This window comes from Eucalyptus grandis, chromosome 11 (assembly GCF_016545825.1).
Source record: "Eucalyptus grandis isolate ANBG69807.140 chromosome 11, ASM1654582v1, whole genome shotgun sequence".
In the NCBI taxonomy this organism is placed as follows: domain Eukaryota; kingdom Viridiplantae; phylum Streptophyta; class Magnoliopsida; order Myrtales; family Myrtaceae; genus Eucalyptus; species Eucalyptus grandis.
The window spans coordinates 33,006,238-33,078,033 of record NC_052622.1 but is presented as its reverse complement, the minus strand read 5'-3'; the positions used below and the strand labels follow the sequence as shown (position 1 = coordinate 33,078,033).

Sequence of the window (71,796 nt, the reverse complement as noted above, 5' to 3'; positions counted from 1 at the left end):
CTTATCGCTTGGAGTCTGCGACTTACAGCAAGAACATTCCTCACCGTCTTGCGCTGGGAAACCACTCCGGAGCAAGGCGGAGAAGGAACACAACAACGTAGGCCGAAGAAGCAACGAGCTTTGGGGCAGAGAGCAAAGATGAGCGAGTGCCGGAGCAAGGCAGAGGAGCAACGTGCTTTGGGCCAGAGAGCGGAGATGACCCAGCCCCGGAGCAGGCCGGAGAAGCAACGCAACGTAGAGAGCGAATTCTCACCTAAAATTTTGAATTGAGAAGGAAAGAAAGGAGGGAAGGGAAGCTGTAGCGTAAGGGCATTCGTTCTTCAGAAAGGAGGAGAGGGAAAGCGCCATTAATGTGTGCAGGCCTACTCCAAAAAAGAGGAGAGGGAAAAAAGCAGCAACATATAGAAAAGGGAAAATAATATATATTTTGCGCAGAAAAAACTAGTGGGGCTGCTCGTGCTCACGTGGAGCCACGCGTCACTTTCTCACTGGTTGGGGTGCACGCTGACTTGGCGCTCCGGACGATCCAATATTTTTTGAGAGGAGAGAGAAAAAAGCAGCAAAAGATCTGTCAATGACAGTAAATTTTTAAATAGAAAAGGAAAAATGATATATTTTGTGCAAAAAAAAACCAGTGGGGCCGCTCATGCTCATGTGGAGCCACACGTCACTTTCTCATTAGTCGGGACGCACGCTAACTTGGCGCTCCGGGATCATCTAATATTTTCTCCCAGAAGAGAAATTAGTTAGATAACGTGTGTGAAGTACCTAGAACTCCAAAAATAAGCACCTGGTGATTTTCAGTCGTGAAGATGGCCATTTTCCCACTCTCTTCCTCTCAAAAACTGAAAGATATTCAAATGGAAGATTTCGAAGCTGAATACAGATGAGGCTAGGTTGTGGAAATCGTGCTCACGTCGGCCTTGCAATTTATAGAGGAGATGGAAGTCAAAAGTTATGCTACAATACCTAATGGTTTATGATGGTGGTTGATTTTTTTTTTTTTTTGGTTGGTTGATGGTGGTTGATCAAAGAGAGAGTTGTCCAACAAATTTTAAACCTATTGTATGGCGACCAATTAAGTCCTAAACTTTTTAATTTATCGAATGTAATTCTAAACCTTTTAATAATTTTAAATATAATTTATCAGATCAATTTAAATCGGAAATTATTGACGTGACAGTCTACTCAGCACCAAATGTCCTATGTATAATAGTTGGCGATTGACGTACACAATCTTAAATGACATGATGTCATCTTGCAATTTTTCTTTTTATGAATTCTTGGATTCTTTTTTTTTAAATGCACTACTCATCTTCTTCTTCTTTTTTGCCGGTCATTAGAGTCTAGGCAATGGTTTGTGAAGATTGTTGACCACAGGTGAGGGCAACCTTGGCATTAGCCACCCCTTGCAAGGGCATTACGGCCTTGCCAAATTTGGCGAGGTTTACCTTAGCTCGTGGTTGGCGGCTTTTGCCTAGATCTAGCAAGGGCTATGACCCTCACTTGTGACTGGTAGGGGATAAAGATGAACAATATAATGGGAAGTAAAAAGAAAAAATATTTTAAAGAAAAAAAGAAAGAAAATTTTTCAAATATTCTTGATTCAATGCAAAACGACGTCATTTCATATAAGATTGCCCATCTCAGCAATTGGCCGGGCATTAACAGAACTGTTATGTGTGGCATCCCAAAAAAATTCAAGACAAGCTCTAAGGTGTATTAAAGCCCATAATTAGGTAACGAAATTACCTATGGTTTATGCTTTAGCCATTAGTCTCCTCTTAAGACTAAGTGATATATGCTTGTGTTCATGAGATTTTAAATTAGATAAATTAATGAGAATAATCTATGCTCGGCTATGCACTTTATAGACTAAGTTCCTATAAATAAAATGTTACAAGATTTTGGCCACGTGGAATTTAGTAATTAAATTCTTAAAAGAAAGAATTAAAGATGAATAATTGAAAGGGAAATTGTGGGTTTAACTAGGTTGGGCCTTAGGCCCAAGAGTATGGATTTTGGAGGGCCAAATGGTCGGCCCATTGGAGCCAAGGAGGGGCCGTCGACCAGCCCATTTGCTGGCCCAAAGCCCAGCCGAGAATGAAGCCCATTAACCTTGCATGTCCTCCAACACTTGTTCTCTCCTTTTTGCCACTTGTTCTCCTCATGAGAACACTTGTCCCCCATGCAAGAAAAGAATGCATGCAAATATATAAGCCACCAAAAAGAAAGAGAGAGGGAGAGAGTGGCTGGTTTTGAGAGAGTGAGAGAGAGGGAGAGAGTTGCCGAGAGAGAGTGAGATGCGAGAGAGAGGGAGGCCAAGGAGGAGGAGCTCGCCCGTCGCCGCCTGCACGCCATTCGTCTGTCACCGGTGTGCCGTCCGTGTGCTCGTATTTGCTCGGTCTTAGAGGCAAGTTGGGACTGATTTCTGCTCTTGCATGTGTGCCTTGCATGTATGATTTGTTTGTGGTAGGTTTCGGATCATAGGGAAGGCAAAAATCGGAGCTAGAATGTGGCTGTTCTTGACTTTGCATGCTGATTTCGTGAGATCCTTCTGAAAAAGAATCTTGTGAGAGCTTGCATGCATGTTTTGAGTTCGATTTTGACTTTGATCTCTTCATGAAAGTTGTAGCTAACATCTTTAACTACAACATACTGAAATTTGGTACAAAATGATGGAGATTTAAGGGGTCAAACTCTCATCCTACGGAGATGCTAGATCTGGAATGTTTTCGCATGAACCGCCTGAGTCAGAACTTTGTGAGAGCTTGCATGCATGTTTTGAGTTCGATTTTGACTTTTATCTCTTCATGAAATTTGTATCTAACATCTTGAACTACAACATACTGAAATTTGGTACAAAATGATGGAGATTTGTGGGGTCAAACTCTCATCCTACGGAGACACCAGATCTGGAACGATTTCACTGACCTTTCGGTGGATTTGTGGTTGCATGTTGATTTGCACTAAGAATCTCTCTTCGATTTCTTCATGAAAGTTGTATGGGACATCTTAAAATACAACATAATAAAATTTGAAGTAAAATGAACAAGTATAACTTAGTAAATCGACCTACTCTTGAAGACGGTAAAATACAACATACTAAAATTTCATGGACCCATATGATGACTATACTCTGGTTGTTTGACTTGGATCCCTTCATGAAACTTGTAGAGAACATCTTGAAGTAAAACATATCCAAATTTCAGAGGAAACGAAGAAGAATAGGTAGGTGAAGACTCAGTATTTCGGAGAAGCATGCACTGGACGTTTCGGTGTTAGATCCAGAAGCTTCGTGTGACTGTAGAAAATAATATAAAAATAATTTGGCTTGGAAGTCTTCATAAAAAATCTACTTTAGTGTCTTAAATATAACCTGGTAAAATTTCATAATTTTCTGAGGTCGTTCAAGTATTTTAATCGAATTATTTCGAAAACTGCACATTCTGTTTCTATCCGAAATTGCATGCTGTATTTGTGTGAATTGTATCTTCTTGTGTGGAACTCTATTGGGCATGTGTTTTTCATGAAATTACTATCTTATTGTCTTGCCTATCACATGCCTTGATTTTATGATTTTGGAGAAGAATATGGATATTTAATTTAAATATTTTATAAAATAGTATATGCTGGAATTTTGTAAACTTCGAAAAGGCATGAAATATGGACCATTTTAAATTGCATGGACTCCATGAATTGTATTGTTATGGATGATGGTGTCTTGCTGCATGTACGATAATGATTTGAGGTGCATGTATGAATTCAATGATGAATATGATCTTGGTTGCCATCACATCTCATGCCATGTTGAAATTGAGCCATAATTGTGAATGTGAAATTGAAAATGAGATGTATAAGAACATGCATTGTGGTGATGAGAAGACCGTCGGAGGTGTGAGCCGACGATGCCCCGGGAGTGTCGGGATGCTTGGTGGTATACGGTACGTAATTCCAGGGGAGGCCTGGTGGTATGTCGGTATATAATTCCAGAAGCCTCGGAGGTTTGTGCCCAGGATGTGAGGGGCCGGATGCCCGGTGGCTTTAAATGGCTGAATGCCGAAGGTTTCTCGAAATGCCAGGATTGGGCGCGAGTGATGAATGTGGGATGCAAACATTGGTCCCAAGAAAGAGAAATGTGGCGGTCCAAAATGAAATTGAAATTAAATTATGCATGATGATATATGCATAATATGATGAGATGTGCATTGATACATGGTAATGATGATGGTACATGTGATATGATGATGTTACATGCATGGATGCGTGGTAATGATGATGGTACATGTGATATGATGATATGATGATGGTACATGTGATATGGTGATATGATGATGATATTATACGCATGGATGCATGGTAAGGATGATGCCTTATGTGACATGATAATGGTAAGTGTATGATATGATGGTGATGTCTATATGATGATGATGGTACATGAGGTATGATGACATGTGCATGATGCCATGGTATGTTGTGCATGGATGCTTGTATGACATGTGATGCTATGATTGTGATGATTGCATGGCATGATGTATTGAGTAGTTTATTGGTCCTTTACCTGCTGAGTGGTTGTACTCACCCATTTTGGGAAATAACATTTCAGACTAGATAAGATACCTCTGCTGCCACTGCTACCAATAATGAATCAAGTGGTTGGATATGATTGCGAGGAGGAGGATATGATCGAGGAATATATCATCGAACCGAGGCTGAGCTACGTGCTCACGAGTAACTTGACTTAGTTTATGGTGACTCACACAAGAAGCTTGGGGATGATTATCATCTTGCTAAGGCAATATTTTCTTCCACCCTCAGCGGAGAGAACTTTCTTCAATCAAGCTTCGTATTGGCGGTTTACAAAGATGGACGTTTTGACGAAGTTCGCGCGTAGGAAAGCCCAGTTTGTAGTGAAGTCTTTTCTCATAGAACTAATTCGAAGATTTGCTTCAGATATGATCCAATTAGCGCAACAAGAAAGCAACGCATTATCGGCAACTATAAGGAGAAGGAAAAGACCCAAACCTAAGCACATTGGTGGGCTGGACGTTGTCTTTCCCTATAAATCTTCGTGTATGATAAGGTTGGACACGACAATTAAGCACATTGGTGGGCTGGACGTTGTCTTTCCCTATAAATCTTCGTGTATGATAAGGTTGGACACGACAATTCAGGTACGGACACGACCGTTCGGTACGAAGGTTGGCACGAATCATGCAATGACATGAATTCTGGTAAATATTATTGAGCAAGATGTGGAGAGTCCCAGTCCGATTTGGATCCCCGGCCTAACTACATCCTCGTTTGGAGGCCTCTATCCGCTACTTAGTATTTCTCGCGTGCCCTTGGGCCCTTCATCGCGACTCATTGAATTATATCTTTACTTTTGAAACTCGCATGATTCGGACAATTTAGGAAAAATGTATTTGTAACGCGTCAGAGTTGCACAAAAGCTTTTAGCTTTTATTTGAATTTTCTAATGGTGAAAATAAGCAAGAGAAGACAAACAGAGGTCTAGAAAGATTTGAAGTTAAGACCTCTTAGTCTGATACAATATGAAATTTTGTAAGACTTTTGTCAACTGTTTTAAAAAACTTGAACCGTTGGACAAAATGGTGGTTTAACATCTAACTATTATAAAACATAGAACTTGATGTTAGGCTACATGATTCATCAATTTAATACACGTGCATTGTATGTTGCCACTCGGCCTTACCACCAAGACCGATGACCCACAAATGAACCACATGTGATCTTACTAATTAAGAAGACGGTATTGTTACTTATAATTAATGACGGTGCAATTCTGTCCATATATTTGTTGCACAAGTTCATGGCAACCGGTTAATCTTGTGGAAGAATTTAAATATATACTTTATAAGATACACACCTTTAATTACTTCTATAGTGGAAGCTAAAGAAGAAAAGGACCACGACACCATAATATGTATATATATATATTCAAATTAGTTATTACATTAAAATAGTAGATGAAACTACTAATGTGGCTGACTAGTCACCATTAGATAGTGGTGTGGTGTTAGCGTGAAGTCTTACGTTGCTTTTCAACAAAATAAAACAAAACAAATGTAGGGGAAAAAAAAAAACTGAGGTTCGCCTACTATAGGATAGCATACCCGAGGCAACTGACCCTAATTTGAGTTTTCCCCTAGGTGGAGGATTTTTTTATTTTTTTCAACATCAGTTGCAATGGAATCGATAGTTTTGCAATATTTTGAATAAAATCTCTATGATTATCCCAAAAAATTACTGAACTTGCTGTGTCGTGAAATTTTCTTCAAGAAATTTCAATAATTCCTTAGTAATGTGTGGCACTGGATGGTATGTACCTTAATTAAGGCACATACCTAGAAATTTAATTCCCGTCTTAACAATATTCATCTTTTTTTGAGAGAGCATGATTCCATATTTCTTTATAATTTCTGCAAACTATTTGAAGAGAAGGTAGTGAGATTCTTCATCGGGACTGTAAAGTAATATGTCATCAATGTAAATCGCTACATTAGACATAATTGGCTCAAAGATGCAGCACATAGCCTTTTGAAACAAAGAAAGGACTACTTTGAAATCAAAAGGGAGAACTTTCCATTGAAAATGTTAGTTTAAAATACAAAACCCCGTCTTAGGTCTTGTCTTCAAGATGAATGCACAGTTGCCAAAATCTGACTTTGAGGTCAAATTTAGAATAAATGTGAGTTTTGGTTAATCTAGCAAAAAGAAAATTTCAAAAAGGCAAAGAAAATATATCATTTTGGAGAATTGCATCTTTCCCCTATTCTGCTCTATTCTCTTATTGACATAAAAGACTTCACAAGCCCATTGAGAGTTTAAGATTTCAATAAGACTTTGCTAGAGTTGTTCCGAGCATTTCCTTTTGAACAAAAATAAGATGTTCTAGATCCATTTCTAGTGTGACTCACCTTGGTAGAATTTATATCTTCATTTTTTTTAACGGGAGATGAACAAAAAACTCTAGATTTTTCCACAAAAGCTGGGGGCATTTTTTAGAGAAGTTTGAGTGAGATTCTAGACATGATTCTAATTTGCATGATTGGATCTAGTAAACTCATATGAATGCAAAAAAAAAAAAAAAAAACATTTGGATATTGACAAATTCAGAAAATTAGTCTTTATACTTAAGCCCTTGTCTAGGAATAATTTGAAATTGAGAGATTTGAATCATGATGTCTCACCCAATGATCAAATCTATGTTGGGAATGTTAGATCCAAGGGTTTTAGTAGTTATAGAGCATTAGGAAAAAAACTAAATAGTTACTAGAATAGTATGCACATTTGTAGAAAAAAGTATCTTCTAAAGTAGAATTGAAGTACCAAACACAAGAAGTCTAGTATTCTTCAAGAAGAACTTTGGTATCCAAAATTAAAGAAATAGCATCAGTATTCATAGGGGTAGTGACTGAGATTGGTTTAACAAACTTTGAAGTGAAAATTTTCATAGGAAAATGAGGATAATGAACTTGGCTGGAATATATAATCAGGTCTAGATCCACGGATGTTGGGGATAGATGAAAAAGATATTCAGAGTCTAAATCAGAATTAGTTTTATTAGAAGTTTAATAACAAGGCATGATACAAATAGTTTTTTTAGATTAATCTTTATCAATGGAAAACAATGATTCAATACCATTATTCTCAAGGGAGACACCAATCGAATTCAATATGATGTATTAAATGATTATGACCTCTTTTGCCTGGGAGCAGTTTTTGGTGAAGTGACATTTCTTATTGTAAATGAAGCATCAAGTTGATTTCTTGTTATCTAAACAATTCTTCCATCTTGGTAAAATTGCCATTTTTATTTCTTTGAAAATGCTTAGATGCATGCTTGGATCTTCCTACTTTGTATTTTTTGAAATGCTTCTTTTTTCCGAAGTATTTTCCGCAAGAACCATCACATGATCTTAAGAGCCAGCGGGAACAGGCCCTATCGAGTTTCCAATCGTCTCTGATATAGTTTTTCATTATTTGGCGTCTGAGACATAAATCATCAAGACAGAGATGAATTTCTTGTTGGATTTCTCCAAAGGGAATATCCACAATTCTCATTTGTTTGTTGAGAAATGATCTCTTAACTTGCTGTGAGAGTTCTATGGGAATAGAGGCCAAGAAAACTTGCCTCAAGTTTGCATCAGTTCCAAAGCCATAGAAAAGTTTAAGCATTTCTTGATAATGTTGATTGAGATGTCTTCTTTGGAGTGAACAATATTTTCTTTCAAAATATTCCCTTATTTTAAGCTCAAGTAAGTCAATGAGTTTACCAATGAAAAAGAGGTAGACAAATCCAACAGCTTGGGCAAAATCTGCCAAAAGCAAAAATTGCACTTGGTCTACCTTTGAAATTGATTGCCACCAACATTTGAGACAATCAATAAACCTTGTGATGAATTCAAAAAGGATCTCATATTTGCGTTCAACAGTAAGAGTTTGACTATTTAGCTAGGAGTGGAATTCTTCAAATCTTTCTATCCATTTGGAATATAGAATGTCATCAATGGTGAAGAACTTTTTAGAAGAAGAAATAGGAATCCGATGGGTTATTTGGTTGAATAACCTCTTGTTCGGAAGGTTTTGATTCCATTTCCTATTATGGTGGATCAGCCATAAATATTGAAGATGTGGCTAGTACAATGGGGGAATGACTCGACAACAAGGATTGAAAAAGAGGAAGAAGATGAAACGGATATTGGGTCTGGTTCCAAGTCTAAGTTTGAATTGAATGAAAGGATTGGTTCTAGGGGAGGTTAAGTGCGATCTAACAAGTTATCAAAATTAGGCTGTTTTTCCTCTTGATTGCTCAAATCCCTTAGGAATGATTCTAACAGCTTAGATAACATCATCTGGTCTGAATCCTTCTTGGCAAATTTGGAGGATTCCTCAAGAATCTTCTCTTTTCCCTTTTCCTTCCTTAGCCTGTCCATTTTTTGGAGGCGATTTCTCATTTCTATCACATCAATTCAATCTAATCCGATAGAAGTTTCTATAAGGGCAGCAAAATTGAGGTGTTTTATGGTGGTGAAAAGAATATTGAGTTCTGGGCAAAGTAGAAAATTGATCAAAAGGCTTGAATTTTCCTTTCTTAATAGTTGGATCTATCTTTTGAGCTTCTCTATCTCATCATTTGAGCTTTCAAGATGATGATATCTCAAATGTTATCCTGATTCCAAGGCATGAAGTCTTTTCTGGAAATTTGAAAGCATTTTTTTGGTGGATTCATCATATCTTTTAAGATCTTGATGTATATCAACAATTCTAAAATCAATTGTTTTAAAAGCATTGTTATGTACCAAAAGAATCTCTGATTGCCAATTTAAAACAACTTCAGCAATAGGAATTCCTTTTTGCCTTCAATGTTTTTCCACATCAGTTGGAGTAGGAATCTTTGGAACATGACGATATCTCCATTATGGATCAATAAATTCTTTAGTGGCAGGAAAAGAAAGCCTAGAGTCTTCTCGAGCAAGAGGGGGAAATTTTATATCTTGGAACATGGAAATAGAAGGATTAACCTTCTTCTATCGTTGTTGGCTAGATGGTGTTTCATTTGGAAGTTCAAGTGGGTATCAATTCTTTTTTGCTCACTTAAGAATGGGCTTGTATAATGGAGAAACGGCTAGATCTTCATAAGGGGCTAAGGGAGATTCTTTTGTTAACACCCTTGGTGAGAATGATAAATTCCAAGTCATGGTTTCCTAAACCCCATCTCCACCACCCTCATATCAGTCATCACCACAATCGCTTTGAACTCTACTGAGGCTCTAAAGAGAATTTAAATGATTTTCACTCACTTAAAAATTGGATTAGGTTGCCAGAGGTATTCTTTGCCAGAGGTATTCTCAAAATATAATCTGTAATTAAAGAAGAAATCATCAATTTACTTATTATTGTTTTGTTTTGAAGAAAATTACTTTGCTACAAAATTAACTTATAATTCATAAGAATTGACATAGGGTTTGGCGTCACATCGTGTGTTATTGAATTATTTCTTTTGAACTTTATTCTTGACTCATGAAATCCTAAGATTGATCTTGTAATTTCTTTAGTCCTTGCACATCTTCATCTATGAGACTCAAATGAACAGATTTTTCGTTTACTAATTTATTATACATATTTAGGTCTTTTCTTGTTTTTCTTCATTTATTATCATACATTACTGATATCACCAATTGTAATTCTAGCAACTAGAGAGTCCTTTTAAAGTAATTTGATTTGAGCAAAATGTATATATATATATATATATATATATATATATATATATATATATATATATATATGAGAAGCCATTTGAAAGCACATTGATTTCGTTATAAGTCTCAAAACTAATATTTCTTTTTTTTTTTTTTCCATGTTTGACAAAAAACTTAAATTGATCTTTCTAATGACATTAACTATTTATTTTTGCATATATTATTCCACTTGCGAGTATCTCTATTTTGATATTCAATTAATTCTAAAATTATGTGTTTTCTTATGTTAAATTTTCTTTTCTCAAATGAAGGAATCTCATGGAATTTTGAAGCGTGTTTTTCCAATTTTAATTTTTTAAAAGAAACCAGTTAAAAAAGTTAACACGTTTCCTTGAAAAAAAAATTGTGGAGGAGAACCCGCCATTTGGATTTGGAATCTAATGGTACGGTTACCCAATCTTTTCACTTATCCTAACAGTTAGCAAATAGTAATGGCGGCCCATTTACGCACTCCATGTCCCCACGTCTAAGCACTTATTTCCAGACTGCAAATCTCTTTTGCTAAAGGAGATGTTTCATGTCGGATGGGACTTAAACTTTCGACCTTCCCTATTACAATCAAATATGAATGTCAAGAGGCATAGTTTCCCTTTCTTATCATTTTCCCTTCATTTCAAAGAAGTGCTTTGTTAGGGGCTATGGTTTTCAACTCAAGCAGAGTACATGATTCCAAATTACAAGTGGATGGTCCCAACCCGAACTTCATTTGATGACGAATTGCAATGTTTGACCAGCGTTGACTGGTAGATAACATCAGGGTGTTGTTGTTCTGGAAAAGATGTCCTTGTAATGGATTTGTGGCAAAGTGTGTTACTTCAATAATCGATGTACCTCGCCCCCACTGTTGCTTCAAAATTTAAAAACTTTTTTCCGCAATGACGACACCTCCATTAATTTGGACAATGATACTCTTCCCCAGCAGAACATTCACACAAGCACTTGCAGAATCATTATAGAAGGGAAAATTCTTCAAAAGACCTACACCTATTACACATGAACCAATTCAACTTTAAATATTTCAATTTTACTAATATTTTTCGGGCCTTGAGAATTTTGCTAATTGAATTATAAATCTCTTGACGATTTGTCAATTGAATTCATTTGGCCACTTTTAATTAGATTATCGATGACATAGATACCAATCATTTTACATGATGGCAAGGTAAACAATTTTGTAATTTTTAATAAAATATTCCTTTTTTATTTTTATTTTTCTTGGTTTTTTTTTTTTTTTTTCTGTGCAGGTGAGGGTCACCAACAATCCTCGCCCACCATGAAGGCTTCACTCAAGGCCATCACCTTGTCAACTACAGGCGAGGTGCAAAAGCCCTCACCAGATCTAAGTGAGGACTGCCCCCAGCCAACGAGACCACAAAGCCAAAATAGATTGAACGGCCAAATTGTCAAAAAGTTATAAAAGTTGTCCACTTTAAGGAATAGCAAATGAAAAAAAATTGAAAAGAAAATAAAAAATTTACAAAAGTTGTCCATTTCCGTGTTAGCGATGCCATGTAAGAAAATTGACCAAATGAACTTAACAGACAAATTGTCAAAAAATTCTAAAACTCAATTGATAAAATTAAAATGTTTATAATTAAATTGACCAAAGTATAATAGATTTAAGACTTTATAAACAATTTTCTCCCACTATAGAAAGAGATCACATAAATAACTAAAGCAAAGCATATACCAATTGATAATAAAATATATAACAACACCAATGATTCCACAATTGTCGGATCATTGTTACTCTTATCAGCTCTTATACCATCAAGCGGCCATCTCATATTGTAATTCCACACTCAACTCTCGAACCGAGCCTACTCGCATCGAGAGCTCCCAGCAATTTAGCGCACGAAACTTCAATCGCAAATACCATCAAACGAATCTGGGAGGAGAGTTTATATGTCAAGAGTATACTACTCCATGTTCTCGCATAAGACGCGTGTTACGAACGGATGCAATACGCGACAAGATTAATGCTGATGTCGCGGTCAAAAAAGTGCTACCGACAAGGCGCGACGATTACCATTGAATTAAAGCCTTGATTAGCTAAAAGAAACGATATAAAGACCCGAAATGATTCGGCATTCATAGCGAGAAAGGGAGACGCGGATCGATCCGAAACGACCTGTCTCCCATTTTTGGCGGAGGGTTGTGTGAAGAGTTGGGGTGGGGATGGCAAGACGTCACTCCATGAATGGATGGATCGAAGATTATCCCCTTGACGGCCGCACGATTGCCCAAATTGGCCACGTGGAGGCCTAGCTGGGAACCCTGACTCATCCCTATCCTTCGACATTTAGAGTATGCATCGATCCACGTGAGACCTTCATAGAATGTACCAGGCTCTTTAATTTTAACACAAGCTAATGCATTCGACATATCCTAATGACCAACATACAGTCATGTATAATTGCTCCTGGAACATAACTTCTTGGTATAGGTAAGGGTCAGAAGAAATTTTCTCTGCTATATGTCTATGCTTTTATCTAATGTCTAGAGTCAAATTTTCTTTGCAGCAAATTCAGCATTTCTTACTTAAATACTAAGTTCAATATGCTAGTATCGCAAAAAAAATTTTCTCACTTCTTCTTGATTAATAATTGGGATAAATGCACCGGAAGTCCTAAAACTTATTGCAAAAGTATAATCAAGTTTTACAACTTTTAAAATGTGCAATTAACGGAAGGATTTAATTAAAACAATTTGACAAATTTTATGACTCAATTATATTTCTTGAAAGTTTTAGAACTCCGTTATACTTTCGTGATAAGTTTTGGTGCTTTCAATACACTTGCCCCTCAATTATTTTGACTAAATCATTCTTTTCTAAATGGCCAAATGATTGTATAAACTGTTGTAAATTAATTATTTTCTTTAATTTTTCACTCAAGTAGAAATGTAGGCTACACCCTATTTAGTATGACCCTTTCTAAGTATCTAAGATTGCTATGTCAATGAAGACATATTTATATATAACATCAATATATAATTAATGGGGATTAAGGCATGTCTACATAGGAAATCAATATAATCAATCTCTTGCAACAAAACAACGATAATAAGAAGGAAAATCAATATTATTCCTAGGCAAGGATCAACCTCCCCGATCGAGACCGGCCTCACCATGGCCAAGGCAAGGCTTGTCAGGGCTCACCAGACCTTGCCCTCGCCCTCGCCCTCACCCAAGCGAGGCCTAGCGAGGCGTGGCAAGGCTGCTCTCGCCTAGGCAAGGGTCAACCTCGCCGAGATCTAGCAAGAGGGCCTTGCCTGGCCATGCAAATGTGACCATGCCAGCCATGGCTGAGCGGTGGCTAGTGATGGCCACTAGAAAAGGAAAGGAAAAGAAAGGGGAATGGAAAAAATTCAATAAATTCAAAAAAATATTAAAACATTATTTAAAATATCAATATCAATGTTGATCACACCACATCAGCTTGCCGACATGCACATCAGTAATTTTCAGCCTAAATTAGTCAGATGAATTGAATTTGTATCAATGTGAAAATGTTTAAAATCACATTAGCCCAATTAAAAAGTTTAAAACTGAATTGGTACAAATGCAATAAGTTTAAAAAAATTTTAGTACTTTTCCATTAAAGGCATGGACAACATGGTACGTTATCGTACTCAATTATTGAAAATACAAACATCACTTACTTTAAGACATGGTTGTGTGTGATTAAATTACCCTAGGACAGTGTTTGACATGCACTTTGCCAAGTTGTGGCCCTCGTATAACAAAACATATGTTGATTAGTGACTTATGTTGTCCCCTAATTACTTCCTTTCACATTGATTAAATATATCATTATAGGTGTATCTAATTGATATTTGTACAGCTAAGCTACATGTGAATGTGATTTGCAGAATTGATATTCCAAATGGCATAGCAAATTATAAGTATGCATCTAAATAAGTGAAACAGGGTGGATAAATATAATATTACATCATTTGATATATCAATTACGTCAATCAATTTTAGTATAATTAGCACATAAAAATCCTTTTATCTAAATTCCATTTAGGCAATGTTAAACTTAAGTTCAACGGGAGTGGTTACGTGATCATAAGTGACTTTTGAGTCCTAGAAAGTGCCGAATCTTTATACCATGATAAGGTGCTGGCCCATGGGCCAAAAAAAAAAAAATTAAAAAGATAAGGTGCTGGCGTCACGTACGGGCGCGCATTCACCTACTACATCAAGTCACTGGCAATTATTAGGCGAGATCATCATCTCCATTTGCAATATTAAAAGATATCGTGGCCATCAATGTAACGGATACTTTAAATGATGTGATAAGTTCATACCTATTGCACCACATAATTAACATGAAAATTATCTAAAGAATCATAAATTTATCTTGTAGTAATGAATTTATTCCTAAACTTACCAATTTTAACTAATGTAGTCCTAAACATTTTAACCTTTATATCAGCTTAGGTTAAAATTGCTGACATGACGGTTCTATTAATGCCTGGCCAATTGTTGAGATGGACAATCTCATATGAAATGACGTCGTTTTGCATCGAACCAAGAATATGTGAAATTTTTCTTTCTTTTTTTTTTTACAATATTTTTGCTTTTTATTTTTCCCATTATATTGTTCATCTTTATCCCCTACTAGTCACAAGTGAGGGTCATAGCCCTTGCGATCTAGGCAAAAGCCACCAACCACGAGCTAAGGTAAACCTTGCCAAATCCAACAAAGCTGTGATGCCCTTACAAGGGGTGGCCAACGCCAAGGTTGCCCTTGCCCGTGGCCGATGATCTTCACAAACTATTGCCCAAACTCTAATGATCGATTTAACAAAAAAGATGAATAATATATTAAAAAAAGAATCAAAGAATTCATAAAAAGAAAAATTGCAAAATGGCATCTTGTCATTTAAGATTGTCTACGTCAATTGCCAGCTATTCTACATAGGACATTTGATGCTGACTAGACTGTCACGTCAACAATTTCCAATTTAAATTGACCTGATAAATTATATTTAAAAAGTACTAAAAGGTTTAGGATTACATTCGGTAAATTAAAAAGTTTAGGACTTAATTGGCCACCATACAATAGGTTTATAATTTTTTGGACAACTCTCTCTTCAATCAACCACGATCATAAATCATTAGGTATCCAACATGAGCATAGCTTTTGCCTCCCATCTCCTCTATAAATTGCAAGGCCAACGTGAGCATGATTTCCACAACATAGCCTTATTTGTTTTCAGCTTCGAAATCTTCCATTTGAATATCTTCGGTTTCTGAGAGGAAGAGAGTGGGAAAATGGCCATCTTCACGACTGAAAATCCCTGGGTGCTTATTTTTGGAGTTCTAGGTACTTTGCACACGGTATCCAACTGTTTTCTAGTTACTATCGAACAACAACCGATGACTTTGTTTTGACGAGTTTGTCAACCTTTGGATTGTTGTTGTCGTAGGTAATATCATATCCATCGTGGTCTTTTTGGCCCCAGTGTAAGTTTTTAATTCTTTCTCACTCCATGCACACTGACAAATATAAGGTTTAGGACTTATTTATTCTTCTTTGGCAGGCCAACGTTCTGTAGGATATGCAGGAAGAAGTCAACTGAAGGGTTTGAATCAGTTCCATACGTGGTTTCTCTGTCCAGCGCTATGCTTTGGCTGTACTATGCATCCCTCAAGTCTGAGTCCAGCGCTTTCCTGCTTATCACGGTCAACTCGGTCGGATGTGCTGTAGAGACGATCTACATCGCTCTCTACCTCACGTATGCTCCTAAACAAGCCAGGGTACGTAGCCACAGCGTTGTTCGTGAAGAAGACACCTAATGTATTTTAATTGTTGGAGAGTGGATACGCAGATGATGACACTGAGGCTGCTGTTGCTGAATTTCGGAGGGTATTGTTCCATTCTTCTTCTGTCCCACTTCTTGACGAAGGGATCGGCGAGGGTCCAACTTGTTGGGCGGATTTGCGTTGCGCTCTCTGTTGCAGTCTTTGCTGCTCCGCTAAGCGTCATTGTAAATGATGCAGAAGCTGATCCCGAGTTTTCTTTAGCTTTTGTTTGAAGCTACTTCCTTCCCCAACGCTAAAGATAAATAAAAAGAAGACAGCATCAACTCAAAAAAAAAAAACACGCGCATGGAAACACTCTCTTCCATTTGCATTTTACATAGCAGGAGCAATGAGCATGCCATCTAGGAGCTGCTGGAAAACAAAAAGTCTCATCGGGCATATGAGTAACTTAGACGCCTGTCAAACTTGAGATGGAGTGGCCACTGGTCCGTTATCAGAATCTTCAATAAAGATGATGAAGTCATGCCCTTTGCAACTTTGTATATCAGAGCTCAGCTTTCCAACACTGGTATCATTCTTCTCCTCCTCCGTCACAACTTTATTTCTCTTCCTGTATATGGCATGCAGCGCCATCTGAAGCACTCCAAAGATGACTCCTAGCACGTTTGGACCCTATGTATGCACGTACTCATGTTAATGGCGCTTTCCCTCCAAAGATGACTCTCTTCCTGTATATGGCAGTCTTTGCTGCTCCGCTAAGCATCATTGTAATTTACCTCTATGTGACTCCTTTCTTTTTTCCTGCATGAGAACGCATGTCTTGCATATTAATGTGGCACACAAATTGTACGTACGTGAGTTTACATATGTGTGTGCAGAGAATGGTGATATGCACCAAGAGCGTGGAGTTCATGCCCTTCTCTTTGTCATCGTTCCTCATGCTCAGTGCTGTGACATGGCTCCTATATGGCCTATTCCTCAAGGACTTGTATGTCGCGGTATGCATTTTTCATCTACTTGTTAAAATCAAGATGGCGAGCTGTGGCAATATTATCTTCGTTCCCCTGACTGAACAATATTAACATGTGTACGTGCATACATAGGGTCCAAACGTGCTAGGAGTCATCTTTGGAGTGCTTCAGATGGCGCTGCATGCCATATACAGGAAGAGAAATAAAGTTGTGACGGAGGAGGAGAATAATGATACCAGTGTTGGAAAGCTGAGCTCTGATATACAAAGTTGCAAAGGGCATGAGTTCATCATCTTTATTGAAGATTCTGATAACGGACCAGTGGCCACTCCATCTCAAGTTTGACAGGCGTCTAAGTTACTCATATGCCCGATGAGACTTTTTGTTTTCCAGCAGCTCCTAGATGGCATGCTCATTGCTTCTGCTATGTAAAATGCAAATGGAAGAGAGTGTTTCCACGCGCGTGTTTTTTTTTTGAGTTGATGCTGTCTTCTTTTTATTTATCTTTAGCGTTGGGGAAGGAAGTAGCTTCAAACAAAAGCTAAAGAAAACTCGGGATCAGCTTCTGCATCATTTACAATGACGCTTAGCGGAGCAGCAAAGACTGCAACAGAGAGCGCAACGCAAATCCGCCCAACAAGTTGGACCCTCGCCGATCCCTTCGTCAAGAAGTGGGACAGAAGAAGAATGGAACAATACCCTCCGAAATTCAGCAACAGCAGCCTCAGTGTCATCATCTGCGTATCCACTCTCCAACAATTAAAATACATTAGGTGTCTTCTTCACGAACAACGCTGTGGCTACGGACCCGGGCTTGTTTAGGAGCATACGCAAGGTAGAGAGCGATGTAGATCGTCTCTATCACATCCGACTGAGTTGACCATGATAAGCAGGAAAGCGCTGGACTCAGACTTGAGGGATGCATAGTACAGCCAAAGCATAGCGCTGAACAGAGAAACCACGTATGGAACTGATTCAAACCCCTTCAGTTGACTTCTTCCTGCATATCCTACAGAACGTTGGCCTGCCAAAGAAGATTAGATAAGTCCTAAACCTTATATTTGTTAGTGTGCATGGAGTGAGAAAGAGTTAAAAACTTACACTGGGGCCAAAAAGACCACGATGGATATGATATTACCTACGACAACAATCATCCAAAGCTTGCCAAACGTGTCAAAACAAAGTCATCGGTTGCCCCTCTTTTTTGGAGTAGGCCTGCACGCATAAATGGCGCTCTCTCTCCTCCTTTCTGAAGAACGAATGCCCTTACGCTACAGCTTCCCTTCCCTCCTTTCTTTCCTTCTCAATTCAAAATTTTGGATGAGAATTCGCTCTCTACGTTGCGTTGCTTCTCTGGCCTGCTACGGGGCTAGGTCATCTCCGCTCTCTGGCTCAAAGCACGTTGCTCCTCTACCTTACTCTGGCGCTCGCTCATCTTCGTTCTCTGCCCCAAAGCTCGTTGCTTCTTTGGCCTACGTCGTTGTGTTCCTTCTCTGGCTTGCTCCGGTGTGGTTTCCCAGCACAAGATGGTGAGGAATGTTCTTGCTGTAAGTCGCAGACTCCAAGCGATAAGAAGTTCCAGCTCTCTCCGATTCGGCTTTGGATTTGCTATGTTTGCGGCTCAGAATAGTGATCTCTGCCCCAAAGCTCGTTGCTTCTTTGGCCTACGTCGTTGTGTTCCTTCTCTGGCTTGCTCCGGTGTGGTTTCCCAGCACAAGATGGTGAGGAATGTTCTTGCTGTAAGTCGCAGACTCCAAGCGATAAGAAGTTCCAGCTCTCTCCGATTCGGCTTTGGATTTGCTATGTTTGCGGCTCATAATAGTGAGTGTTTTTTTTTTTTTTTGGTCGGTATAATAGTGAGTTGATTCGGCGAATGCTTGCCGTGATCGGCTGCTGGTGAAGGAGATGGAAGGGGGACCGGCATGTGCAGCGACGAAGGTGGAGAGAGCGAGTGGAGGAAGGTGATGGAGGCGTCGTGCGGAAAGATGGACGAGGAGGTTGGAGGGAATGGGGTGGACGCGTCAATGAGGATGGCGGGGTCGAGGGCGATGATGGCGGTGGTGGGGAAGGAGGAGGTGGCGGTGATCTGTGTCCCTTGGTTTTGTGCACATCCGCGCTTCGCCTCAAGCGGACCTCTCCATCTCAAGCGACACTCTGGTATAGGAAGATACTCCAGCTTCAGAAGTAATTGCACAGTTTTTCTGGGTTTTGGGGATGTAAAGGATTGCGCAGCCATACCCGTCGGATACGGCCTTGGAAAGTTCTTGCTTTGTTTCTTTTTGAAAATTTTCGTCTTCGCTTCATGTTGTCGGAACCTGCTTCCAAGCTGAATAAGGGCGAGGATCGGAGGACGAAAGGAGTGAAGAGACATTATAAAACGAGTGCTCATCCTCTTTCCCCTCTACTTCGCTGATTAAAAGAGAGAGTTTGAGATGTGCCACAATAAAGCACGGTTTGCTGAGAAGTGAGAAAAGAAAAGGCTTCCTTATAGTTCACGGAATCCTTTTTGTTTCTTGAACTTTTCCTTCTTGTGATTGTGTTGTTAAAAAACTTTGCAACAATTTATGTGTTTGTTAGGATATAGCATTCTGTAAAACAATTGTATCTATTCGGTTTTTAAAGAATTTAATGTATTAAAGTTTACTTTTGCTCATTTGGAGAGAGCTCTTCCCATGTTGACTTAGTTCATGAATTTCCTGCATTCCTCTTTACTTTCTCTTTTCATTATGCACGCAGGAATGGATCTGTATACCAAAAAGTAAGGTTGGGTCTACACATCCATTTTCATCATCTTTTCTAGTTGGGAACCACCCTGTACCCTGAACTCGACATTCTCAAGTTCACCAATTGAACAAGTCTAGCATATCCTCGCAAAGTAGTAAGCTGTGACATCCCGATTTTTCCAATTCTATTTTCAATAAATTGATATGGGCATTTCGTTGGCACGCATATAGTTCTTTTCCTTGAGTCGGCCACTCATGTGAAAACTAGTCTATCGAGTGAAGCTGTTAAGAGTTTCTAATGCATCAGACTCGAGAATTTGACCAGGAAGCAACCTTTCGACCGAGCTAGTCTGCAAGGGTCATTACGTCACAATTAAAATCAATTAAAGATCGGAGATAGGTCGACTCGACAGAGGCATGTGATCAGGTGTGAGTGATTCCACTAGATCGCACAATTTGTGTCGATCGGCACTGGACCGACTTTTCTATCGATTGGGTACCCTATATTCGTATTTGAAACCTTGAGATTACCCCGACAACCGAAAGTCGCCAATGTTTCAAAGATGTACATTGTGGCTTGAGATGATCAATCACAGGTCAAATGCATAAAAATCTCTAAAGGCTATCCGGTAGGTTGGGCCGCGCTAGTATCGTGCCAAAGTGAAATTAACCGTGGAATTGAGATCGAATTCAGAAATTGAGAGCCTGGGTGTGTCACAAATCAATTTAGGAATATTGACTAATCTCCGGAAGATTTTTCATGCAATCATAATTTTTCAGAAATTAAATCAGAGAATGGCTATTTTGGCTCGAGAAATTAGTAGGCCCGCCCTTGGTCTTGCTTTTAGGACTTAAGTTGATTATATGGACAAGTGAAGATGTGAATTAAAGTGCGGTGACATTGGATTAAGTTTATGGACTTCAATTGGACTCAATTGGAAGAGAATTGAATGGAATTAAAGAAATTAATGTACAAAGTTTCATGCCCCGGCGGAAAAATAAAATGCACTCATTGGAAGAGGTTGTGGATAATTGAGTTAGTGGAGTATGACATCACTTGGTGATGTCATGGTGTGGGGGCAAGAGTGCATAAGATCATGACAAGTGGAGGGTAGGGATTTGTTCTTCAAAAGGTGGGATGTCACCTCCAACCCATCTCCATCATCTTCTTCCTTGGGACTTTGGAGGAGAGAGAATGGAGAGCTTCGACGGGAAGCCAGCCGAGCCCGACGCCGCCCTCTTTGCCCGATCGCTCGCTCGGCCGCCCGGCTCGCTCGTCGCCGGAGCCGCTCATCGCCATCGCCGCCGCTTGCCTTCCGTCTCCCTCTCTTCCCCTGCCGTTCGACCGTCTATCCTCCTTCTTTGGTGTGCCTCGAAGGCTTCGAAACCCAGCAGCAAACCCGAGCAGCCATGGCCGTCGCACGTCGCTAGCCGGAGCTCCTCGCCATCACGGTCGCCGCTCGTTTGCGCGCGTCCCACGTAGGCCAGCTCGTCGTTCCGCCTCCGCCCGAGTCTCCAGCATCGTCACCTACGTCGTCCAGCTACAACTCGTTGTTGCCAAGGCCGCCGGAGGTCTTCCCTAGCCGTCGTGAGTCACCGTCGGTCACTGCTTGAGCCACCGCCGCCTCTTCCCCGCCATTCCTCCGCCCAATCGAGCTCAGATCCACCTCCTCTCGGCCCCAAACAGCAATTGCAGAAAATGGGTATGGCAGCGGGTGTTTGGCCCGTTTTGGCCGCCTTCCCGAGCCCGGATGCTCGGCCCGCCTTGAGAAAAGTCGATCCTCGCATCGTCCTCGTCATTTTGGTTCGCTCGGCTCGTTAATCCGGTGAGTTTAGCTCACTAAACCTCGCTTAGAGGGTTAATTATGCTTTAGGTGTGTTTAGCTTAAGTTAATTAAGCTTAGGTGGTTAGTTGAGTTTATTTAATTGTGAATTAGATTAAGAGGTTGGATTAACTTAAAGTATGTTTGGTTAAGGTTAAATTGATGTTTATATTAGTATAATGGTGATTTGACATAAATGAATTACTTTTGGGATTAAATAAATATTTCGAAATTGTTTAATAATTTAATAATATTTTATTATTCGAAATGATTAAAATATTATTATTTAATTATTTTCGGAATAAATTTAATTATTTATTAAATTCCGAAAATTTTGTCAGGACCCTAAATTCTCAGAATTTCGTGCCACTCGCTACTGTGTAGTCAGATTTTGAAATTGATGATTGGATATTATAAATTGAGTGTGGGTCGTGAAAGACATGGATATTATTATTTAATTAATTTTCGGAATAAATTTAATTATTTGATAAATTCTGAAAATTAGTTTGGAACCTTATTCTCTCAGAATTTCGTGCTGATCGCTGCTGTGTATTTAGAATTTGAATTTGATGATTGATTGTGGCAAATGGAGTGTGATTGTGATAAATAGGGATTTTTTTATAAAATCCTAAGTGTAGAAATTGATGGGAGATTGGCCGTGATGTACCACCTAAGAAAGGTCGTGCCCAGTGAGGCCGTGATTAACCACCTATTAGAGGTCGTGCCCAGTGAGGCCGTGATGGACCACCTATGAGAGGTCGTGCCTAATAGGGCCGTGATGTACCACCTAGGAAAGGTCGTGCCCAGTGAGACCGTGATGTACCACCTAGGAAAGGTCGTGCCCAGTGAGGCCGTGATTAACCATCTATTAGAGGTCGTGCCCAGTGAGGCCGTGATGGACCACCTATGAGAGGTCGTGCCTAATAGGGCCGTGATGAACCACCTATGAGAGGTCGTGCCCAGTGAGGCCGTGATGTACCACCTAGGAAAGGTTGTGCCCAGTGAGGCCGTGATTAACCACCTATTAGAGGTCGTGCCCAGTGAAGCCGTGATGGACCACCTATGAGAGGTCGTGCCTAATAGGGCTGTGATAAACCACCTATGAGAGGTCGTGCCCAGTGAGGCCGTGATGGACCACCTAATTAAAGGTCGTGCCGAGTGGGGCCGTGATTGCCACTGTTTGTTAAACCTTCCTATAGGGCCGGGATTGAGAGCAATGATTGATTTGCTAGAATGACATGTAATCGGCCGAGTCGATTGATCGCTGAGACGATCCAAGTGGTTGAATTGTTTGATAATGTGATTGTGCCACGGTTGTTTGGCTATCATAATTGTACGTGGTTGAATTATATAAATTGTGCTAACCTGCAGATGAAGGCTGAGGCGAGGTAAGTCTTCTATGTGATGTGGCTAGGCCACCCGGGCGTATTTTCTTTCTAATAGGGGTTTAAGGGGTTGAACTTGCTGAGACATCGTCTCATCCCGGTTGTGGGATTAAAATTTCAGGTCCCTGGTGGACGGAACGGCCAGATAGCTTTGGTTGGCCTTGAGGAGTTGCAGAGGTGAAGTCATAAGGATTGGAGAGAGTGTCCGACTTGTAGGTCGTAGGACAGTTCATTTTTAAGAGCCGGTCTTTTGTAGACTTTTGGCTGTAGGCCTTTGTCTGTAACTCTGTTGGTTTATGTAAGTGATTGGTTGTGAAAATGTTTCCTGCTTTTCTATCCCGTATTTTATTGTCAGGGGTTTTATAATACGTTTCGCTTGCGCAATAAAGAAATGAATGGGGTCGGCGACACTACCTGGGAATGTCGCATTTGATCGACCGCAGTGGGATGTGCTCGCGCTCGGGGTTCGGGGCGTGACATAAGCTCAATTGGACTCCACCTAATGGATGGATACAGAGATAGAATCTGTCACAAGTAGAGATTCAGCAAGTAGTCTCCAACACAATGTTGATGTTGTAATTTTCTATCTTGGGATAAAAGTTCATCATTTGAGGTATAAACGATAAACACCACAAAGCAATGACATGAAGGATCTGTCATTTTAAAACCAACTTGAAGTCAATACAATAGATTATACAAGATGAACATTGATTAGCCCAACACTGGCCATAAAGAAACGTTCTCAATTGCAAGGCACCTATTTACATTTTACTAGTTTACATGGTGTGAGGAGAACTTTTAAGGACTCTTCGAGTTTGGTTTCTTCAACTCGACCACAATCACCCTGATGTTGTTTAGGCTACTTCGAGTTTGCCGCGAACGTAGCAAATCCGAAGCCAAATCGGAGAGAGCTGGAACTTCTTATCGCTTGGAGTCTGCGACTTACAGCAAGAACATTCCTCACCGTCTTGCGCTGGGAAACCACTCCGGAGCAAGGCGGAGAAGGAACACAACAACGTAGGCCGAAGAAGCAACGAGCTTTGGAGCAGAGAGCAAAGATGAGCGAGTGCCGAAGCAAGGCAGAGGAGCAACGTGCTTTGGGCCAGAGAGCGGAGATGACCCAGCCCCGGAGCAGGCCGGAGAAGCAACGCAACGTAGAGAGCGAATTCTCACCTAAAATTTTGAATTGAGAAGGAAAGAAAGGAGGGAAGGAAGCTGTAGCATAAGGGCATTCGTTCTTCAGAAAGGAGGAGAGGGAAAGCGCCATTAATGTGTGCAGGCCTACTCCAAAAAAGAGGAGAGGGAAAAAGCAGCAACATATAGAAAAGGGAAAATAATATATTTTGCGCAGAAAAAACTAGTGGGGCTGCTCGTGCTCACGTGGAGCCACGCGTCACTTTCTCACTGGTCGGGGTGCACGCTGACTTGGCGCTCCAGACGATCCAATATTTTTTGAGAGGAGAGAGAAAAAAGCAGCAAAAGATCTGTCAATGACAATAAATTTTTAAATAGAAAAGGAAAAATGATATATTTTGTGCAAAAAAACCAGTGGGGCCGCTCATGCTCACGTGGAGCCACACGTCATTTTCTCATTAGTCGGGGCGCACGCTAACTTGGCGCTCCGGGATCATCTAATATTTTCTCCTAGAAGAGAAATTAGTTAGATAACGTGTGTAAAGTACTTAGAACTCCAAAAATAAGCACTCAGTGATTTTCAGTCGTGAAGATGGCCATTTTCCCACTCTCTTCCTCTCAAAAACTGAAAGATATTCAAATGGAAGATTTCGAAGCTGAATACAAATGAGGCTATGTTGTGGAAATCGTGCTCACGTCGGCCTTGCAATTTATAGAGGAGATGGAAGGCAAAAGTTATGCTACAATACCTAATGGTTTATGATGGTGGTTGATTTTTTTTTTTTTTTTTTGGTTGGTTGATGGTGGTTGATTGAAGAGAGAGTTGTCCAACAAATTTTAAACCTATTATATGGCGACCAATTAAATCCTAAACTTTTCAATTTACCGAATGTAATCCTAAACCTTTTAATAATTTTAAATATAATTTATCAAGTCAATTTAAATCGAAAATTATTGACGTGACAGGTCTAGTTAGCACCAAATGTCCTATATAGAATAGTTGGCGATTGACGTAGACAATCTCAAATGACATGATGTCATCTTGCAATTTTTCTTTTTATGAATTCTTTGATTCTTTTTTTTTTTTTGTCAATCATTAGAGTCTAGGCAATGGTTTGTGAAGATCGTCGACCACAGGTGAGGGCAACCCTGGCAATAGCCACCCCTTGCAAGGGCATTACGGCCTTGCCAAATTTGGCGAGGTTTACCTTAGCTCGTGGTTGGCGGCTTTTGCCTAGATCTAGCAAGGGCTATGACCCTCACTTGTGACTGGTAGGGGATAAAGATGAACAATATAATGGGAAGTAAAAAGCAAAAAATATTTTAAAGAAAAGAAAAAAAAAGAAAAAATTTCAAATATTCTTGATTCAATGCAAAACGACGTCATTTCGTATAAGATTGTCCATCTCAGCAATTGGCCGGGCATTAATAGAATTGTTATGTTAGCAATTTTAACCTAAGCCGATAAAAATGTCAAAATGTTTAGGATTACATTAGTTAAAATTGGCAAGTTTAGGAATAAATTCATTACTACAAGATAAATTTATGACTCTTCAGATAATTTTCATGTTAATTACGTTGTGCAATATATATGAACTTATCACATCATTTAAAGTATCGATTACATTGATAACCATAAATATCTTTTAATGTTGCGTGCCGTACGTAATGCCAACACCTTATCTTTTCTTTTTTTTTGGCCCATGTGCTGGCACCTTATCATAGTATAAAGATTCGACACTTTCTAGGACTCAAATGTCACTTTTGATCACGTAACCACTCCCGTTGAACTTAAGTTAACGTTGCCTAAATGGAATTTAGATAAAAGGATTTTTATGTGCTAATTATACTAAAATTGATTGACATAATTGATATATCAAATGATGTGATATTATATTTATCCACCGTGTTTCACTTATTTAAATGCATACTTATAATTTGCTATGTCATTTGGTATATCAATTCCGCAAATCACATTCACATGTAGCTTGGCTATACAAATATCAGTTAGATGCACCTATGATGAATAAACGACAGGAAATGAAGACCAAAAACAGATTAGAATATTGTTGGACGGACAGACTGGGACAGAGCGCTGGAAACGACGTCGCAATTTTCCTCCTACTGCAGCTCCCGCTTACCTCAAGTGGTTAAAAGGAAGCGCCTTTTGCTTTGACGTGTCATTTTTCCTCCCCAACGACGTCGTTTCTAAGTGTTCGATGGTCGCAGGAGAATGGAGAGGAATTGAAAGGAAGGAGGAGGGGGAGATTGTGTGGCAAACTCTGTTGAATCCTCCGGAGAGCCAAGATTACATCTTTCGCGAAGGTGATCTACTTATCTCATAACCTCACTCTCCACAGAGTATTTTTCTTTCATGGGACATGGTTGTATAGATTATTGCCAGTAGGGAGGGCGAGAAGATGATTTATCTATTAAGAGAACGCAGGGAGGCGCTACGTGGCACCCTACCATTTCGAGTTCATCTCTCATGTGAGTCGGCCGCTATCTCGTCTTTCTTCTTCTGGTGTGGAGTGGTTTGCGTGCTTTGCTTGTGATCAAACTTTTACCTGATCAAGACCCTCGTTAAGCCCTTTTTTCGCTGGGCTGGCAAAACCATTGTGGATTTGTTTGCCCACGAGTTCAAAGGCAGACCTTATGAGTATTTTGCATAGCGAATGTTTAGTTCTGCGTGGGACCATGACTTTTGACCATGTCTAGTCATAACCTATAGGTCAGTGCCGCTGAAAGTGGACCGATACAAGTCGAGGGGAGGGTAGTTCCTGTCTCTTACATTGTAAAACCGTCTGAAAAAATAAGCCACTTTGTACACAGGTTGGTTTGAGCTTTGCACTTGCTATGATCTCCTTATGAAACGTTGCTTTTCAAGAGTCTAATCTAGCTATGATATATCCCTTTGGCTGCATCGGCTTCTTTTCCTTAGATTTCCTTTCTATACCTTTTTTTTTTCTTAAGGCTTCTTTATTCTTTCTTCATCCACGAGTTGAGAATTCTTATCTTAATTTACAGATTTTTCTAGAAGTTTCAGGGTATTCTCTGAATTTGCATTAATCTTGATAAGGTTGTAGGCATGAGCCTCCTGTGATAAGCCATGGTGTCTCCATCCTACAGAAAGAACTGAATGTCGTGACTGTTTATAAGCCGGCATCTATTCCAGTAAGTCTCCACCAATTAATAGGGTTCAATTTAATCGAACAACACAATTATGTTTTTCCTCATTTCAAGTGTACAACAAAAGAATGATTTCGTGCGGATTTTGCATGAGTGCTGTAAAATCACTGATGAGATTCAGACACTAAAGCAATTACAGCAGCCTTGCTTGGCCTAGCTAGCTCTGTTGGCCTTATAGGATCTATGTTTATAGAAACTCTGACTTGTTTATTGGTGCATCCATGTGGTCAGTATCGTAAAAACACTGTGGTCAGCATCCTTCCGGCAGAGCAAGGACTGGCACCCTTATTTCGTATCCTAAGTAACTCTTTCACATGCATATGCAATCTTGGCTCTATCAAAATCAGTTTGGGCATATTCTGTTTCCCTTTGATTCTTGATGTCTATCATTAACTCTTTTTCCCCTCCTCTGACTTATATCTGGTGTCGCATCCAAATTATGGATTTCATACTTCCTCCTTGATATTATAATGCAAGCTGTTCACCAACTAGATCGCCTTGTCTCTGGACTCCTTATCTTTGCCAGAAACGCGTCAAAAGCAGATCTTTTGAGGCAACAGGTGAGTGTTGTGTTGAAAAGTGTGCTTTCGGAATCTTTACTAATGTAAGTTCATATTGGTTACTAATCAATTGCCTAAATGGAAGTGGGGCTCTCTTACATTAACAGCAAGGGTAGTGGTAGTTCTCTGAGCATGCTGCTGTGTTGCGGCATCTTGTTCAACATTTGTAATAACATCACACCATGTCATGCACATCTACTTTATGGAGTGACTTAAAGAGGTCTCACAGTTTCTTTCTGTGATGTGCATTTCCTTTGTATATATCTTAAGTCTGCAGTGTTCTAATCCATGTCTGGTGACTATTTCTCCTAATACCAGTAGAGCCATCACGTACAATTTCTGCTGCTGACTTTGTTCCCTTGAGTAAAAATTATCTAAAATATCCTATTATATACTATTAATAAGGCATATTTGTGATATGGCAAGGTAGCCATGATGCTTGGCCTAAAATTTAAGTTTCAACTGACATTTAACATTTTCAGATTGAAGGTGGTTTGATGCAGAAACAGTACATTGCAAAGGTGGTGGGTGAATTTCCTGAGAATGAGGTATATCTTGCTTCACTCCGGTGATTTTGGAATATGCACTAAAAGTAGATAATTTACGAGCTGAAAAATCCTGCAGCGGTGCTACATCAGGGGGTTTAACCCTGAAGAATTGGAATTATGAGACGTTGAAGTAGATGTACTCAATATAGCAATGTGATTTCTTTTTTCCAATTTGACTATTTTCTGTTTGTTTGTTGAGTTGTCTTTAGAAGAGGTAACACTGAAAGGACAAGTCTGCCCTCTCAAGATAGATTTTAGTAATTTCAAAACTCCATTTTAGTGGGAGAGGGTTAGCTGTTAAAAATCAACTGCACATCTTGTGTGACATCTTCAGTTATTATTGCTGCAAGATCCAGCTGTGCTTTCTTGTATCATTTTATCAAACCCAAGGAAGATCCACTTATTTATGAACATAATCAATTAGTCCTTTTCTTCTAGGTCCTCTCTTCAGAAGACCCTGGAGGCTGGTTAGATAGTGTGAAAAAGTTCTAAGGATGTGGTGTCAGAAATGCATTCTTATTAATTATCATCTGATATGTGTTCTGGGTTTCTTGTTAGCTGGAGGTCAATGTCAACATCAATTACAATGCTCGAGAAGGAAGGAGCACAGTGGAGGTGAGTATTCACTCAAAGCCTTGTTAATTCAACCTTTATCTGAGTTTACATTGATATCAATTGCCATTTTACATGAGGCCATGGAAATGAAACTGAGCATCGGGGTGTTGGAGAAGGGTCTTGAAATGATGGCTTCGTGATAATGCTTTTCAATGAAAATTATGTCATGCCTCCCTTGTGTGTTGATTTCTTCTTCTTTCTTTCTTTTTGCTCTCTTTCCTTCATTGAGTAAGGTTTTTTGTTCATTGAGTAAGGTTTTTGTGACTAATCGATATGAATTCATTATGGGATGCAATTTTGAATGTTATCAGAGTGCTATAAACGGAAGCTAATGCCCTTTCTTAACATTCTTAGGGAGGCATATAAAAATAATTATATATTTTTTTGTAGATTTTCATTTATGATGGCCTATCAATAATTTTTAGGAACATGCATACTTATGAGCCACTGTGGACCATTATCTAGGTGATGCACAACATACTGTTTAAAATGGAATTGAGAAGTAATGTGTGATAGGAAGCCGAACTAAATTTGTCAGAAGTTAGAACTCTGAGGTGATGACATAGTGCTGGCTGATGCAAAATCTGTGAACCTTGGTATATGAAGCCAAAAGCAAGAAGCCACAGTTCCCTTATTTATTAGCAGATATGCTGCCTCATGTTACGAGCTCATTCCGATGTAATAGTAAGTGAATTGGATTTTATACAGATGAGTCGTCATCTAAAGGCTGTCATCTGCCACCCTTCTCCTGGTCCAGTTGGCATGGTGTGTCACAATGTGTGACCACTATTAAAGCTTTCCTTTTCTTCTACATATAAAATGCATCTGTCCTGACTGTTTCATGGTCATATCTTAATTTCAACCAGTACATTAGAGCATTGGCAGTGAATGTAAGAATGTGCTTAATGCCACTGATCTGATCATTGTCACCTCTTTGTACAGGCAGGTGACCCTACTTGTGATACTGCCCTCTTGAAAGGAAGGCCGCTTGTACATAGTTCACAAGGATCAGCACCAATGGAATTCATAGCTTTGTTCTCTGTGAACCAGTCACTGGAAGAACTTCATCAGGTAAGGCAATATGATGCTAAAGGATGCAAACATAATGTTGAGAGTCTGATGCTTCTTTAATCTATTCCATAAGCAGTGAACCTTCCTCGGTAGTTTTGGCTTAGCGTAGCCAAGATCCATTGCATGCATAGATGTACCCACACATACATGAAGCACATTGTATTTACTGTTGACTTTGTGAGTTAGGTGAGCTTTCTTTTCTGCACTCTTGTCCCTTCATAAACCCTGTCTTGCTCATTTTGTAAGATACTTTCGGATCCTGCTTATTATATACCTCTCTGCATTTGGCTAGGTCAGCCTGTTTTTTATACCTTTTAATTTGTGAGGTTTATTTGATAAATGCTAGTACTTGCAGTAGTTTCTTCTTTCAACCCTGCTCTTTATATGCAGATACGCGTCCATTTGCAGTTTAGTGGCCATCCAATTGCCAATGACATGATTTACCTTTCTGAACAAAGGACCAGTCATTCAGCTGAAGGAATGGTTGCTGATAAAGCTGCTGGTTTGTCATCAGAATCCAGTGTTTCTGATATTGGGCAGAACGAAAAGGAAGAGGAGCCTTGCATTGAATTTAGTACTGACCCTATGTGCACGAATTGTCCAAATTTAGCTCCAAAAGGGTGAGTGTTCCCCTCCTCTTTCTCATCTTGGGCACTTGTCTTTGCACATATTCTTGCCTGCACACCCTTGCCTGCATGCCGGACAATAGAAAACCTAAGATTTAATTTCTGAGTTTCTACAAAATGCAGATATGATGGGAATGAGGAGGGACTGTGGCTACACTACATACAATATTCTGGACCCGAATGGATCTATGAGTGCCCATATCCAGATTGGGCATCCCTTGGCTAGCCTAAGAACAATCCAATTTTTCATCTCGAGGCTGTTCTCTAAATTTGCTTGAAAAATATAGCAAGTTCACAGTTATGCAGCTGTTTACTTTTCCAAAGAGCCTTGGAAGAATCTGATACTGTGAGAGACGATTGCAAGCCTGCAAAAATTGTTTCAAATAGTGTATTCCAATGCCGAGTGTATGCTCATAGGTTGTAGAGAAAAGAGCTTCCTCATCGGTGAAATTGCTCTCGTTAAAGTCCTTCATGTTTGTAGGATGAGAATCAACTGTTGGTCCCGCTTGACAGGAGAAACATTTTGCTGTGGCTCAATTCTTTTATTGGCAGTCTGATTGAGGAACTACTTTCTGTTTACTTTCCTTTAGGGGGAAGTTCCTCTGATCTCTCACGTGGGTATCAGGTATCTATGTATGGTGTGTTTGTGTAGTAACCGGGTTGACGGTCCGGTTGAATCTGGGCCTAATGGTATTACCCACCTGAGCAAACTTCTCATAAATTGGGATCACAGAGTAAGAACTTAAAAAGTCATCTCAGGGCATGCATTACGTGACCCAGTTATATTCCGATAAAGAGGCAAATTTACTAATGAACGTAAAAAGGTCTCCCAAAGTGTCTCAGATCATAGCTTATGATCCTAAATAGCTGGATTTGAAGGGAACGTAAATGTTTCATGAGTGGACAGACCACCTGACCTGGTAAGTAGATGATATCAATCAATCAGCAAAGAACGGTGCGTATCTGAATCTGCTTCGCAAAGAGTAACGCGTCTATAATTGTACCATCAGGAAAAAATAAGTTAAACATTCACAAACAAGACTCCACCCCCACAAGCACCCACACGCCCACGGACTCTTCCATTTACATATTACATAGCAGAAGCAACGAACAAGCTAGGTAGGAGCTGCTGGCTAGCTGCTGGGAAAAAAAAAGAGAGCCTGATCAGGCATATGAGTAACTCAGACGCCTGTCAAACTTCAGATGGAGGGGCCACTGGTCCTTTATCAGGAGCTTCAATAAAGATGATGAAGCTTCTCTCGCACTTCTCTTTGTCCTCGTCAAAGACGTTGGTATCGATGTGGGAGGCAATGGCATGCCCATTGCAACTTTGTATATCAGAGCTCTGCTTCCCAACACTGGCATCATTATTCTCCTCCTCCATCACAATAGTATTCCCCTTCCTGTATATGGCATGCAGTGCCATCTGAAGCACTCCAAAGGTGACTCCTAACACGTTTGGACACTATACAAACACGTACACATGTTAATATCGTTCATTCAGGGGAACGAAGATAATATTGCCACACCTCGCCATTTTGATTTTAACAAGTGGATGAACAATGCATACCGCGACATACAAGTCCTTGAGGAATAGGCCATATAAGAGCCATGTCACAGCGCTGAGCATGAGGAACAATGATAAAGAGAAGGGCATGAACTCCACGCTCTTGGTGCGTATCACCATTCTCTGCACACACATATATAAACTCACACGTATGTCGAAACCCAAATGCATGTTGTGATCAACTTGTGTCGCACATTAATATGCAAGCCAAGCGTTCTCATGCAGAAAAAAGGAAAGGAGTCACATAGAAGTAAATTACAATGACGCTTAGAGGAGCAGCAAAGACTGCAACGGAGAGCGCAACGCAAATCCACCCAACAACTTGGACCCTCGCCGATCCCTTTGCTAAGAAGTGGGACAGAAGAAGAATGGAACAATACCCTCCGAAATTCAGCAAAAGCAGCCTCAGCGTCAGCATCTGCATCCAGTCTCCAACAATTAGAATACATGAGGCGTGTTCCTCGCGAACAAACGCTGTAGCTACTTACCCTGGCCTTTTAGGAGCATAAGTAATGTAGAGAGCAACGTAGATGGTCTCTATGACGCATCCAACCGAGTTGACCGTGATGAGCAGGAAAGCGTTGGACTCGGACTTGAGGATGCATAGTACAGCCAAAGCATGGCGCTGAACAAAGAAACCACGTACGGAACCGATTCAAACCCTTCAGTCGACTTCCTCCTGCATATCCTCCAAAAGGTTGGCCTGCCAAAGGAGATAAAATAAGTCCTAAACTTATATTTGTCAGTGTGCACGGAGTGAGAGAGTTAAAACTTACACTGGGGCCAAAAAGACCACGATGGATATTGTTGGAGAAATCTTTCCAGAATATTTTGAAGCTGACAAAACATTTCTATCAGCCTAAGTCTGGATATCGATAGTTAAAGTCTCAAGACTTTATAGTCTCAAGACTCGTTATCTCAAGACTCAAGACTCAAGACTCAAGACTCAAGACTCAAAGTTATTCTCACCGGCAGTCTTTCTAATCCAGTGTTGAAGGAATCCAAAGTCGAGGTTTATGATTGAGGATTTGATCCTATCCTCTCGGATAGATTCTTTGGTTGATAATCATTTCGGATTCTTTATATCTTATCTAAGAACGATTGAAGATCCGATGGTCGGCGAAATAATCTTGGATTATTCTATTCTTGAAACCGAGATCCCGATTGTATGGGCGAACAGGATTGATGGGCTATCATCGATTCCTTATATAGCTCGGATGATCTTCTTGATTGATTCCGTCCAACGGGTAGATTGGAGGAATTCCTTTGGTAAGTGCCAACGGCTATGATGGCATGAAGGAGTATAAAGGAAGACGTTCTAGTTGTTTTAAGTGTGTGATCGATAGAAAAATTCCAGAGTCTCAAGATCCTTTGATTGTTAGTTGAGACCGCGAGCGAAATTGTATGCGAGAGTGTTTATACTTGGTGACGCCTTGAGCAAGTGTGGTAGATCATCTACACCTAGAAATCAAGGAAGATCAACACCGTAACAACTCTTTGATCATAGTGGAATCCAGCCAATCACACGTGTCGGTGCGAAAGAGTGGACGTAGGCTTGAATCAAGCCGAACCACTATAAACCGAGTGTTCAATTCTCTCTTTCCCTTACTCAGTCTTGCGATTGAATTTTCAACTGTTGCAAAGTCTCTAATTGTTTAAGTATCGTGCAAACATCGAGAATTTTTTTGTGTATACCTATTCACCCCCTCTAGGTACTTTCATACTAGCTATCTCAATTGGTATCGAGCACGTGTTCTTACTTTGTTTGAAGTGTTTTACTTGAGTAAAAGATCCATGGCTAGTATGCTAGCACCCGGGCTGATGGAGGGGCAAAGCAATACTGGACCTCCCTACTTCGATGGAAAGGATTACAACATCTGGAAGAACAAGATGAAAGCTTTCCTACGATCAAAGGATCCTCTGGAATGGGACGTAGTGGAAAAAGGAATCACTATTGCTGCTGCATCAAACACCGAAAGAGGAAAAGAAACCGTTGAAACCAGCGGAATGTCTCAAGAAGAAATAAACAAGAGACAAGCACTTGATGCTAAAGCAATTTATTCTTTATATTGTGCTTTGTCACCAACTGAATATAACAGAATATCTTCTTGTGTCACAGCAAAAGAAGTTAAAGGGCCGACAGTTACATATCACTTATGAAGGAACAGATCGAGTGAAGGAGACCAGAATTAACATTCTTCTTGGTCAATATGAATCCTTCAAAATGAAACCAGGAGAATCTATAATCGACATGTTTAGTCGTTTTACGAGATATTGTCAATGGTCTTGAGAACCAAGGACAAAAATTTCTGATCCCATGAAGGTGAACAAGCTTCTACGTGGACTCTCCAAGGATTGGAATCATATAAAGACTTCAATAAGAGAGACGCAAAGAATCATGCCATTATCTCGTAGACTAACGATTGGAACTCTTCGAGTCTTACGAAGTGGAACGAATTAATGAAGACGAAGATCCAAGAGGTAAGAAATCTATTGCCTTTGAAATCAAATGATGATTACGATGATGCAGATTCTGAAGATGATATGAATGATGAGGAGCTCGCCCTCATGATAAGAAGATTCAGAAAACTGAATAGAAAAGGAAGGTTTATCCCAAAGAAACAAAGTTCTCGAGACAGCAGACCAAGTCTGTTGATGATGAGAACCAAACAAAGAAGTAGTTTGCTTCGAATGTAAAAAGAAGGACACATCGGACCCAACTGTCCTCTTCGAAAAGAAAAGAGGAAAAGCTGAGAAATTTCGAAAAGCTCTTAAAGCCGAAACCTGGAGCGATACGAGTGTGAAGAGAGTGATGAGGAATATGCCAACCCGTGTCTAATGGCGCAATCGGACTCGGACTGGATCGGACTCAGGACAGTGAATTTGAGGTAAGCAATTATAAAATCCCTGTCAAAGTCTCTAAATATATTAATGAGTTATGTTTTAGTCTTAAGACTTCTCTTAAAAGGATTTCCCGAACTTAAAAAGGAAAACTCAGTTTTAAAACAAAAGGAAATCATTTTAGAAGAAAAGGTAAAAATTTAGACTTGAATGTTTCTACTCTTAAAGAGAGTGAAGACAATCTTTCAAAAGAAAATGCTTTCTTAAAAACTGATTTATCAAATATTTCAAAGAAATTTTCAATAGGTCCGAAAAACTTGAAAAGTTCTTTCAATCCAAAGACCTTACTTTAATAAGTCGGGTCTAGGTATGACAGAAGAAACAATCCCTTTGATTGATTTTCCGAAAGTAAAAGAAAGAATTAAGAAAAGACCATCGAAAGAGGCTTATAAAATCATTTCAAAAGAGTTTTTGTAAAGCCCGTAGGTCGAAATGCTTTAAGGTGTTCTAAGTGTAAATCGATCATTTTGAAAAAGAGTGTCCTATGGTTTGGAAGCCCATGAAGAGAGTATGGCCTAATAATGCTTATCCTACTAACATGAAAGGACCCAAGAAAATTTGGGTACCAAAGAAAGCTTGAGACTCTTTTTTTGAATGCGAGTCTCTGTCAAAAAAGAAGGTAAAGTGGTATCTTGACGGCGGATGCTCAAGACACATGACGGGAGACTCGAGTGTTTCATAAAGCTTATTAAAGTGAATGGTGGAAAAGTTTCATTCGGAGGAAATAGCAAAGGAAGTATTGTGGGATTCGGAATTGCGAAAATTGGAAATCTCACAATAAGCAATGTCTCTCTAGTGGAAGGACTCAACTACAATCTACTCAAAGATTAGCCAATTGTGTGATACTGGTTACAAGATCTTCTTTCAAGAAGGCATTTGTTCTGGAATTAGCAAAGATTCGACTCGATCTTTCATGGGTCGAAGGCATGGAAACATCTACCTCCTTGATGTAAAGCCAAATGAAGAACAATGCTTAATTTCAATTCAAGATGAAGCAATTCTATGGCATAGAAAGCTTGGCCATATCAACAAGAAGCAATTAGCCAAAATCTCTTCAAAGCAGCTTGTTAGAGGTCTACCTAAACCGCCATACCAAAAGTCTGACTTATGTACTCCATGCATTAAGGGAAAGGTAAAAATTCATTTAAACAAATAAATCATGTATCTACTAATCATGTAATACGGTTGCTTCATATGGATCTCTTCGGACCAACAAGAACCCGAGCATTGGAGGTAAGAAATATTGTCTAGTAATTGTAGATGATTACTCGTTTTACACAGGTATATTTTCTAGCAAACAAATCAGAAACCTTTTCGTACTTTGAAAAGTTTGCTAAAAAGGTTCAAAATGAAAAAGGATGTGCTATTTCTAGTATAAGAACAGATCATGGAAGTGAATTTGAAAATCAAGATTTTACGAGATTACAGTGATAAATCTGGTGTTAATCACATGTTCTCCTCTCCGTATACTCCCGAGCAAAATGGAGTTGTGGAAAGAAAGAATAGATCTCTTCAAGAAATGGCTAGAACACTTTTAATTGAAAGTAAAATTTCTTCACGATTTTGGGCTGAAATTTGGAAAATTTTGTTTCAACTGCTTGCTATATTATAAATAGAGTCTTTTTTAAGACCTATTCTTGATAAAACCCCTATGAATTGTTCAAAGGTAAGAAGCCTATTGTTTCATACTTTCATGTGTTCGGTTGCAAATGCTTTATTTTGAAAAATGCAAATGATCGAGTTGGTAAGTTTGAAGAAAGATCGATGAAGGCATCTTCCTTGGATATTCTACATCAAGCAAAGCCTACGAGTCTACAATAAAAAAAAGCCGGTCTGTGGAAGAATCAATGAATGTCAAATTCCAAGACTCGGTGCAAGATGAATCCAGCCCGGACTCGGTGCGATGAGACTGAATCCGCTCTAGATCTTCAAATGTCTACATCTCAAGAAGCATCTCGGATTCGAAGTCCATCATCAAGACGCTCATGGAGAATCAAATAAAGAAAGAGATCATCAACTCCGGCAAACTGGAAACACAAATCCGGTCATCCCAAAGATCTTATTATTGGCGAACTTAATGAAGGAATCCGCACCAGATCAAAAAGGCATGAAGAATCTAGTGCTGGGCTCTCATCTCTGAAATTGAACCAAAAAAGCTTAGAAGAAGCTTTATCGATGAAAGCTGGATCGAAGCTATGCAAGAAGAGCTTAGGCAGGTTCAACATCAATGATGTCCGGGAATTGACATCTAAACCAAAAAGGTAAAACATTGTTGGAACCAAATGGGTATTCGGGAACAAAATGAACGAAAAAGGAAAAGTCGTACGAAACAAAGCAAGGCTCGTGGCCAAAGGGTATACGCAAGAAGAAGGAATAGACTATGACGAGACTTACGCACCCGTTGCAAGGTTAGAAGCTATTCGTCTATTACTTGCGTTTGCTTGTTACAAAAATTTCAGGTTATTCCAAATGGACGTCAAAAGTGCTTTCCTAAATGGATTTATCCATGAGGAAGTTTATGTGGAACAACCGCTTGGATTTGAAGACCCAAAGAAGCCGGACTCGGTCTTGGTGAAAAAGGCTCAGATGGTCTAAAGCAAGCACCTCGAGCTTGGTACGACAGATTAAGTAAGTTTTTATTACAAAATGGTTTTGTCAAAGGTAAAGTAGATACTACTTTGTTTATCAAAAAGGAAAACAAAAACTTTTTACTTGTTCAAATATATGTTGATGACATTATTTTGGATCTTCTAATGAAAGTCTTTGCAAGAAATTTTCTAAGTCTATGCGGGATGAATTTGAAATGAGTATGATGGGAGAATTAACATTCTTTCTTGGACTCCAAGTGAAACAAATGAAGGAAGGAACTTTCATCCATCAAGAAAAATATGCGAATGATCTTGTCAAAAGGTTTGGATTGGAAAAATGCAAAAGATCGACATACCAATGTCATGTTCTCGGAAGATAGACAAGGATGAAGAAGGGAAGAAAATAGATCAAAAGCTGTACGAAGCATGATCGGTTCACTTCTTTATCTTACTGTTTCTAGACCGATATTTTGTTCGGTGTTTGTATCTCGTGCTAGGTTTCAATCGATCCTAGAGAATCACATCTCGGTGCCGTGAAACGAATTATCAAATACGTTGCTTCATCTTCAAGCATCGGTCTTTGGTATCCAAAGAAGGGAGACTTTAATCTTCTAGGATACTCGAGATGCGAGATCTGGCCGGTTGCGAATCGATAGAAAGAGCACTTGGAACTTGTCAACTACTTGGAAACAGAACGGTGTCTTGGTTTTCGAGGAAACAAAGCACCGTAGCTCTTTCAACAACGAAGCCAGTATGTAGCTCTTGGAAGTCTGCTGTTCGCAAATTCTATGGATAAAACAACAGCTACAAGACTTTGGCATTGAAGACTCATGCACGAAATCGATGTGACAACACCGGTGCTATAAATCTCACCAAAAATCCAATCCTTCATTCAAGAGCAAAGCATATTGAGATTCGACATCACTTTATTAGAGATCATATTCAAAATGGAGAAATCTCGATCCAATTTGTTGATTCAAAAAGTCAACTAGCGAGACATATTCACAAAGCCTTTGGAGAAGAATCGGTTTGACTTTATCCGCTCAAGACTCAACATTTTGAAGCTTGAAGAAGTTAAAGTCTAGAGACTCACCAACTCTAAAGACTCGATCTCTTAGACTCTAAGTCCCGAGACTCGAGACATTCGTGGATAAAGACGTAAGTTGTATTTCTTCTAAAAGGTACTAATTGTCATTTAGTCGAAAAGGTACGATCTTTTTGTTTAATAATTTTGGCAGTTATAGATTTTGAAAAGAAGTAATCGTTCACTTTCCATTGCACCGATTGAACTTCCCTTTTCAAAAACTAAGTTATATATACTTTTTCCCCAAATCTTCAAAACCCTAAAAGCACTCTTCTCTATACTTTTCTACTCTTTGTTCATCGTCGAGAAAGTGGTCATTTTTCTTGGGAAAGCAAGTGAAGGAATCCTCCAATAGACAAAGAAAGATGTCGTCTTCAAGGAAATCATCAAGAATCGCGAACGGGGGACCACAAAGAATGAAGAAGGGACCGACTCATTTCGATCTCACCGAGGAAGAAGACTTATCTCGGTCGGCGACAAAGTCCGATTCGCTCTCCTCCACGTCATTCAGCATCTCCTGCCCCACAAAGTGAAAGTCATAATGCTGGAAGAAGAGATAATCGAGGATGCCGACCCGTGAGTTCAAAAGCCTTCCTTTTTGTATAAACTTTATTGTGCATTGAAAAGCACGGGTACTCCATTGAACTACATAGATGACTTCCTTAAGGACAAAAATTATGGGAATGAGTATCTTTTCTGAAGAAAATGGAGGAATGGGGAATTGCCCCAAAAAGGAAAAGGAGGAAGCTCTTGCGAACATTCCAAGAGATCCTCGTATGCCGGACAAAATCTGATTGACGCGAATGATGATGACAAAATGTTCCTTGAATTTGAACCTAGAATGGGTGTGGCGGCAAAGGCGAAAGGAAATCGGATGGATTTGTTTAAATCCAAGGATCAAGAAAAAGTGTATTACGGTCTGTTGAAAAGAGGGGTAATCAACCCTAGAAGTGTCGATTTTGACTTCCCCGGATTCCATCAACTTGAACCTAAGAGAGAAGTTGAATTTGCTTCAACTTGAGACTTTCGCTCGACTCTGAGACGGGTATGATCATCCTGACTGCTTATTTCTATTCAAATCTTAGCTTTTTGGATGCGAATAGAATTTCATTCGATGTTCGAGACAAAGTCTATGTGGTAGATGTGAATATATTGGCGCACATAGTTGGAGTTGAACGGGGACGCTATCTCCCAATTAAAGTCTCACCTGCTCGAACTACTCGGATCTTGTCAAAGATAGGGATGTAGATAAGAAAATTATCTATTCCTTAAATGAACGCTATCAACATTGTGCTTCACAAGATTGTGATCAATTGTCTAAGACCTAAGTCTACTTCAAAGACTTCGTGTCTCTTTCGAAGCAAAGTTGATGTATGCGATCAACTCAGATCGGAAGTTCTCTCTCCCGCACACTATTCTTTTCCATATGTACGAATCGTGTCAAAAGACAAAGGACAATTGCCTTATCCTGTGCAGTGACCAAGATCTTCGAACATCTGAATATTGAACTGCCACATACTTTTTGTGTTCGACCGTGTGATAAGATGGTGGTAGGGTTGAAAATGTTAATGAAGATGCGTCCGCAAGAACTTTCTAAGGCAATGGAGAAATTCAAAGTGAAATCTCCGATCCCGTGTGCTTCAAAAGGAAAAGGAAAGAAGGCATTTAGTGCTTCTTCGAAAAGAGGAAAAGAATTCTTATCCGGAGGATGAGGATGAAGATGAAGATGATGAAGATCCCACTATTCCAAGCACCGACAAGAACAAGACGTTCTGTGTCTTATTCGACAACTTCAGCGAAAGAAAGAGAGAAGAAGAAACAGAGAGAGAAGGAGAAAGAAGTTGAGGAAGAAAAAGAAGAAGTAAAAGATCGGTCTGACGATAAATGCGGAGAGAAGGGAAATCAAGAGATTGATCATCACTCTTCCCCTTTCGATGTCCTAGAGACAGGGGAGTTAGCGAGCAAGAGAGGTCTCCACCTCATGCCGCTGAAGATCAAAGAAAATCTCCGGAAGACCCGGAAGAAGCTCGGTCTCTCAATTGCTCAAGAAGATGATACGACAATTCCAAATCTGCAAGACCGTTCGGGAAGCGCCATCGTCGCACACACACCATCCGAGAAAGCCAATGCCAATACACGTACGGATGATTACTGTAGATCTTCGTAGTATCATGAATATTCTTCTGAAATGCGTAACCAGATATATATTCTGGATTGTGAAATCCAAGTCTTGAAGCATCTTTGGACAAGCATCTTCAGTCTCTCGGAAGAAAAATACAAAGACCTCTCTCTACAACTTCAAGCCAATGCCAAGAGAGAAGAGGTAGCTCATCTCGAGAAGATCCGAAGAAGCTCGAAGGAGTAGTCCGAGTCCATTGGGGATTTCCGGATCGTGCGCATTCCCAAGCGACATGACTCCTTTCTCACCCTCTTTTTAATGATGACAAAAGGGGAGAACCAATTTGAACAAACATTATTTATTTGACTTTTTGTGGTTATGTTTATTTTTGAGTATGACTTGAGAACTTGAACTTGAGTGTTAGACTGAATTGGTTGTGGATTTTGATGCTTGACTGGTTGCATTTATATCAAGTATTGTTACATGGTATTACTCATGAAAGACTAACCAATTTGCTGTGGATGCAGAGTCTGGTTGTTTATTAATCTTTATGAGTTAGCCATATTGCTTGAGAAATGTTTTTGCAGGTCAAAGTTGTTCAAATCTTCAAGAAAGTTTTGTCACCATCAAAAGGGGAGATTGTTGGAGAAATCTTTCCGAGAATATTTTGAAGGCGACAAAACATTTCTATCGATCTAAGTCCGGATATCGATAGTTAAAGTCTCAAGACTTTATAGTCTCAAGACTCGTTATCTCAAGACTCAAGACTCAAGACTCAAGACTCAAGACTCAAAGTTATTCTCACCGACAGTCTTTCTAATCCAGTGTTGAAGGAAATCCAAAGTCGAGGTTTATGATTGAGGATTTGATCCTATCCTCTGGATAGATTCTTTGGTTGGATAATCATTTCGGATTCTTTATATCTTATCTAAGAACGATTGAAGATCCGATGGTCGACGAAATAATCTTGGATTATTCTATTCTTGGAAACCGAGATCCCGATTGTATGGGCGAACGGATTGATGGGCTATCATCGATTCCTTATATAGCTCGGATGATCTTCTTGATTGATTCCGTCAACGGGTAGATTGGAGGAATTCCTTTGGTAAGTGCCAACGGCTATGATGGCATGAAGGAGTATAAAAGGAAGACGTTCTAGTTGTTTTAAGTGTGTGATCGATAGAAAAATTCCAGAGTCCAAGATCCTTTGATTGTTAGTTGAGACGAGCGAAATTGTATGCGAGTGTTTATACTTGGTGACGCCTTGAGCAAGTGTGGTAGATCATCTACACCTAGAAATCAAGGAAGATCAACACTTTGTAACAACTCTTTGATCATAGTGGAATCCAGCCAATCGGCTGTCGGTGCGAAAGAGTGGACGTAGGCTTGAATCAAGCCGAACCACTATAAACCGAGTGTTCAATTCTCTCTTTCCCTTACTCAGTCTTGCGATTGAATTTTCAACTGTTGCAAAGTCTCTAATTGTTTAAGTATCGTGCAAACATCGAGAAATTTTTTGTGTATACCTATTCACCCCCCTCTAGGTACTCGTACTAGCTATCTCAGATATGATATTACCTACACAAGAATCATCCAAATGTGGACAAACGCATCATAACAAAGTCATTGGTTATTGTTCGATAGTAGCTAGAAAACAGTTGGATAAAGTGTGTAAAGTACCTAGGACACCAAAAGTGAGCACCCACGGATTGTCAGTCGTGAAGATGGCCATTGTCCCACTCTCTTCCTCTCAGAAACTGAAGATATCCAAATGGAAGATTTTGAAGCTGAAAACAAATAAGGCTATGTTGTGGAAATTGTGCTCCCGTTGGCCTTGCAATTTATAGATGAGATGGAAGGCAAAAGTTATGCTAGAATATATAATTTGTGATAGTTGTTGATTAAAGAGAGAGTTGTCCAAAATATCATAAAACCTATTGTATTGCCGCCAATCAAGTCCTAAACTTTTCAATTTGTCGAATGTAGTCCTAAATCTTTTGACGATTTTATGTAATTCATTAGGTCAATTTAAAGCGAAAATTGCTGATATGACAATCTAGTCAGCACCAAATGTCTTATGTAGTATAGCTGGTGATTGACGTGGGTGATTTTAAATGACATGATGTCTTTTTGCAATATTTCTTTTTATGAGTTCTCTAATTGTCTTTTTTTTTTTCTTATTGCACTGTTCAGCTTTTTGTTCGCCAGTTATCGAAGCCTTGGCAATGGTTTACGAAGGCCGTTGGTCACAAGTGAGGGCAACCCTTGCGTTAGCCACCCCTTGCAAGGGCATCAAGGCCTTGCCAAATTTGGCTAGGATTACCATAGCTTATGGCCAATAGCTTTGCCTAGATTTGGCAAGGGCTATGATGCTCACTTGTGACCGGTAGAGGAAAAAGATGAACAATAGCATAGGATAAAAAAAAGAAGCAAAAAGAAAAGAAAAGAAAAGAAAATTTAGAAATTCTTGACTCAATGCAAGGTGGCGTCATTTCATATAAAATTGTTCGCATTAGCTATCGGCTTGGCATTAAGCAGACCATTGTCAGCGATATTTAGTTTAAATTGACCGGATTAACTAATTGAAAATTGTCAAAAGATTTATGGCTATATTAATCAAAATTGATAAATTTAGAAATGAATTCACCGTCGTTTAATAAATTTAAGATATTTTGGATAATTTTTATGTTGATGAAGTGGAGTAATAGATATGAACTTATCACGTCATTTAAAGTGTCGATTATGTTGATGGACATGATATCTTTTAATATTGTAAATGGAGATAATGATCATCTAATAATTGCTGGTGTCATGGCGCAGGGGGGTGATCGTGCGCCCGTACGTAACGCCAGCACCTTATCGTGGCATAATTCTATATTCGACACTTTACAGGACTCGAGTCGAGGTCACGTGTACTTCACTGCCAAATATTTCCACCTCGGCTTGATCACGTGACCACTACTGTTGAAGGATTTTTATGAGCTAAGTATACTAAAATCGTTTCACGTAATTGATATATAAAGTGATGTGACATTATATTTATCGACTGTGACCCATTTATTTAAATGCATACTTGCAATCTGTTATGTTATCTAATATATCAATTCCATATATCACATTCTTAGATAGCTTACCATTACAAATATTAATTTGATATACCTATGGCGATGTATTGGGCTAATAATGTGAAAGGAAGAAATGAGGGGACAACAGAAGTCACTAATCAACATATGTTTCTATATAAGAGGTCATAAAACTTGGTAAAGTGCGTGTAAAACACTCTATTAGGAGTAACCTAATCACACACAACCTTGTTGTAAAGTAAGTGAATTTTGCATTTTTAATTCTCGAGTGTTATCCATGCCTTTAATTCATCTTTCCTCTCTTTTTTCGCTTGTTTGGTGGAAACTCTAGGAAGGGGGGAGTTGTTGCATGCTCTATATAGATCATGTGGAACGATATATCTCTATAGTTTTGTAGACCATATAATAACTATTCGTAGAAAGGTAATCACAGGAGGTCACGACCTCTTCGCCAAAATTCTTATTCAAATACTATGAAATATGCATATGCAATAAATATATATAGGAGAATAACAATAACAACAACGAAATTTGTCACAAACTTAATTTTAAAAAATTATAGTAAAGTGAAATCTGCAAATAGGCAAGTAATGAGTTCAAATTACTCTTGTTGTGGTCAATAACGTAACATTTAGCATTGCATGTTTTGTTACTCTCATCCGATATGTATGAAATTGTATTTTCCTTTTTTATTATCGTTGTTTTATTGCATGAGATTGATTATTTAAGGACCTTGTGTGCGTCATTGTATACATATTGTTCGCTTTAGACACTAAGTACTTACGATTTTATTCGTCTCGAAACAGCTCTGAGCCTTATCAACTAGTTCAGGACTCTTCTCTAAACGATGTGAGAGAGGAGACATGCGCTTTGCCTCGCCTGCGTATTGTCAAGGCAATCTTAATCCATCCCTCCATACTGTCCCAAGTCTAGGTTGTCATATTCTCCATTTCTATGGCACAACACCCTTGTTGTGGCCCTACACGTTGCGAAAATCGGCTCTAATACCACTTATAAGGACCTTGGGCTGTCACTATACACATAGTCCCTTTTGGACATTAAATTTTCATGATTTTGTTTTTGTCAGGACAGCTCATACTACTTCAAGAAAACGCGTATGTACAATCAGAGGGACACAAGCCTTATCAACTAGCTTAGAACTCCCCTTAAGCAATGTGGGATATGAAACATGTGCTTAGCCTCGCTCGCGTACTACCGAGGCAATCTTAGTCCGTCTCTCCGTACTACCTCGAGTCTAGGTTATCACAAATTATATATTGATTTTATTTATACACGTCCTCATCCACATTAATTATATAATGATGTTATATATAGACATGTCTTCAATCACATAGAAATCTTAGATACTTACAAAATGTTAAACTAAATAGGGTGTTGCCTACGTTTCTACTTGAGTGAAAAGTAATAGAAAAAAAAAATAATTTACGACATTTTATACAATCATCTAGCCATCAAGAAAATAATGATTTATCTAGTCAAAATAATAAGGAGATAAGTACTTTGCAAGTCTTACAACTTGTCACATTGATCCAATTAAGTCATTCCGTTGATTATACTTTTTAAAAATTTTATGATTTGATTGTACTTTTGTAATAAATTTTAGGACTTTTAGTATATTTATTCCAATAATAAATCAAGATGAAGTGGTAAAAAAAAAAGAATTTGCAATGTTAGCATACTGAACTTAGTATATATTGAAAAGACGAATTAAAAATTATATATTTTATCTTAAGTAAGTAATGCTAAATTCGCTACAAAGAAAATTTAACTCTACACATTAGATAATGGTGGAGAAAATTTCTTGTAGTACTTATTCACACCAAGAAGCTATATTCTAGTAGCAATTTTACATTATTGTATATTGGTTATTAGGATATGTCTCGTGCATTAGCTTATTGAATTCAAGAGAGCCTGGTACAATCTATCAAGATCTCAGGTGGATCGACGTCTACTCTTAATGTCGAAGGATTGGGATGAGTCAGGGTCACAGCTAGATCGCAGTTTTAACAATCGTACAGACGTCAAGAGGATAACCTTTGATCCCTCCGTCCCGGGAGTGACGTCTTGTCATCCCACCCATCTTCCACGCACCCCTCCCATAAAAAATGGAAGACAGGTGGTTTCGGATCGATTTGCGCCTCCCTTTTTCGCTCTGAGTGGCGGATCATTCGGGGTCTTTATATCGTTTCGTATGGCTAATCAAAAGCATTATTTAATGGTATTATTGCGCTCTATCACCGAAAAGGAGTTACCCTCCTTGACCGTGATGTCAGCATTAATCTTATCGCGGATTGCATGCTTTGTAACATGCATCTTATACGAGAACATGTACTAGTGTACCCTTGACATATAAACTCTTCTCCCAGATTCGTTTGATGGAATTTGCATTTGAAGTTTCGTGCGCCAAAAAGCTGGAGAGATCTCAACGTGGGTAGGCTCGGCTCGAGGTTCAGTGTGGAATTATAATATGAGATGGCCACTTGGTGGGATAAGAGCTGATAAAGAGTCTCGAACAATGATCCGACAATTGTGTAATCATTGGTGCTGCTATATATATAAGTAGCAATTGGCACATGCTTCGTTTTTGGCTTTAGATATTTATGTGACCTCTCCATAGTGGAGAAAATTATTCAAAAATAAAATTATTCAAAAAGTCATAAATCTATTATAATTTAACTAATTTAATTCTTTGCCTTTTTTCCAATGCTGGCAAGCATCAGCAGCAACCATCACCCGCCATGATGGCTTCACTCAAGGCCATCACCTTACCGACTTCGGGTGAGGGTGCCAAGGCCCTCACCAAATCTGGGCGAGGGTTGTCCCCAACTGATGAGGCGCGATGTCTGAATGAACTCAATTGACAAATTATCAAAAAGTTAAAGAGTTGTCCACTTTAAAAAATAACAAAAAATAAAAAAAGAAACATAAAAAATAAAAAAAATAAAAAAAATACAAAGGTTGTCTATTTTAGTTCTAGCACATATAGAAAATTGGCTAAATAGACTCAATTAGCGAATCGTCAGAAAGTTTGAGACTCAATCGACAAAATGTCAATTTGTTTATAATTCAATTAGCAAAACTATCTTGACCCAAAAATATTGACAAAATTGAAAGGTTTAAGACTAAATTGGTCAAAGTGTGATAGGTTTAGGTCCTTTTAAACAATTTTCCCCCTCTAACATGTGCTTGCGTAAATGCTCTGATTGGGAGTAGTATCATTGTCCAAATTAATGGAGGAGTCGTCGATTGCGGAAAAGGGTTTTAACTTTTGAAGCAACCGTGGGCGCGAGGAACGTCGATGATTGAAGTAATCCACTTGTCACAAATCCCTTACGAGGACATCTTTTTCAGAACAGCAACAACTTGATGTTATCTATCAGCCAACGCTGGTCAAACATTACAATTCGACGTCGAATGAAGTTCGGATTATCACCATCCATTTGTACTTTGGAATCGTGTACTCTCCCGAGTCAAAGGCAATAGGCCTTTAACAAAGCACTTCTTTGAAATGAAGGGAATATAATAAAGAGAGAAACTGCCGAGTCTCGAAATTCATATTCCATTGTGACAGGGAAATGGCATGAGAGTAGAAAGCATAAGTTCCATCTGACATCAAGCATATCCTTAACCAAAAGAGATGTGCGGTCCCGAAATAAGTGCTCGGACATCGTAACATGGAGTGTGTAAATGGGCCACCATTATCTTCTCACCTTTGCAATTGCGTTCTAACTGTTTGGAGAATTGATAATTTATTGTTAGGTGATCAATGATGAATGGGTGCCCCGATCAATCTTGGAATTTGTATGATCACATGTGGTTAATTCATGGGCCATTGGTCTTGGTGGTAAGGCTGTGTTGCAACATAACATGCATGTGTAATCAAGTAACCTAATATCAAGTTTCAAGTTTCACGTGTTAAAATATAATATTAAATCATGTTTTCGTCTAATAATTTAGGTTTTTAGAATAGTTAGTAGTGGACTCATAAAGTCTCATATAGTATTAGAGTGAAGGTCTTAAGTTCAAATCTTTCCAAGCCCTTATTTGTTGTCATAAAATAAAACTGATGGAAAGCCAGATGGAAGAAGAAAAGGGTAGAAAAGTGTATTGCTTTCTCATATCAAAGATGTATGTGTACAACCATACTGTATATTTGATATCAATTAGTGCCAAAGATATCTTCATCATATCAATTAGTGTAATAGTATCTCCGACATATCTCCGACACTCTCCCTCAAGCTGGTGGTCTATACACATTAAGGACGCCTAGCTTGCTAGTAGATACATATGTTGCCTTTGATATAAAGGTTTGGTGAAGATTTTTGTAGGCCGCTCTGTTGTTCTTATTCCCTTTGTCTTAATCACTCTATCCTAGAGTTTGTCTATGATGAAAGGACAATTGGTTTCTATATGCTTCGTTGTTTCATAAAAAAATTGGATTTACTGTGAGTTTAAGCACAACATCATTGTCATATACCGAGACTCTAGACAATTTCACAACTAGTTTTCACCATTGCTCAATATTCTGCTTTAGCGGACAATAACGAAATAGTTGATTGTTTCTTTGTTTTCCATAAGAGCAGTGGGTTTTCCAATTTGACACAAAATTCTGTAATAGATTTTCTACTCATAGGACAAATGGCATAATCCGTGTCACAATATGCCATCAGGTCCATGTTGTTATCTTGGAACAATAATATTTCTAATCTCGGATATCCTTTTAAGTGCTGCACCACTTTCAACGCTACATTCATGTGAGACTATTTTGGGCCATGCATGAATTTACTGAGGATTTCTATTGAGTAGCATATGTCGGGTCTAGTCATGGTGAGATAATTGAGTTTCCCAACAAGTCTCTGATATATAGAGAGGTCCTTGAGTAAAGGATCCTCATTTAGTGGTGACAATTCTTTGTCATATTCTGACGTTGTCAACTTGGCAGTTTGCTCAATTGGGATGATTGCTAGTTTGGAACCTAATAGTTCTACCTTCCAGATAATCTCTTTGACAAATTCGTGCCGACTAAGGCTAATTCCTTTATCTGATTGTGCGATTTCCATCTCAAGAAAATATTTGGGAGATCCCAAATCTTTAATGTGAAGAGTGGAATGCAAGTATTTCTTGAACTTTGTGATGACAAAGTCATCATTCTCCATGATCAGTATATCATCAACATATATTAATAAATAAATGGATGATGTCCCTCGGTTCCAAGTGAATAGGCCATAGTTGTGTGTTTGATTGCTTGAATTCTGCTGTTGTGAATGGAGCAGTAAATTTGGGATACCACTGATGGAAAGCTTGTTTGAGTTCATATAGGGATTTTCACAAACGACATACTCAATTCTCTCTCTGACTGCATAAATATATATATTCCAAGATCCACTACTACTTTAAGATCTCGAGGGCTTTTAATAACCTGCGGAATTAAGAGGGGTGAATTAGGGAGAGCTAGCGCAGTTTTCTATTTAGTTTTATAACGAGGCGTACTCCAAACACAAAAACTCAAAGTGACGTGATATCACATAATGGATCCGGGGCAAACACTTTTAATATATGTTCTTCCACAAGAGTTAGAAACATATAATTGTCACGAGATCACACGTTGCCACTTGTCCCAGTACAGGAAAATGGATGTTACATTCATCCTATGCACGTGAGACAGTCAAAAAAGCTGTTGCAGATGGAGCACGATACCATCGAGTTCTTTTCACATTGGATTTATTAAGCCGAAAAGGTTTGCCTTTCATAGTTCAAGGGACATGCGAATCTTGATCGGGAGCCACCCGTCGTCCATTAATGTGGGAGGCACAGAACATTGTGCCGTGATAGGTCGCTAAGCGGATGGATTCACATCACCCTCTCAACGTCTGATAAAGAAAGGGAGTCTTAAACGACAAACGTCTAAAAACCTACAGAAAAGATATGAAAACCTAAGTTATTTAAGAAGCTCGAATGCATGGTGGGATGTCCAGGTGAAAGGGGAAGAGAAAGTCTCTAATAAGTAAGTTTGGCAGAAAATATTGATAAATTTAGAAAACATCTGACTAGGTGTTGATCTTTCGGGTGCACAGTCTGTCTGTGCTACACCACCCAACCAATTATTCTGGGTGATTATAATACTCCACATCAAGGCCCAAGATGGTGTGGTCTTTCTCCTCTATATATATTGCATGGCCTGCGTGACAAGTGTTCACACAGCACAGCTCATCACTGAGGGCTAGAGACATAACTGGGGCATCCTGTGTTGAGCTGCGAAATCTTTCATTCTCAAATATTTCCTTCAGTTGAGATGCCACCCTTGATTTCCTGAGAAGTAGAGAGAGGGGCAATGGCCATTTTCTCGACCGATAATCCCTGGGCTTTTGCTTTTGGCCTCCTAGGTATATAGTTTTAGCTTGACATGATCTGACTTGTAATCTCACTTAGTATCTTCATCAAACTAGGGTTAACATGCATATTATACTTGTGCCATCACTAACCCCTATTTCATCAAGATATTGATTTCCTCGCAAGGCCATGGACTGATTCATTTGTCATCTTTTTTTAATAATTCTTTGTCCCAGGTAATCTCATATCTTTCGTGGTCTTTTTGGCCCTAGTGTAAGTTCATCCTCTTGATCATTTTTTTTGTTTAGCTTAACAGAAGCCTCTGGAAGTATGAACATGAACGAGTGGCTAATAGGATTATTGCAATCCTTTTCTTGCTTATGTTGGCAGACCAACATTTTATAGGGTATGCAAGAGGAAGTCGACCGAAGGGTTTCAATCAGTTCCGTACGTAGTTTCTTTGCTCAGCGCCATGCTCTGGCTATACTATGCGTCCATCAACTCTGAGTCCAATGATTTCCTTCTCATCACCGTCAACTCAGTGGGATGTGTCATAAAGACCATCTACGTTGCTCTCTACCTTGCTTATGCTCCTAAAAAAGCTAAGGTACGAACTAACCTATCTAATCACATATAAATGATAGTCACAATTCAAACCTGGTTGATATGTAACGACATAAGTTGTTAAGGAAGGTATTTTAATGATAAATGCTCGCATGCACGCATTCATGCAGATATTTACAGTGAAGCTGATGGTGACGGGCTTTGGAGGGTTTTGTTCCTTTCTACTCTTGTTCCACTTCTTAACAAAAGGATCAACCAGGGTCCAACTTCTTGGGTGGCTTGTGTTCGATTCTCCATCATCGTTTTCGCAGCTCCTTTAAGTGTTATGGTGAATCACTGGAGTAATTCTTGATTTCTTATTTTTTAATTTCCCTATTTATACTTTTCTTCATGCACAATGCTACTAAGTTATGTGAGACAAGTTTTGCATGACATTGATTTTTGACAAATATTGTGCAGAGAATGGTGATCCGAGCCAAAAGCGTAGAGTTCATGCCCTTCTCTCTCTCATTTTCCCTCACTCTCAGCGCTGTAACTTGGCTCCTCTACGGTCTATTCCTCAAGGACATCCACATTGTGGTATGCATCGACTTTCAGCAAATACTAATGCTAAAGAGTTTTCTATTACCCAAAGAAAAAAGTTTGTCGAGGAGACTACAGTTTAGATATCGCTTTATTTTCTGATATACATTCATTAACACAAGTATGATCATTCTTATAGGTTCCAAGCGTACTAGGTTTTATCCTTGGAGTGCTTCAGATGGGACTGTATCTGATATACAGGAAGAGGAATGTGATGGTCTTGGAGGAGCCCCATTATTTAGGTGGTGCTAAGCCAATTACCGATACTCAAAGTTGCAGTGTCGCCTCTGATGATGTCACCATCTGAGAAATCGAGAATGCAAATGATGAGGAACGAATTTAGATGATGATGATGATAGAGAATGAACTCAGCAGGCGAAGGATCTGTACAAGAAATGTTCTTCTTTTATATCTTTGTATTAGAGTCTTATATATTGAGAAATCAAATGCAACTGAGCAATTTGAATCCCCTGTTCTTCCCTCTCCTCTATTCTCCTTATCTTCACTTAGACGAGCTTGACTCTTTTCTATATATACGAAGAGAAGCTAGAGAACTAATAACAGAACAAACGATCTAACCGACTTGAACTAACAAACTTTTACAGCTATTTACAACAGAACAGCAACTTTGACAAATCAAGCTTGGCAATCCACGTCTTCTATATTGTATAATCTTCACCGTTGATAAGACTGGCTATCCGTGTCTTCTACATCAACTCATGACAGTCTTATGGTGATCCTCATCTTCTAGTGTTGACCCGCAGCTGACTTTCGATGTAGCAGAGTAAGATAAGGATCTTGATCCTTTAACATCCCCCCTCAAATTGGGAAGGGTGAATGATCCGATTCCCAATTTGGTTCGGAGAGTAACATGAGCTAATCATGAGAGTGACTTAGTAAATATCAGCTAATTGAAGATGAGTAGAGATATATTGAACACGAATAGATCCAGAAGAAACTTTCTCACGTACAAAGTGAAAGTCAACTTCAATGTGCTTAGTTCGAGCATGCAGTATTGGATTGGCTGTAAGAGAAATTGCTGATATGTTGTCATAGAATAAGGATGTAGGTGAGTGAAGAGAGATACCAATGTCTCGTAACACAAAGCTTATCCAGGTGAGTTCAGCAGTTGTCGAAGCAAGTGCTCGATATTCTGCTTCAGTGGAGGATCTGGAAACAGTAGGTTGTTTCTTGGCTAACCATGAAAGTAGATTAGATCCAAGAAATGTGCAAAACCCAGTTGTGGAACGTCATGTGATTGTACAACCGGCCCAATCAGCATCTGAAAACCCATAGAGGTTTACTGAACTTTGAGAATGAAGATAGATCCCAAGATGTATAGTACCCTTGACATATCGAAGGACTCTTTTTAACTGATGAAAGTCTGCCACTGTAGGATTTTGCATCTTTTGACAAAGAAGATTGGTAGCAAAAGCTAGGTCTGGTCGAGTAATGGTCAAGTACTGAAGACCACCAACCAAGCTTCTGTACTCCACAGGATCTGTGAGCTGATTTGTAGTATCAGCCATGGAAATTGATCGAAGTGGCAAGGGTGTTGAGATTGGTTTACAATCAGCCATATGAGCTCGTTTCAGCAAGTTAGTGGCATATTTTGTTTGGCATAGGAATAGTTTCTGTGAAGTACATTTGGCTTCAATGCCCAAAAAATAGTGAAGATATCCGAGGTCCTTCATATGGAAGTGAAGACTAAGCTGTTGAATTAAGGTAGTTAAGAGCTGGGGTGAACTACTAGTCAAGATGATATCATCAACATATAGTAGTAATAAGATTGTATGTGATTTAGCATGAAGAACAAACAAGGAGGGATCTGCTGTGCTACAGAAGAAGCCACTTTCAAGTAAAAATTTGCTGAATTTATCGAACCAAGCTCTTGGGGCTTGTCGAAGACCATATAAGGACTTTTGAAGCAGACAAACATAACTTGGCTTCTGAGGGTGTATAAAGCCAGGTGGCTGGTCCATGTATACAATCTCATTCAAATCTCCATGGAGAAAAGCATTCTTAACATCAAGTTGATGTATTGGCCACTGTTTTATCATAGCTAGAGACAGCACTATCCGGATTGTTGTGTGTTTCACAACAGGGTTGAAGGTCTCAGTGAAGTCTAGTCCTGCTTCTTGGTGAAAGCCTTTGGCGACTAGACGAGCTTTTAGTCTGTCAAGAGTCCCATCTGGTGCGAGTTTGGTCTTATACACCCACTTACAGCCTATCACATTCATCTGGTCAGTTTTGGGAACTAATGTCCAGGTTTGGTTTTCATCTAGAGTATCCATTTCTTCTTTCATAGCCCTATACCAAGCTTTATTAGCTAAGGCTGATTTGATAGACCGTGGTTCCATAGGAACTTGATACTCAGCTAAACAAGCATACTTTGGATTTGGTTTTCTAATCCCAGACTTCAGTCAAGTCTGCATATGATGATTATTAATAGTACCTTGAGAAGAAGACAGAGTAGAATTGTAGTGCTCTTCACCAGAACTACTGTCAGCTGGTAGATCATTGTGTGAAGATGAAGAGCTGGTAGTATGTTGTCCTTGAGTGGTAGATAGATCTGTAGACATACTATCTATTGAAGTTAAGACCGGTTGTTCATCTGTTGTGCTTTCATTCTGTAAATGTATCGAGGAAATGGTCTGAGGTTGTTGTCTACTATATAAGTGATGATTATAACAATCATCTATATCAGGATGAAGCTAATTTATGATTGACTGATGAAGAGGACCATTGTCTGTTGACTCTGTTCTTGGAGGTTCGAAGAAATGCATCCCTCCAATCCATTGTTTGTATAGATTTGTATACTGTCCATACTCATTGGCCAACCTCTTTGTAAAAGGATAAGAAAGTTCATCAAAGACAACATGTCTACTGATATACACACGATTATCAGTGGGTACAAGACATCGATATCCTTTGTGCAGATTACTGTAACCCAAAAAGATACAGGGAAGAGATTGAGGATCAAATTTGTGGCTTGCATATGGTCTCAAGCAAGGATAGCAAGCACAGCCAAACACCCTTAAATGATCATACCTTGGCTGTCTATTATGAAGTTTATTATAGGGTGTATCCATCTTCAGTTTTGATGTGGGGAGAATATTTATAATGTAATTAGCTGTCGCAAAGGCATCCACCCAAAATTTTAGTGGAACTTTTGAGTGATATAGCATAGCTAACCCCAGTTCAACTATATGTCGATGTTTTCTTTCTGAGACCCCATTCTGTTATGGTGTGTGAGGACAAGATATAAGCTGTTTTATCCCATAGTTTTTCAGATGAGTTTGGAACCTGTTGCTTACGAACTCTCCTCCCCCATCACTCTGGAAGGTTTTAATCTGATGATTGTATTGCCGTTCAACTAGCTTTTGGAATTGAACAAATATGTCATAGAACTCAGACTTCAACTTCATAGGATATAACCAGTTGTATCGAGAAAAACTATCAACAAAAATCACATAATATCTAAAATTTTGAATTGAACATACTGGTGAGGGTCCCCAAATGTCACAATGAACCTTTTCCAATGGAAGACTTGACACAGAATCCGACAAAGGAAAAGATAGAGCTGTACTTTTTGCTATTTGACAACTACTGCATACATTCGTAGATGTTGAATTAAAATGTATCAGCTTCTGTTTCTGCAAATGTTTCACAACCTATGCATTTGTGTGAACTAATCTCTGGTGCCATGTGTCTTCATTGACTATCCTTTTCCTCTGAGTAAAGAAAGCTTCTGTAGTTTGTGGATTAACTTGATAAAGCCCTCTAGTTTTCCTTCCGAGCTTCACCATTATTTTGGTATTGTTGTCCTTTACATAAACACCAGTTTTATCAAAGGTGAACGAGCAAGGATAGTCATCTGTAAGCTTAGATACTGAAAGAAGGTTCTTCTTTATCTCTAGAACAATTAGGACATCATTAAGAGGTAATGTACTACCCTTTGTATTCAGCCAAGTATCGCCAATATATGTTACAGGTAAACATGATCCATTGCCTGCCATAACAGTATCATATCCTTGATATTTAGAAAGAGTATGAAGCATACCAGGATTGGCACTGATGTGGGCTGTAGCTCCAGTATCAGGATACCATTCGCTTCTTGTTGAATCTTCAATATGCATTGCTGTTAAAGCTGCTGGAATGTCTTCTGCTTGATAAGAGTTGTCAAACCGATACCAGCAGCGAAGAGCATCATGTCCAGATCGTTTACATATTTGACATTCCAGTCGAATACTACTTGTTTCTTTCTCATCCTGTAAGTTCTTATTTGAGTTTACAGAAGGATAAGTTTTGATGTTTTGGTACCTTTGAGAGTAAGTAGTATAGGGTCTGAATCCTTGATTCGTTGTAGAGATAATATTTCTCTGTCTAGGGTATTGATCTCCTTGTCCTTGGTTTAAGATATCTGTTCTATAATTCTGACTTCTTTCAGTGTAACCAAACCCACGACCTCTGTTATTAACAGCTCTGCCACGACCATAGCTTCGACCTCCTATGCAACTTCCTCTTTGAGATATAAATCCAGAAGTTTGAGAGATGTAATCTCCATTATTGTTTTCTTTAGGCTGTAACTGAGACTGTTTTTGCCCAAAATAGGCCAAATTCGGGTTGAACTGATTCCTGGAGTAGGTCTTCAGTCTTGATTCAAACCTTTCTAATTGGGCAATAACCTCATCATACACAGGTTGAGGCTTTAAGCAATATATGGTGGTTTGAAAGTTTTCATAATCAGGGCCTAAACCTTCCAAAACACCAAACATTTTGGTTATTTCATCCACCGGTTTGCCTATTGCATTCAACTGATCACATATGGATTTATATTCCCTGAGATAAACAGAGAGGGTTTGTTCATGCTTTTGGCATGATTGCAGTTTTCCCCTCAGTTCGAACTCTCTAGCAATTGACTTCTGTGTAAATCGTTTCAGAAGAGTTTGCCATACTTCAGATGATGTTTCTAATCCGATTATTAAGCTCGAATATTTTCAGAACAGCCCCACTGATCCATGATGATATCAACTGATCTGTTCTAGTCCAATCGGTATAATCTGGATTGATAAGATCAGCTTCACAACCTTCATCCTCTCTCTGCAGCATTCGAGGAGGCGAAGGAATATCACCATTAACAAAACCAAAAAGATCTTGACTTTTCAGAAATCTTTGGATTTGAGCTTGCCACAACAGGAAGTTGTCTTCAGCAAGTTTGATTGTGACAAAATTCGAGATATTCACATGTATTGGAAAGGAGTACTTTGGTGTTCTGATCGCCATTGTTACGATCCTTTAGCTTGAAGAAGAGGATAACAGTAATACTATGAACTCCGATATGATTACCTTGATATAGAGAGTTTCTGGAGCTTCAGATCTTCTGTCTTGATGCAAAAACCTATTGGTGAATGGATCTTTTCATTTAGATGCAGTAGAACCAGCTCTGATACCATGAGAAATCGAGAATGCAAATGATGAGGAACGAATTCAGATGATGATGATGATAGAGAATGAACTCAGCAGGCGAAGGATCTGTACAAGAAATGTTCTTCTTTTATATCTTTGTATCAGAGTCTTATATATTGAGAAATCAAATGCAACTGAGCAATTTGAATCCCTTTCTTCCCTCTCCTCTATTCTCCTTATCTTCACTTAGACGAGCTTGACTCTTTTCTATATATACGAAGAGAAGCTAGAGAACTAATAACAGAACAAACGATCTAACCGACTTGAACTAACAAACTTTTACAGCTATTTACAACAGAACAGCAACTTTGACAAATCAAGCTTGGCAATCCACGTCTTCTGTATTGTATAATCTTCACCGTTGATAAGACTGGCTATCCGTGTCTTCTACATCAACTCATGACAGTCTTATGGTGATCCTCATCTTCTAGTGTTGACCCGCAGCTAACTTTCGATGTAGCAGAGTAAGATAAGGATCTTGATCCTTTAACACCATCGACGTTGATGAGGTCAAGGAGAGGAAAGATGATGTATATGAGGGTGAGACAAGCTTTGAAGCTTCCGAGAATGGACCAGTGGTGAATATTTCATGTGAAGTTTAACAATGGTTAAGCCGCTGCATATGTCTGTTGTTGTCTTTACAGTAGCTAGTTAAGCTAATTTACTTCTTTCTTCTTTGTTGTTAATGTACGCATCGTTACTTGTATATGCAAGTGGTGATTAAGAGCGCATGCATAAGTGCTCTGGAATTGCAATGTTTCATCTAGCATTTAAAATCATTCTGGTCTCGTTCCTCTTGTTAATGAACTCATTCTACTGTCTTTTTAATCCGTTTTGAAAAAGAAAAATTATCTAGGTTGCTTTGTCTCGAATTAGAAATGGTAACTTTGCCTCGATTCACCTATGAAGATCATGATTCGTGACTAGAATCGAAATTGGCCGTCAAAGATGCCTGTCATGATCTTCCTCCTTTAAAAGGAGAGAGTCCCACTCTTTGGAAGACTAATAATCAAACATATCGTCGTAAAGTCATTAAGCGAGCAACGTTTCAACAAAAGTGATTTAACGACTTAATTGATGGCATTAATAACTGCCTATATGGCAATAACTAACATATCTAGCACCATTTAGTGCACATAAACCACCAAAAGTATTTCCGACACCACTTCTGACAATATTTGAGTGAAATGGGCGGCATTTCTTAGTGTTGGGAAAATATCTTGGAAATGTGTAACTTTTTGAAGGGCAGGTAAGTCGGTGCTCGAAACAAGACTTGAGCTCGATCGGATATTTGAGTTTTACCAAGATCGACTTGAGCTCAAAGAAACTCGATTTTTCAGAGCTTCGCAAAGCTCGAATATCTTGGATTTTTATATATATTTGAATATTGTATAACCGTAAAGGATCTTTATGTTTGATTTTATCACAATTACAATTGCAAGCTTGAGCATGACTCAATATAAGATTCGAGTAGCTGGAGCTCGACTTTAGATCAAACAAGTTGATTTGATCGAGTAATATATGTTATAGATGAAGCCAAATATTTGTTTTTAGGGGCTTTTTTTTGTCTTTTCTATTAGATTTCCTTTTAGGTTAAAAGTGGTATCTTTATATTAGCGATGGCAAGACCCTAGCCGTCAAGACGCTGGAAAAGGAAATGGAGAGGCAAGAAAAAGAGAGAAGAAAAAAGTGAATTTTTTTCATGATGGGGGTTCTCAATCTCTTTGTGCCCTGATCTTGAGAGAAGATCATCGTTGTATTTCAACTTTTTCGAAGTCTTGTGGATTCACAGAGTGCCTCTGCGCGGAGACGTAACTAGGTTTGGATGAACTTTGATAACAAATTTTCTAGCGTGTTCATCTGATTCTGTTATTTTATTATTATATTCTACTTGGTGAATTGTTTGCGAATGTTATTTTTCTAAAATCGATGTGCGATTTCGTGACAACTGGTATCAGAGCCTGGGTTGGCTAATCGAGAACATCAAGGGTTTTTCGGTGATGTTCGATTGAAAGCAAACAATATGGCAGAAGATAAAATCAGAATCGATAAGTTCAATGGGGAGGATTTCGGATGGTGGAAACTACAAATAGAGGATTATCTTTATAAAAAGATCTCTATGCATCACTTGAGGGTTGGAAACCCGAGATGGCGGAAGTGGATCCGACAGCAGAAGCAGGATGGAAAATTCTTGATCGAAAGGCATTAGGTGCGATTCGTCTAGGGTTGACCAAAAAAACAGGGTACCACATCGCGAAAGCAAAAACTGCAAAAGAAGCCATGGATATTCTAACGAATATTTATGAGAAGCCATCCACATCAAATCAGGTATTTTTGCTGAAGAAATTGGTTAATATGAAGTTATCGATAGAGGTTACGTGGCGAGCATATTAATAGTTTCACGCAGTCATGGGTCAATAGGAATCTGCGGGCATAAATTTAGATATGAAGCTTCAAGCTTTATTATTTTTATGTTCTCTTCCGAGAAAGTTACAATACCGCAAAAGTGCGGGAATTTCGAGCACCATGAAAGATGATTTAACTCTTGATGATGCTGTGAGTAGTATCATGGATGAAGAGATGCGAAGGAAAGTCTCAGGTGGAGATAATTTTTCTGCATCTACATCTTCAACGGCACTTGTAGTGGAGAACCGTGGAAGAAGTAAAAAGTAGAGAAAATTTCAGCAGGCGTGGCAGATCACAATCAAGGGGTAAGAGACAGGTTGCAAAAAATGAGTGTTGGTTTTGTCACAAAACTAGACACCAAAGGTTTCAGTGTAAAGCCTACAAAAAGAAGTAGCAAGATGAGAATTAAGGAGCTAATGTGGTTAGCGATGAATCTTTGCTAGATAACTTGTGTTTGTCTGCAGGGTTTGACTTGACAACAGATAAATGGTTTATTAATTCTGGTGCTTCTTTTCATTGCACCACGCAAAGAAACATATTTGATGATTATGTCAGTGGAGATTTCGGACAAGTGGTTGTGGGAAATGGCCACATGTGTTCCATTATTGGGAAAGGAACCGTGACTATGAACATCTCAGGTGGAGGATGTCTAGTTTTGTGTGAAACTAGGCATATTCCGGAATTAAAGAAAAATTTGATTTCAACCAATAAACTTGACCAAGAAGGTTTGGTAATAACCTTTGGCTGCGGAGAGTGGAAGATAACCTCAAGGGTAAGAGTAGTAGCAAAGGGAAAGCGTACAGGTACACTTTACTTTCTCCAAGGAGACAATATCCGTGATATGGTTGTAACTACAATTGCTATAGGTACTACTCTTTGGCATTATCGTTTGTGACATCTTGGTGAAAAATGTGTAAAGCAGTTACACTCGAGAAAATTACTCCTAGGTTTGCAAAAAGTTGAGTTAGATTTTTGTGAGAGTTGTATTTATGGAAAACAAAAGGCTGTTAGTTTTCAATTGAATGAGTGACAAAATAAAAGCCATAAACTAGAGTTGGTTCATACTGATGTATGTGGACCTGCTCAGGAACTCTCTTATGGTGGTAAGAGATATTTTATCACCTTCATTGATGATGCAACAAGGAAAACTTGGGTCTATGCTCTTAAAGAAAAATCAGAAGTATTCGGGATGTTCAGAATGTGGAAGACCAGGTAGAAAAAGAAACAGGTTATCAGATTAAAGCTCTGAAGTTTGATAATGGTGGTGAATACACAAGTAAAGAATTTGCAGATTATCTGAGTCGAGAAGGCATACACGGGTTAAAGACTGTTCCTAGAACTCCTCAAGAGAACAATGTAGTTGAAAGGATGAATAGAAATGTTCTAAAATGTGCGAGATGCATGAGGCTACACACGGGTCTCCCACTACACTTATGGGCTGCCACAGTTGATGCAGCTGTTTATCTTATCAATAGAAGTTCATCTAGTGCGTTGGATGGAGAAATACCACAAGAGCAGTGGTTAGGTAAAAAAATTAATTATTCACATCTAAAGGTGTTTGGTTGTATTGCATATGCTTTGATTGACAAGGAGGATAGAACAAAGCTTGATGCTAAGTCCCAGAAGTGCGTCTTTATCAGATACGGTGGTGACGAGCATGGCTATAGGCTTTGGGATTATGAGAATAACAAAGTCATCTGCAGTCGCAATATGGAATTCCATGAAGAAAAGATGTACAAGGATCGTCAGACAGAGACAGAACATGAGAAGGTAGTACAACCATAATATGTTGAATTAGACACAATGCCTGTGAAGATGTTTCCAGTGGATCGAAGTTCACCTGAAAGAGAGGTTCAAGATGAGCCTATTATTAGTGAAGAGGTAGTTCAAGAGGAACACCATGATTCAGAGCAGACTAACAACCCTGAAGTACCTGTCGGAGATCTACATGTGTGAGAAAGCCAAAGGTAATTTTTGATCCATCAGCTAATACTGTTCTGAGCCATATATTATATACAGATTCAGGAGAACTGGAGACTTACGATGAGGCAAAGGCAGACACCTCTCACTTGCAGTGGGAGTGTACTATGAAAGACGAGATGAGCTCGTTACTTCAGAACAAAACTTGGGAGTTGACCAAGTTGCCCACAGGTAAAAAAGCTTTATTAAACAAATGGGTGTACAAGATTAAGAATGAAGTAGATGGTAGTATTAGATACAAGGCGAGACTTGTAGTCAAGGGCTTTTCTAAAAAAAGAAGGGATCGACTACTCCGAGATATTTCTTTACCAAAAAAAGACTACTTCCGAGATATTTTCACCAGTAGTGAAAATGACATCAATTAAAGTTCTGCTGAGTATAGTTGCAGTGGAGGATCTTCATCTTGAGCAGTTAGACATAAAAACAACGTTTTTACACGGTGACTTAGATGAAGAACTATACATGGCACAATCTAAAGGTTTTGAAGTTAAAGGTAAGGAGCACATGGTATGTCATTTGAAGAAAAGCTTGTATGGCTTGAAATAAGCTCCGAGGCAATGGTACCTAAAATTTGATGGTTTCATGCAAGGAAAAGGATTTACACACTGTGAGTCTGATTACTGTGTTTATTTTCGCAAGTATGATGATGGTGACATTGTGTGTCTCTCTTTATATGTGGATGATATGCTGGTGGCTAGCTCCAATATGAAGAGAATCGTAGAAGTGAAAAAGATGTTATCATCACAGTTTGCTATGAAAGACTTGGGAGAGGCCAATAATATTTTAGGCATGAAAATCATCATGGACAGGAAAAATAAGAAATTATAGTTGTCACAGGAAGACTATGTGAACAAGGTGTTAAAGAGATTTAATATGGACAAGACAAAACCGGTTGCAACTCCTCTAACAAGTCACTTCAAACTTTCCAAGGATATGTGTTCAAGCACTCGGGCTTTGAAAGATGAGATATGCATCAGCAGTAAGGAGTTTGATGTATGTCATGGTGAGCACAAGACCAGACATTGCACAAGTAGTGGAGTTGTGAGTTGATATATGCAGAACCCAGGTAGAGAGCATTGGAATGCAGTTAAATGGACATTGAGATATCTAGCAGGTACTTCCAATTGCTAACTTTGTTATAGTGGTACATCTCTAGAGTTGCAGGGTTATGTAGATGCAGATCATTAGGGTGATCGAGATAGTGGTAAGAGTACCACTGTATATGTCTTTACAGTTGCGGGTACAGTAGTGAGTTGGGTATCTCAACTACAAAAAGTAGTGGCTTTCTCAACGATAGAGGCAGAATCCGTGACGATCACGGAATCCTCTAAGGAAATCATGTGGTTACAAGATTATATGGATGAGTTACATCGAAAACAGCCGGTTAGTACACTGTGGAGTGATAGTCAAAGTGCAGTGCACTTAGTAAAGAATGCAGCTTATTACTCAAGGACTAGACATATCAAGAAGCGTTATCACTTTATCAAGTCAGTATTGAAAGATAATGAGTTAAAGTTATAGAAGATTGATGGCTCGAAGAATCCAGCTGACATGATAACCAAGGTAGTAGACAGAGAGAAGCATATTTTATGTACTACTACCATTGATATTACTCCATGTTGATTGATGAGGAGTATCGCAGAGGCACAAGTTTTTCAACTACTATTTTTTGAAGAAGATTGATACAAAGTTGCTTGGTGCTTGGGTATATTTGTCTTCAAGTGGGAGATTGTTATAGATGAAGCCAAATATTTGTTTTTAGGGGCTTTTTTGTCTTTTCTATTAGATTTTCTTTTAGGTTAAAAGTGGTATCTTTATATTAGCGATGGTAAGACCCTAGCCGTCAAAACGCTGAAAAAGGAAATAGAGAGGCAATAAAAAGAGAGAAGAAAAAAGTGAGTTTTTTTCTTGATGGGGATTCTCAATCTCTTTGTGCCCTGATCTTGAGAAAAGATCATCGTTGTATTTTAACTTTTTTCGAAGTCTAGTGGATTCGCAGAGTGCCTCTGCGCAGAAACGTAGCCCAGGTTTGGGTGAACTTCGATAACAAATTTTCTAGCGTGTTCATCTGATTCTATTCTTTTATTACTATATTCTATCTGGTGAATTGTTTGCAAACGTTATTTTTGTGGAATCGATGTGCGATTTCGTAACAATATATCATCGAACCGAGGACAAACTACGTACTCATGAGTAACTTGACTCAGTTTACAGTGACGAACACAAGAGGCTTGGGGATGATTACTGTCGTGCCCAAGCAATATTTTCTTCCACCCTCGGCGGAGAAAACTTTCTTCAATTTAACTTCTTATCGGTTGTTTACAAAGATGGACATTTTGACGAAGTTCGTAAGTAGGAAAACCCGGTTTTTACTGAAGTCTTTTCTCATGGAACTAACTCGGAGATTTGCTTAGGAAATGATGCATTTAGTGCGCTTGTACTGAAGTCTTTTCTCATGGAACTAACTCGGAGATTTGCTTCGGAAATGGTGCATTTAGCGCGCAACAAGAAAGCAACGCATTATTGGCAACTAAAAGGAAAAGGAAAACACCCAAAACTAAGCACATTGGTGGGCCGCTCGTTGTCTTCATCTTCGTTATACATTAAGGTTGGACACGAGGATACACGTACGGAGACGGCGGTTCGGTACAAAGGTAGGCACGAATTAAAATTGACATGAATTTTAGTAAACCGGCTAATTAGACGCAAATATAATCGACGAAGACGTGGCCTTAGTCCGATTAAGATCCACTGCCTAACTACATCCGCTTTTGGAGGTCTCTATCATTTACTTATATTTTTCCTCTGCCTTGGAACCTTATCATGAATCATTGAATTATCTCCTTGCTCTTGAAACTTAGTTTGATTAAGACACTTAAGGAAAAACGTGTGTGTACGTTAGCTGTATTATGAGATCTACTTGAGTATGAATATCTCTCAGGATCATGTATATCTCATTTAATAATGCATATCCTTAATTGATATGTTATCTTCAATAGTTATCTCATAAGACCTATAAATAGGTTGATGTAATTCTCATTAGGAATATATTGAAATATACTAAAATTTGTCGATTCTTTTCTATTGGGAACGCAAATATATGAAGAGAAAAATAGAGAAGAAAACAAATGAGAATTTTTACGTGGAAAACCCTTCCTAAAAAAATTAGGAAAAAGGGAAAAATCACAGTGCCACACTAAACAATCTTCCATTACCAGGATCAGAATTACAAGTTCTAATGTTAGAAACATCAATGTTACAACTATAAAAGATATTGCCCCTATATATAGTAGGAGTTTAGGACATTCATAATTAATATGAAAAATTAGATGTATGCGATTGCAACAATAAAAGCCTTGTTGACTACTTTGACAATATAGAATTGGTAATTGCCTTAAATAAATTGCTTTTATGCTTGAAAATTATTTTTCTCTATCAGACTTCATAACTCCATCATTTTCGCATTCTTATTTCTAATTGTGTAGTTGATAAAGTCCTTTGTCAGAGTTGGACAAAAGCTTATATTTGAATTTTCTAATCCCCCCTATTATAGATGAAGCAAAATATTTGTTTTTAGGGGCTTTTTGTTTTTTCCATCAAATTTGCTTTTAGGTTAAAAGTGATATCTTTATATTAGTGATGGCAAGACCCTAGCCATCAAGATGCTAAAAAAGGAAATAGAGAGGCAAGAAAAAGAGAGAAGAAAAAAGTGAGTTTTTTTTTTCTTGATGAGGGTTCTCAATCTCTTTGTGCCCTGATCTTGAGAGAAGATCATTGTTGTATTTCAACTTTTTCGAAGTCTTGTGGATTCATAGAGTGCCTCTGCGTGGAGACGTAACCAGGTTTGGATGAACTTTGATAACAAATTTTCTAGCGTGTTCATCTGATTCTGTTATTTTATTATTATATTCTACTTGGTGAATTGTTTGCGAATGTTATTTTTCTAAAATCGATGTGCGATTTCGTGACAACTGGTATCGAGCACAGGTTGGCTAATCGAGAACATCGAGGGTTTTTCGGTGATGTTCGATTGAAAGCAAACAATATGGCAGAAGATAAAATCAGAATCGATAAGTTCAATGGGGAGGATTTCGGATGGTGGAAACTACAAATAGAGGATTATCTTTATAAAAAAGATCTCTATGCACCACTTGAGGGTTGGAAACCCGAGATGGCAGAAGTGGATTTGACAGCAGAAGCCGGATGGAAAATTCTTGATCGAAAGGCATTAGGTGCGATTCGTCTAGGGTTGACGAAAAAGACAGGGTACCACATCGCGAAAGCAAAAACTACAAAAGAAGCCATGGATATTCTAGCGAATATTTATGAAAAGCCGTTCGCATCAAATCAAGTATTTTTGCTGAAGAAACTGGTTAATATGAAGTTATCTGATAGAAATTCTGTGGTAGAGCATATTAATAGTTTCACGCAGGTCACGGGTCAATTGGAATCCGCATGCATAAATTTAGATATGAAACTTCAAGCTTCATTATTTTATGTTCTCTTCCAGAAAGCTACAATACTGTAGTGCAAGGAATTTCAAGCACCATGAAGGATGATTTAACTCTTGATGATGCTGTGAGTAGTATCATGGATGAAGAGATGTGAAGGAAAGTCTCAGGTGGAGATAATTTTTTTGTATCAACATCTTCAACGGCACTCGCAGTGGAGAATCGTGGAAGAAGTAAAAGTATAGGAAAATTCAGCGGGCATGGTAGGTCACAATCAAGGGTAAGAGACAAGTTGCAAAAGAGGAGTATTAGTTTTGTCACAAAATCGGACACCTGAGGTTTTAGTGTGAAGCCTACAAAAAGAAGCAGCAAGATGAGAATCAAGGAGCTAATGTGGTTAGCGATGAATCTTTGCTAGATAACTTGTGTTTGTTTGCAGGGTTTGACTTGACAACAGATAAATGGTTTATTGATTCTGGTGCTTCTTTTCATTGCACCTCGCAAAGAGACATATTTGATGGTTATGTCAGTGGAGATTTCGGACAAGTAGTTGTTGGGAAAGGAACCGTGACTGTGAACATCTTAGGTGGAGGACGTCTAGTTTTGCGTGAAACTAGGCATATTCTGGAATTAAAGAAAAATCTGATTTTAACTAGTAAACTTGACTAAGAAGGTTTGATAATAACCTTTGGCTACGAAGAGTGGAAGATAACCTCAAGGGTAAAAGTAGTAGCAAAGGGAAAGCATACGGGTACACTTTACCTTCTCCAAGGTGATAATATCAGTGATATGGTCACAACTACAATGGCTACAAGTAATTTATATACTCTTTGGCATTATCGTTTAGGACATCTTGGTGAAAAAGGTGTAACGCAGTTACACTCGAGAAAATTACTCCCAAGTTTGCAAAAAGTTGAGTTAGATTTTTGTGAGAGTTGCATTTATGGAAAATAGAAAGTTGTTAGTTTTCAATTGAATGAGCGACAAAATAAAGGCCATAAGCTAGAGTTGGTTCATACTGATATATGGGGACCTGCTCAGGAACTCTCTTATGACGGTAAGAGATATTTTGTCACATTTATTGATGATGCAACAAGGAAGACTTGGGTCTATGCTCTTAGAGAAAAATAAGAAGTATTTGGGATGTTCAGAATGTGGAAGACCATGGTAGAAAAAGAAATAGGTTATTAGATTAAAGCTCTAAAGTTTGATAATGGTGGTGAATACACAATTAAAGAATTTGTAGATTATTTGAGTCGAGAGAGCATACATGAGTTAAAGACTGTTCCTAGAACTCCTCAAGAGAATGGTGTAGTTGAAAGAATGAACATGACTATTCTAAAACGTGCGAGATGGATGAGGCTACACGCGGGTCTCCCGCTACACTTATGGGCTGCCATAGTTGATACAGCTATTTATCTTATTAACAGAAGTCCATCTAGTGCGTTGGATGGAGAAATACCACAAGAGCAGTGGTCAGGTAAAAAAATTAATTATTCATATCTAAAGGTGTTTGGTTGTATTGCATATGCTTTGATTGACAAGGAGGATAGAAAAAAGCTTGATGCTAAGTCCCAGAAGTGCGTCTTTATTAGATATGGTGGTGACGAGTATGGCTATAGGCTTTGGGATTATGAGAATAACAAAGTCATTTGCATTCGCAATGTGGAATTCCATGAAGAAAAGATGTACAAAGATCGTCAGACAGAGCATGAAAATGTAATAGAACTAGAGTATGTTGAATTAGACATAATGCTCGTGAAGATGTTTCAAGTAGATCAAAGTGCACTTGAAAGAGAGGTTCAAGATGAACCTATTATCAATGAAGAGATAGTTCAAGAGGAACGCAATGATTCGGAGCAGACTAACAACCCTGAAGTACCTGTCTTGAGGAGATCTACATGTGTGAGAAAGCCAAAGGTAATTTTTGATCCATCAGCTAATACTGTTCTGAGCCATATATTATATACAGATTCAGTAGAACCGGAGACTTACGATGAGGCAAAGGCAGACACGTCTCACTTGCAGTGGGAGTGTGCTATGAAAGACAAGATGAGCTCGTTACTTCATAACAAAACTTTGGGAGTTGACCAAGTTGCCCACAGGTAAAAAAACTTTATTAAACAAATGGGTGTACAAGATTAAGAATGAAGCAGATGGTAGTATTGGATACAAGGCGAGACTTGTAGTCAAGGGCTTTTCTTAAAAAGAAATGATCGACTACTCTGAGATATTTTCACTTATAGTGAAAATGACATTAATTAGAGTTCTGCTGAGTATAGTTGTAGTGGAGGATCTTCATCTTGAGCAGTTAGATGTAAAACAACATTTTTACATGGTGACTTAGATGAAGAACTATACATGGCACAACCTAAAGGTTTTGAAGTCAAAGGTTAGGAGCACATGATATGTCGCTTGAAGAAAAGCTTGTATGGCTTGAAACAAGCTCCGCGTCAATGGTACCTAAAATTTGATGATTTCATGCAAGAAAAAGGATTTGTACACTGTGAGTCTAATCACTGTGTTTATTTTCGCAAGTATGATGATGGTGACATTGTGTATCTCTCTTTATATGTGGATGATATGCTGGTGGCTAGCTCCAATATGAAGAGAATCGTAGAAGTGAAAAAGATGTTATCATCACAGTTTGCTATGAAAGACTTGGGAGATGCCAGGAATATTTTAGGCATGAAAATCATCAGGGACAAGAAAAATAAGAAATTATGGTTGTCGCAAGAAAACTATGTGAACAGGGTGTTAAAGAGATTTAACATGGACAAGGCAAAACCAGTTGCAACTTCTTTAGCGAATCACTTCAAACTTTTAAAGGATATGTGTCCGAGTACTTAGGTTTTGAAAGATGAGATAGTGGTAGTTCCATATACATCAGTAGTGGGAAGTTTGATGTATGCCATGGTGAGTACGAGACCAGACATTGCACAAGCAGTGTGAGTTGTGAGTCGATATATGCAGAACCCAGGCATAGAGCATTGGAATGCAGTGAAATGGATATTGAGATATCTAATAGGTACTTCCAATTACTCACTTTGTTATGGTGGTACATCTCTAGAGTTGCAAGGTTATGTAAATGCAGGTCATTCGAGTGATCGAGATAGTAGTAAGAGTACCATTGGATATGTCTTTACAGTTGCGGGTACAGCAGTGAGTTGGGTATCTCAACTACAAAAAGTAGTGGCTTTATCGATGACAGAGGCAGAATCCATGACGATCACAGAAGCCTCCAAGGAAATCATGTGGTTACAAGATTATATGAATGAGTTACATCGAAAATAGCCAGTCAGTACACTGTGGAGTGATAGTCAAAGTGCAGTGCACTTAGTAAAGAATGCAGCTTATCACTCAAGGACTAGACATATCAAGAAGCGTTATCACTTTATCAAGTTAGCATTGAAAGATAATGAGTTAAAGTCACAGAAAATTGATGGCTCGAAGAATCCAGCTGACATGATGACCAAGGTAGTAGACAAAGAGAAGCATATTTTATGTACTGCTACCATTGATATTATTTTATGTTGATTGATGAGGAGTATCGCAGAGACACAAGTTTTTCAACTGCTATTTTTTGAAGAAGATGGATGCAAAGTTGCTTGGTGCTTAGGTATATTTGTCTTCAAGTGGGAGATTGTTATAGATGAAGCCAAATATTTATGAAGATATCTTTGGCACTAATTGGGGAAGTAAATGTTGGAGATACTATTGCTCCTAATTGATATTATGAAGATATCTTTGGCACTAATTGATATCATATATTCTATATGATTCCCTTGATTGAAACTGTATATTGTGGAATCATTTTTTTTTTCATTTATGTATATTCATACATAGATTATCTAGGCTCTATGGGCCATAAATAGAGGTTGTACACATACATCTTTGATATGAGAAAGCAGTACACCTTTCTACCCTTTTCTTCCTCCATCTAGATTCCATCAGTTTTATTTTGTGACATGATATCAAAGCCTCTCACTCTAAACTAGCTTCCGCATGTCATTCTTTACCTTGCAAGAAAAATACCTAAAAATCATAATATCATTTCTGGCGCATCACATAACCCAAATGACCCACCTTTGGATCCATACATTGATATACCAGCGTGACTGAAGAGAACCAGACATAGGAAGGGCAATACAAGCAGCTACATTAGGTTCAACAAATAGGGGTGAGCATGATTCGGGTTGGGCCGATATCCACCCCCTAACTCTAGGACCAAGTTGCACAGTATTAGTCCTTAATTTTTTGGACCAATGAACAACCCTTTTGATCCTGGAACCAAGGACCGGACAAACTTAATGGGTTCAACCCAAAACCAACGATAATTTTTTTGTTTCAATTTATGTACTCTTTGAAAAGGCAAACCTATCATTTTAAATTACATATCTATCATATCTATCAACAATGCCGCGTTATGCAACCAAACTATAAATAGTAATACATATTTAACAAATTTAAGATAGGGCAACAATAGAAATTTCACACCTACTAAAAGCAAGAAATTATAAAAATAATTAAGATCGCTCATATAGTTATGGGACAAGATGGGAAGTTCCTATAATCATTTATCTATAATAGTTGTAACACCATATGTAAAAGCATTATAAATAATATATTAGATATGTAAGATATATCTAATATATTTTAGATATATTATATATAATATATACAGTCGATGTTGGTCTAGGTTGAATCAACCTTAAATTCCCAAGACCGAGGACCAACCTATATAGTACTGGTCCAGAGATCTTAGGACTAAGGACCGACCCAATCCTCTTAAAAATTGAACCAGGATTGGCAGAGTTGGACCGATCTAGGGTCAGTCCAATGTTGACCCTCGACCGATGCTCACCCCCTATCAATAAGGGCAACCTTTCCCAAGGATAGTTCTTGTTCAGGCTTGTTCAAAAGATGTTTTTCTCATGCCCATTACCTAGTGGGTTCCCATTCGAGTTTAGCCCATACAAGGCTGGGCAAATCGATCAAGCCCAACCTAAGCGGTTTCTATGGAAAATATGGGTCAAGAGGAGGTCTACATCTCACTACTAAGCCCAATCCAATTCTTGGACCGGGTTGACATTTTTTGAACCAAACTAGTTCGGGTCCATGGGGTTTTTGGGCAAACCTGGCTCTAGTTTTTAGCCCTAGTTTTTTTTTTTCCTTTTGTAGGGATTGCCAACGGTCAGTCGGAACCCAACAACCCTCTTTATACCTATGTTGTCAATTGCTTAGAACCCCGTCTAATCTCCTTATAACTCTCGAGATGAGAGAACCATTCTATTTGGTCTTGAGAGCTCCAACGAGCATGTCATGAAGGAAAAGGATGGGTTTATTGATGGCACCATATCAACGCCGTCTGATGATTAGCTTGCATGACATTAAAGGAAGTGCAACCAACTCGTTTGGACATGGTCAATAACCGCATTAGTCCCAGGGTGGCTGTCGGTTTTTCTTAGATCGAAGATGCAAGACAAATATGGGAGAACATCTGAGAGATGTACGATAAACTCAATGCCAATTTTTTTTTACTTAACTCGGCCCTATTAGAGCTAAAACGGGGCAACCTTTTGATAGCCTTCGTTTTCAACCAGTTGTTAGTGATTTGAAATTAACTAGATGACCCAAGAAAAGCTTAGGGTGCATTTGATAACATTTCTATTCAAAAATTGTTCCAGGGAACAAAAATAGAAAGATCTATTTCTATTCCGGAGAATAATTTTTGAACAAAAGAACGCGCTTGGTAACTGCACAAAATTTCTGTTCCTGGCATAGAAAAAGAATAGAAACACGTTTGGTAAACTTGTATAATTTTTGTTTCTTTTAATTTTTTAAGATTTTTATTTTATTTTATTTTTCCTTTTTAATTTTTCTTTTTCTCTTTGGCTGGTTGCCAGCCATCGTCGTGGCCGGCGATTGGCTGGGCGACATCTAG

At 38.8% G+C, this 71,796-nt stretch overlaps 4 protein-coding genes and 1 pseudogene across 4 annotated transcripts; 4 read left to right on the top strand and 1 right to left on the bottom strand.

The window, feature by feature from the left end:
• The first annotated feature begins 15,458 nt into the window (after window positions 1–15,458).
• Window positions 15,459–16,095, top strand: LOC120289892 (bidirectional sugar transporter SWEET12-like). Its single transcript, XM_039305280.1, has 3 exons — window positions 15,459–15,622; window positions 15,726–15,762; window positions 15,840–16,095. The coding sequence occupies exons 1-3, from the start codon at window positions 15,571–15,573 to the stop codon at window positions 16,093–16,095; spliced, it is 345 nt and encodes a 114-aa protein (XP_039161214.1). The 5' UTR covers window positions 15,459–15,570.
• Window positions 16,096–16,127: 32 nt separating this feature from the next.
• LOC120289891 (bidirectional sugar transporter SWEET12-like) lies at window positions 16,128–17,378 on the top strand. The gene is made up of 3 exons (XM_039305279.1): window positions 16,128–16,286; window positions 16,941–17,060; window positions 17,166–17,378. Exons 1-3 carry the CDS (start codon window positions 16,128–16,130, stop codon window positions 17,376–17,378), a joined length of 492 nt encoding a protein of 163 aa, XP_039161213.1.
• An 8,923-nt stretch (window positions 17,379–26,301) lies between these two features.
• On the top strand, window positions 26,302–31,286 carry LOC104427780 (RNA pseudouridine synthase 7-like). Its single transcript, XM_039305499.1, has 11 exons — window positions 26,302–26,423; window positions 26,545–26,588; window positions 26,830–26,930; window positions 27,185–27,272; window positions 27,519–27,579; window positions 27,765–27,847; window positions 28,330–28,395; window positions 28,954–29,010; window positions 29,953–30,081; window positions 30,472–30,701; window positions 30,831–31,286. The coding sequence occupies exons 1-11, from the start codon at window positions 26,318–26,320 to the stop codon at window positions 30,931–30,933; spliced, it is 1,068 nt and encodes a 355-aa protein (XP_039161433.1). The 5' UTR covers window positions 26,302–26,317; the 3' UTR covers window positions 30,934–31,286.
• A 445-nt stretch (window positions 31,287–31,731) lies between these two features.
• LOC104426116 (bidirectional sugar transporter SWEET12-like) lies at window positions 31,732–32,751 on the bottom strand. Its single transcript, XM_039305500.1, has 3 exons — window positions 32,534–32,751; window positions 32,278–32,397; window positions 31,732–32,172 (listed from the first exon to the last, which is right to left on the bottom strand). The coding sequence occupies exons 1-3, from the start codon at window positions 32,696–32,698 to the stop codon at window positions 31,900–31,902; spliced, it is 558 nt and encodes a 185-aa protein (XP_039161434.1). The 5' UTR covers window positions 32,699–32,751; the 3' UTR covers window positions 31,732–31,899.
• A 17,650-nt stretch (window positions 32,752–50,401) lies between these two features.
• On the top strand, window positions 50,402–51,853 carry LOC104427779 (annotated as a pseudogene).
• The last annotated feature ends 19,943 nt before the right edge of the window (window positions 51,854–71,796 follow it).

Excerpts from the sequence above, each read along its gene's own strand:
- LOC120289892 (XM_039305280.1), top strand. The coding sequence starts at position 15,571 with ATGGCCATCTTCACGACTGAAAATCCCTGGGTGCTTATTTTTGGAGTT. Across the intron at positions 15,623-15,725 it reads GCTTATTTTTGGAGTTCTAG|GTAATATCATATCCATCGTG; the intron begins GTACTTTGCACA and ends TTGTTGTCGTAG. Across the intron at positions 15,763-15,839 it reads GTGGTCTTTTTGGCCCCAGT|GCCAACGTTCTGTAGGATAT; the intron begins GTAAGTTTTTAA and ends CTTCTTTGGCAG.
- LOC120289891 (XM_039305279.1), top strand. The coding sequence starts at position 16,128 with ATGATGACACTGAGGCTGCTGTTGCTGAATTTCGGAGGGTATTGTTCC. Across the intron at positions 16,287-16,940 it reads CTGCTCCGCTAAGCGTCATT|AGAATGGTGATATGCACCAA; the intron begins GTAAATGATGCA and ends ATGTGTGTGCAG. Across the intron at positions 17,061-17,165 it reads TCAAGGACTTGTATGTCGCG|GGTCCAAACGTGCTAGGAGT; the intron begins GTATGCATTTTT and ends GTGCATACATAG.
- LOC104427780 (XM_039305499.1), top strand. The coding sequence starts at position 26,318 with ATGGTCGCAGGAGAATGGAGAGGAATTGAAAGGAAGGAGGAGGGGGAG. Across the intron at positions 26,424-26,544 it reads AGATTACATCTTTCGCGAAG|GGAGGCGCTACGTGGCACCC; the intron begins GTGATCTACTTA and ends AAGAGAACGCAG. Across the intron at positions 27,848-28,329 it reads CAGATCTTTTGAGGCAACAG|ATTGAAGGTGGTTTGATGCA; the intron begins GTGAGTGTTGTG and ends TAACATTTTCAG.
- LOC104426116 (XM_039305500.1), bottom strand. The coding sequence starts at position 32,698 with ATGCAGATGCTGACGCTGAGGCTGCTTTTGCTGAATTTCGGAGGGTAT. Across the intron at positions 32,398-32,533 it reads CTGCTCCTCTAAGCGTCATT|AGAATGGTGATACGCACCAA; the intron begins GTAATTTACTTC and ends ATGTGTGTGCAG. Across the intron at positions 32,173-32,277 it reads TCAAGGACTTGTATGTCGCG|TGTCCAAACGTGTTAGGAGT; the intron begins GTATGCATTGTT and ends GTGTTTGTATAG.